Here is a 72,089-nt window from a genome sequence, read left to right on the forward strand (position 1 = left end):
AAAAGTTAGGATCTCATTCCAAATAAATCAACCAGAGATTGCTGAGCTTAGGAAAGTGCAACTTTCTGCTTGACTGGCCAGGAAAAACTTTTTGCAAAATATGCGTCAAGTGAACAGTGTAATAGTTTAAGATCATACAGTCTGTAAGTTTCTAAGTTAGCTAAACACTACCAGGATCTCAAAATAGTAATTTAATCTTGGAAATGGCTGATCTTTAATTATTCCTTCCAAATGCTCATGGATGGTCAAGGGTCTTAGTTGTCTCTTCACTCCACATCTAGTAAAACATTTATGTATCTGTAACTTTTGGGAAACATAAAAATAATAATGTTTATAAATTTATCTTGATGCTGGTGTTAGAAAGTCCAGTCCTGCTACCTTATCCAAAAAAAATAAACAATGGGTGAGAGGAAGTGGAAAGAACAGCAGGGCAAGACAAGACCCTTCCTTCCCCACAAATTCTGAAATATACACCCAACACTTTCCTACTGGCTCATAATTTTGCAGTAGTACATCAGTGTCCATGATAAAGTTAGTGGGAATCTATATTTAGCTAGTCGAACTTAGGCTGCAAGCAATTACTTTTCTTAGAAACAAAGGTCATGTAAAGATCAAGAACAATAACAAATAATCTAATGTTCTTCATGGTAGTCTTCTCCATAAGCTATCAAACAGTCATACAATTGAATGTGGCTTAAAAATTATCTATAACTCAAGAGTTCCTCACATGTAACACAGACTGAGAAAATCTAGCAGCATTATTTTCAGTTAAATACTTGCCAGAGAATGTTGGTAGAGCTCCCCAAATCTGATAGAGATATATAATGTGGGGTGGAGGTGTTCATTTTTTGGATAAGGGATCAATGGTATAAAACATTATATCAAAGGACATTTTGCTTGAAGTGTTGTTAGAAGATAACAATAAAGTATGTGTTGTCTATTTAATTTTAAGTAGTTAATTAAACAAATACATCTGAGCGAGGTACTTTTATAAGGGCAGGGTTATAGAAGTGATATGGTTTGGGTGTGTCCCCACCCAAATCTCATCTTGACTTGTAGCTCCCATAATCCTCAAATGTAGTGGGAGGGACCCAGTGGGAGGCAACTGAATCATGGGGCTGGTCTTTCCCATGTTGTTCTCATGATAGTTAATAAGTCTCACAAGATCTGATGGTTTTATAAAAGGGAGTTACCCTGCACACACTCTCCTGCCTGCTGCCATGTAAGATGTGACTTCGCTCCTCATTTGCCTTCTGCCATGATTGTGAGGCCTCCCTAGCCAAGTAGAACTCTGAGTCCATTAAACCTCTTTCCTTTATAAATTACCTAGTCTCGTGTATGTCTTTATTGGAGGGTGAAAACAGACTAACACAAGAAGAGAAAAAAATAGACAACATTTTCTGGCCTCATTGAGCTTATATTCGACAGTGAAATGCATATAATATGCAGTGAATTAGTGAATATTTATAATATGTCAGTGCGAAAAGCTAAACAAAAAAACCAGGGAAGGGAATTAGCAAGTTGGGCAGTATTGAAATTTTAGAATGGGCTTATAGCACAATCTTTGCAGAGAAAGTGACCAGAAAAAAGAGTTGAGTGATGTCAGGGAGCATTCCAGGCAGAAGAAACATATAACAGACACTGAGTTCTAGAAAGTTCTTGGGTGTTTAGACTGGGCATGATGGCTCACACCTGTAATCCCAGCACTCTGGGAGGCCGAGGTGGGCAGATCACAAGGTCAGGAGATCGAGACCATCCTGGCTAACAGGGTGAAACTTCGTCTCTACTGAAAATACAAAAAAAATTAGCCAGGCATGATGGCAGGTGCCTGTAGTCCCAGGTACTCAGGAGGCTGAGGCAGGAGAATGGCATGAACCCGGGAGGCAGAGTTTGCAGTGAGCCAGGATCACACCACTGCACTCCAGCCTGGGCGACAGAGCGAGACTCCGTCTCAAAACAAAAAAAGTTATTGGGCGTTTAATTTACCTCAAAAGAGTAAGTAAGGATAAAATTACTTTGTCAGAACAAATTGGAAAAGGGTCATAGTAAACATAGACATGGAAGGTAATGTGGTCATGTTAATAACTTTGGCTCTTGTTATTTTCTGGGTACATTTGGGAGTATTTTGAATCAAGAAATAAAAATGATTTGCCATATGTTTTGAAATGATTACTGTGGCTTCTATTTTGAGGATATCCTGAAGGGAAGCAGGTATTAAAAGCAGGAATACTCTTTGGAAAGGTTTTGCAATATTTCAGGCAAGAAGATCTCATGGTGACTTGAATCAGGGTTTAGGCAGTGATGACAGAGATGTGTTCCTATCCTTGATATATTGAGAGGGTATACTATTATCAACTACATGTGGGGTAGGAAGAAAGCAGAAGAGTTGAGGATGATACCACGGCTTATGACTGAGGAAAAGAAGGAAGAGTGGTTATTTTGGAGTTCAGAGAAAAGATTTAGATTGGAGATATATAATTAAACACACACATACACACAGACACCCCAACGAGTAATCCAAAAATTGAAATGTGAGCTTGAATAATATCACCTAGGGACTGAATGTAGACAGAAAATAGAAACTGTCCATGAGCAGAATCCTGAAGTGCTCCAAAATACACAGGTCAGATTGATAATAAAGAAACATGACAGGAAAAATAAATCTTTTTAAAAAACAAAAGTGGTAGGAAGGCAAATATGGCATTCCAGAAGCAAAACTTTTAAAAAATGACTCAATGAGAAGGGAATAATTAACAACCATTGCTTATAAATAAACTATAATGATGAATTAAAAATTAATGTTGGATTTATCAAAGGATTGGTCAATGTTAATCATGACAATAGCATTTTTGCTCTAGTGGAAGAAAAAAATCATGCATGGAATGTGTTCAAGAAAAAAATAGGAAGAAAAAAATACACATTACTCTTAGAGAGAGCTTTTGTGTAAAAGACTAGAGAAACGGAGTTGTGGCTCAAAGGGAAGTGTAGCTGAAGCCACTCATCTTAAATAAAAGTCATAGCAGCATTTTGTATGCTAATGTGAATAATTCAGTAAGAGATAAAAAACGTTAAAGCAGAAGATCAGAGGTTTTTATCGAACAAGAGACGATGACTCTCTGCATAACCAGAGATGTGGATCTTACCTGGACATGGCAAAAATTTCTCCAAGAGTGAAGGGGGAATATGTGGGCTCAGCAGCAGGTGGTTAGTTGTTTTTCAAAGTTCTCTTTAAACTGCTTTAAATTGAACAATGAGATCACTTGGACACAGGAAAGGGAACATCACACACCGGGTCCTATTGTGGGGAGGGGGAGGGGGCAGGGATAGCTTTAGGAGATATATCTAATGTAAATGACGAGTTAATGGGTGCAACACACGAACACGGCACATTTATACATATGTAACAAACCTGCACGTTGTGCACATGTACCCTAGAACTTAAAGTATAATAATAAAAATTAAAAAAATAAAAAAATAAAAAAATAAAAAAAAAATTCTTAGCTAAGTAGGAAACCTGATGAGCAACTGAAACTAAGAGAAGGGGAGCTTTGTAGAAAGTCTAGAATCATTTAACAGTCATCTGGCAGAGTGAGAGAGAGGAAGCACTACAGAAGGATTATCCGATTGCCAGAAACTTTGAGTGCCTCGTTGGAGTTGTTGATCATAAATTGACAGGGAGAGCAGTCCTTGTGGTTTTGTATTTTTTCCCAAGTTCAGCTTTGAGACCATTGATAACGATAGGCAGAGAGATACATTTAAAAATGGTGTGGCTTGTCCAAGAGAGCATGGTAAAGGAATAAAAAAGTTAAACTAAGTTGTATGCGAGGGGGAAAAGTATCATGGACAGGAGTGAGTATAATGATACTGCATGGATTATGAGTTTGGGAATTTAGGATAGGGTGGAAAGAAAGGGTGAAATTCATTTTCTAATTAATTAATTTTTAATTGGCAAAAATATTATATAGATGTATCACATACATGTTGTTTATACTACGGGTACATTGTGGTGTGGTTAAATTGAGCTAATTAATGTATGCTTTACTCACATACTTATCATTTTTTTGTGATGAAAGCACTTAATACCTACCCTTTTGGCAAGTTTTACAAACACAATATACATCGTTAACTATAGTCATCATGCTGTACAATAGAGTTTTAAAACTTATTCCTCTTATACAAATGAAATTTTGTATCCTTTGCCCCAGGGGTCCCCAACCTTTTTGGTTTGGTCCCCAACCAGGAACCGGTTTAGTGGAAGACAATTTTTCCACAAATAGAGCTAGAGTTGGGAGGATGGTTTCAGGATGAAACTGTTCCACCTTAGATTATCAGGCATTAATTAGTCTCTCAAGAGGAGCACACAACCTACATCCCTCACATGCACAGTTCCCAATAGGGTTCATGCTCCTATGAGAATCCAATGTCGCACTGGTTTGACAGGAGGCAGAGCTCAGGCAGTAATGCTTGCTCACTTACCTGCTGCTCACCTCCTGCTGTGTGGCTCGGTTCCTAACAGGCCATGGACTGATACTGGTCTGTGGTCTGGAGCTTGGGGACCCCTTCTTTAGCCAGCATGTCCCCAACTCTCTTCACCCTCAGTCCCTGGTAACCATCATTCTACTCCCTGCTTCTTTCTGGGCTTGAATTGTTTCATTTAACATGATATCTTCTTGATTCGTCTGTGTTGTCCCAAATAATATTTTTTCTTTATTAAAGCTGAATATTATTTCATTGTGTATAGGTACCACATGCTCTTTACATATTCTTCCACTTATGAACACTTAGATTTATTCTACATTTTGGCAATTGGGAATAGTGCTGCAATGAACACGGGTGAACAGATACCTGTTTAAGCAGGTATACCTGGTTTTATTTCCTTTAAAAATGTAAGTTAACCTGCAAATATCCTAAATCACTATTTCTTTTTAGGACACAGATATTTCACATTCAATAAAAATATACCAGCAAAGATCAGCCCATGATCTTCCTGATCTGACCAGGGGGTACCCCACCCTTTAGGCAGCCCTCAAATACAGTCATTTTCATCCATAGCACATAGCTGTGGTGGTGCCCACAACCTGCTGGGCATATGTGGGGTGGTGAGAAGCCATTGCTACCTTTGTCTCACTCATAACATACAACTTAGTGGCTTATTGGAGAAGATTCCTGAAGCATTTTTAGGTTTAGATGCCTTTGTTGCTTCTGCCTCTTGCTAAAACTGTGACCCTGAAATAGAGCAGGTCAATGTCTACTTATTTCGAAAAAAAAAAAATGAGTTCTCCTACTGAAATAAGCTGATTTTCCTTACCTGAGAGTTGGTTCTGACAAATATAGACTGCCCCAGGGTCTGAATTAAAGTCTAGAGTCTCCCTGAATTTTATACAATTGCTAATACAATCAAATGACAAAATTCAACTACTTTCTGAATCACTACATAAAATGTGATAATGAAAAGGAATATTTATTTCTACAGTTCGATAACAGGTTTTAATGCAAAAAGACATAAAACTACACCTGACAGCAACTGGCATTTGAAATAATTTTACAGGTTTAGATGGTGTTGGCCTTTTGATAATTTTTGTGACTTGCCATTTTTCTTAAAAAATTAAATTGTCAAAATGGTTACAAGTCTACAATAACATCATGGATATTATCTTCTTCTATGAACTTTGGATGGCATATTAAATAATGAAAGTTGCTCTTTATGAATATCCAAAGATAAAAATATAAAAATAGACTTTAAACCAATAAAGATCAAAAGACACAAAGAAGGCCATTACATAATGGTAAAGGGATCAATTCAACAAGAAGAGGTAACTATCCTAAATATATATGCACCAAATGTGGGAGCAGCCAGATTCATAAAGCAAGTCCTTAGAGACTTACAAAGAGACTTAGACTACCACACAGTAACAATGGGAGACTTTAACACCCCACTGTCAACATTAGACAGATCAACGAGACAGAAAGCTCACAAGGATATCCAGGAATTCAACTCAACTCTGCACCAAGCGGACCTAATACACATCTACAGAACTCTCCACCCCAAATCAACAGAATATACATTTTTCTCAGCACCACATCACACTTATTCCAAAATTGACCACATAGTTAGAAGTAAAGCACTCCTCAGCAAATGTAAAAGAATAGAAATTATATCAAACTGTCTCTCAGACCACAGTGCAATCAAACTAGAACTTCAGATTAAGAAACTCACTCAAAACCGGTCAACTACATGGAAACTGAACAATCTGCTCCTGAATGACTACTGGGTACATAGCAAAAAGAAGGCAGAAATAACGATGTTGTTTGAAACCAATGAGAACAAAGACACAACATACCAGAATCTCTGGGACACATTTAAAGCAGTGTGTAGAGGGAAATTTATAGTACTAAATGCCCACAACAGATAGCAGGAAAGGTCTAAAATTGACACCCAAACATCACAATGAAAAGAACTAGAGAAGCAAGAGCAAACACAATCAAAAGCTAGTAGAAGGCAAGAAATAACTAAGATCAGAGCAGAACTGAAGGAGAGACACCAAAAAACCTTCAAAAAATCAATGAATCCAGGAGCTGGTTTTTTGAAAATATCAACAAAATTGAGAGTGCTAGCAAGACTAATAAAGAAGAAAAGAGAGAAGAATCAGATAGATGCAGTAAAAAGTGATAAAGGGGATATCACCACTGATCCCACAGAAATACAAACTACCATCAGAGAATACTATAAACACCTCTACGCAAATAAACCAGAAAACCTAGAAGAAATGGATAATTTCCTGGACACATACACCCTCCCAAGTCTAAACCAGGAAGAAGTTGAATCCCTGAATAGACCAATAACAGGTTCTGAAATGGAGGCAATAATTAATAGCTTACCAACCAAAAAAAGTCCAGGACCAGAAGGATTCACAGTCGAATTCTACCAGAGGTACAAAGAGGAGCTGGTACCACTCCTTCTGAAACTATTCCAATCAATAGAAAAAGAGGGAACCCTCCCTAATTCATTTTATGAGGCCAACATCATCCTGATACAAAAGCCTGGCAGAGACACACCAAAACACGAGAAGTTTGGACCAATATCCCTGATGAACATAGATGCAAAATTCCTCAATAAAATACTGGCAAACTGAATCCAGCAGCACATCAAAAAGCTTATCCACCATGATCAAGTTGGCTCCATCCCTGGGATGCAAGGCTGGTTTAACAGATGCAAATCAATAAACGTAATCCATCACATAAACAGAACCAAAGGCAAAACCACATGATTATCTCAATAGATGCAGAGAAGGCTTTCAATAAAATTCAACAACACTTCATGCTAAAAACTCTCAATAAACTAGGTATTGATGGGATGTATCTCAAAATAATAAGAGCTATTTATGACAAACCCACAGCCAATATCATACTGAATGGGCAAAAACTGGAAGCATTCCCTTTGAAAACTGGCACAAGACAGGGATGCCCTCTCTCACCACTCCTATTCGACACAGTGTTGGAAGTTCTGGCCGGGGCCATCAGGCAGGAGAAAGAAATAAAGGGTATTCAATTAGGAAAAGAGGAAGTCAAATTGTCCCTGTTGGCAGATGACATGATTGTATATTTAGAAAACCCCATTGTCTCAGCCCAAAATCTCTTTAAGTTGATAAGCAACTACAGCAAAGTCTCAGGATACAAAATTAATGTGCAAAAATCACAAGCATTCCTATACACCAATAACAAATAGAGAGCCAAATCATGAATGAACTCCCATTCACGATTGCTACCAAGAGAATAAAATACCTAGAAATTCAACTTACAAGGGATGTGATGGACCTCTTCAAGGTGAACTATAAACCACTGTTCAACAAAATAAAAAAGGACACAAACAAACAGAAAAACATTCCATGCTTATGGATAGGAAGAATCATTATCGTGAAAATGACCATACTGCCCAAGGTAATTTATAGATTCAGCGCCATCCCCATCAAACTACCAATGAGTTTCTTCACAGAATTGGAAAAAATTACTTTAAAGTTCATATGGAACCAAAAAAGAGACCACATTGCCAAGACAATCCTAAGCAAAAAGAACAAAACTGGAGGCATCATGCTACCTGACTTCAGACTATACTACAAGGCTACAGTAACAAAACAGTATGGTATCGGTGCCATAAGAGAGTTGTAGACCAATGGAACAGAACCGAGCCCTCAATAATAATACCACACATCTACAACCATCTGATCTTTGACAAACCTGACAAAAACAAGAAATGGGGAAAGGATTCCCTATTTAATAAATGGTGCTGGGAAAACTGACTAGCCATATGTAGAGAGCTGAAACTGGATCCCTTCCTTATACCTTATACAAAAATTAAATCAAGATGGATTAAAGACTTAAATGTTAGACCTAAAACGATAAAAACCCTAGAAGAAAACCTAGGCAATACTATTCAGGACATAGGCATGGACAGGATTTCATGATTAAAACACCAAAAGCAATGGCAACAGAAGTCAGAATTGACAAATGGGATCTAATTAAACTAAAGGGATTCTGCACAGCAAAATAAACTACCATCAGAGTGAACAGGAAACCTACAGAATGGGAGAACATTTTTGCAATCTAACCATCTGACCAAGGGCTGATATCCAGAATCTACAAAGAACTTAAACAAATTTACAAAAAAAAAATCAAACAACCCCATCAAAAAGTGGGCAAAGGATATGAACAGACACTTCTCAAAAGAAGACATTTATGCAGCCAACAGAAACATGAAAAAATGCTTCACTGGCCATTAGAGAAATGCAAATCAAAACCACAATGAGATGCCATGTCACACCAGTTAGAATGGCGATCATTAAAATGTCAGGCAACAACAAGTGCTGGAGAGGATGTGGAGAAATAGGAAAGCTTTTACACTGTTGGTGGCACTGTAAACTAGTTCAACCATTGTGGAAGACAGTGTGGCAATTCCTCAAGGATCTAGAACTAGAAATACCATTTGATCCAGCCATCCCATTACTGGGCATATACCCAAAGGATTATAAATCATGATGCTATAAAGACATATGCACACGTATGTTTATTGCAGCACTATTCACAACAGCAAAGACTTGGAACCAAAGCAAATGTCCATCAATGATAGACTGGATTAAGAAAATGTGGCACATATACACCATGGAATACCATGCAGCCATAAAAAGAGATGAGTTCATGTCCTTTGTAGGGACATGGATGAAGCTGGAAACTATCATTCTAAGCAAACTATCACAAGGACAGAAAACCAAACATTGCAAGTTCTCACTCATAGGTGGAAACTGAACAATGAGAACACTTGGACACAGGGTGGGGAACATCACACACTGGGGCCTGTCATGGGGTGGGAGGATGGGGGAGGGACAGCATTAGGAGACATACCTAATGTAAATGACAAGTTAACAGGTGCAGCACTCCAATATGGCACATGTATACATGTGTAACAAACCTGCACATTATGCACATGTACCCCAGAACTTAAAGTATTATATATATAAAAATACTTTATATATATAATACTTTATATATGTATATTACATATATATATATAAAATACTGCATATATATATATATATATGTATGCAGGGCATTTGATTATCTACCTTTTCAGATGTAGTAGTGGGTCTTTTATGAAAATATAAATGACGATCTACAACCATTTCTAAACAATTTTCTGATTTTCTAAGGTTAAAAGATATGCTTTGAGTAGGACTCTGTGGAGAAATGGCTGAATAATGGACCAAGGCAAAATAGATACAAGATAATACTGGATTATTTGGTTATGACAAAAAGTAAATTGAAGACCTCCTAAAAACGAAGGGGACATGCCAGGGGGACACAGGAGCTAGCCACATCTGGGTCAACTTGAGCAATATCATGAGTCAGTATAGTAATAAATTATGAAGTATTAAATATGTGAAATCTGTGCATTTTAATTTACAATAAGTAAATAAATAATATTCAATTAAATGGTGACTTAAGAGTACTGTTATTTATAGAACATAAACTTGAGTGCCAATAAGTAAATTTGTAGAGAAGGCTTGAAATAGAAAAATATTATTTTGTGACATTGCTGTGAAGACTGGCTCAGGGAAACCAATTAATGGATGCTAAATTTCAGGGAATATATTGATGAGGATATGCACACAATCCTAAAATGTCTTTCCATGTATTGCTTATTAATTACATGAGAGAAAAGTCTAGAGTGGATAGATCTAATAACACTGACCAGAGAATCAGAATTAGCATCATCAGTGATGGACAGAGGGCCATTCTGTGCCTCCAGATGTGGACAGATGGCCATTCTGTGCCTCCAGATGTGATTCTCCGAGGACACAACATAGCTTATGCAGCATAAAAGTGTGGAATGCAGAACGAAATTTAACCATGAAGAAATGTCATACAAATCCTTGATAAAAACATTTTATATTAAAAGTAAAAAAGGGAGAATGATTCTATTTTAAAGTACTATACTGTGAAAGATAAAGAAACATTGTGGGAATGTTCCAGGATTAAGAGCAAAAAAGCTATGTGGCAGTGAAATGTAATATTTAATCCTAGATCAGATTTGGACTTATAGAAAAATAAAATGCTACAAAGCATATATGTCCAATTAAAAACAATATGAGGTTGGCCATCATAGTGAAACCCTGTCTACTAAAAATGCAAAAATTAGCTGGGCATGGTGGCGCACCCCCATAATCTCAGCTAGTCAGGAGGCTGAGGTGGGAGAATTGCTGGAACCCAGGAGGCAGAGGTTGCAGTGAGCCGAGATCACTCCACTGCACTCCAACCTGAGCGACAGAGTGAGACCCCATCTCAATATAATAGTAATAATAATTAATAATAATAATGATATGAATGATAGATTAAATAAAATATTATGTCAATATTATATATACTGAAAAATTTTAGTTATATAAAAAAATTCTTTATTCTTAGGAAATTCACATACTTTAGTATTTAGGGGAAAATGTCCAGGGTGCAACTTACAAATGGTTCAGAAAAAATTTATGTGTATGTATTTGTATATAAACAGAAATATATATGCACATACACATGTGTGAAATAGAATTCAAACTATAAAACAAATAGTAAAATAATAATGAGTCTCTTTGGGTGAAGTACATATGGCAGTTGTTTGTACTATTTTTATATTTGTAACACATATTTTAAACTGCTATGTTTAAAATTTTGCACATAAAATGTTTAAAAATATTGTTAAATGACTTGTACATGTGCTCTCAATAGAATTATAATTATGCCAAAATATATGAGCCAATATTTCATTTGTAGTGATATATCTTTTCAAATCATTAAACTTGTTATCCAATAGATCAGCTCAGGAAAAGGAAGAGATCCAAAGTTTCAAAGCTATTGAATGATATGACATAGTATTTATCAAATAGGTCAAAGAACATGATATTCCACACTCAGCAGAATGTCTCCATTGACAAAAATTAACAGTTTTTGAATAGTATACATCTGATTTATAAAAGTGTTGAATTTTGTATGCTGCATATATAATTATATTATTTTTAATGTTATAGTTCAAAAGAAATTTTATCTGAATTTTTCCAGCTCTGGTTTTCTATTTTAATTTTTAATGTGAACATGCAATATTTTAACTGACTATAGTTATTTCTCAATTATATTTATGACAAAGTTAATATATGCTATTTATTATGTTCTTTATTTGTAAGGGTTGTTTGGAGACACAGAACCAATAAGATGTGTGTGTATACATACGTGCATGTATGTGGCATTTATTATTTGTATGTATACAAAGAGTGTGTGTGTTTGTGCGTGTGTGTTTGTGTGTCATGGCAATTCTCTCAAGCAATTATGAAGGCCTAAGAGTCTCTCCATCTGCTGTCTGCAAACTAGGGAACCAGCAAAACTGATGATATAATTTAGTCCTAGTTGGAAGGCCCAAGAACCAGGAGAGTGAACAGTGTTAACTCCCAGTTTGATTCTAAAGACGTAAAAATCAGACGCTACAAAGGCGGGAGAAGATGTGTGCCCCAGCTTGGAAGACAAAGAGAGAATTTATCCTTCCTCCACCTTTATAGTCTGTTCAGGCCCTAAAGGGATTTGGGTGCTTTCCCAGCGGTGAGGATGCGTCTTCTTTACTCAGTCTACTGACTCACATGCTCAGTAAACACCCTCCCAGAAACAATGTTTTATCAGCTTTCTGAGTATCCCTTAGCCCAGTCAAGATGACACAGAAAATTAACCATCACACATTCCTGGACAGAAAGGCTCCCTGGGATACTCTTCATTCTCCTCTTGGTCTTTTGGTTGTTGTTGAATTCTGGTCCATTCAATGCTGACTGTATTGTGTTATGACCCTCTCGTTAGCTCTTTGAATTCCGGTTGTATGGAGAAGAGACTCACCGCTCGTCTTGAACATTTCTCTAAGATTGTATCAATCCATTATTGCATTGCTATAAAAAACTACCTGAGACTGGGTAATCTACAAAGAGAATAGACCTAACTGGTGTGACCGTGCAGGCTGTGCAGGAAGCATAGTAGCTTCTCTTTCTGGGAAGGCCTCATGAAGCTTCTGATCATGGCAGAAGGCAAAGTTTGAGTGAGGTGTCACACTTGGTGGGAGCAGGAACAAGTTGCGGAGGGGAGCGGGGGCTTGCTACACTCTTTTCAAAATTTTTCTTAGAGTTTCACTCTGTCACCCAGGCTGGAGTACAGTGGTGCTATCTTGGCTCACTGCAACCTCTGCCTCCCGGGTCCAAGAGATTCTCCTGCCTCAGCCTCCTGAGTAGCTGGGACTACAGGCATGCACCACCAAGCCCAGCTAATTTTTGTATTTTTAATAGAGACGGGGTTTCACCATGTTGGTCAGGCTGGTCTCAAACCCCTGACCTTGTGATCCCCTCGCCTCAGCCTCCCAAAGTGCTGGGATTACAGGCATGAGCCACAACGCCAGGCCCACACATTTAAACAACCAGCTCTCTCAAGAACTCACTCACTGTTCTGAGGACAGTACCAAGGGGATGGTACTAAATCATTAATGAGAGATTCACCTCCATGATCCAATCACATCCCAGCAGGCCCCATCTCCAGCACTGGGGATTACAATTTGACATGAGATTTGGGTGGGAACACAGATGTAAACCATATCATGCGTATCTAAGACTTTGAATATTAAATGAAAAGTTGACCTGACAGTAATATGTCCCAAGAAACTTTCTCAGTTGTAGGCTGCTATGATCTTCTGTCCCATATAGTTTCAAACAGGGGCATTATAGGTTTTGCTACAGTTTTGCTTCTACTCAAAGCTTTTCCATCATCAATAGTTTGATCCTCTTTTTTATTGTTATTTTTTAAAATCAGATTTAAGGCATTGCACTAATTGTGCTCCCAACACATTGAATTACATTACGTCTGTGCGAGGTCTTTCCGCTTTAACTGGAAATCGCTCCTTCCTTTTTAACATCATTCCCTCCTGCCTGATACCTACTCCCCATAGGTGTTTGTTTTCATGCATTTGGTATGTCTCACTGAAATAGCACCTTTGGTAAATAGTGTGATTTTTCTCAACAAAATATGTGTGTGTGTGTGTGTGTGTTTAAACATATGTTTCTTAGGGTAAAGCTGATGCTGCTAACTGCTATATTGCATTCCATTCAGGATATACATCTGATTGGATTCAGAAACTCTAACAATAATGAACATCTTAATTGTCCTCATCCCTCACAACCACCACAACAGATGTAGACATTGCAAGATAAGTCTTTTAAATGGACCACCGTGGACTTGTGGCTATGAAAGTGATTTACTTGCCAATGAATACAGTCATAAGTTCTTGAATATAGGACGTAATTGTTTTATTTTGTGTGTTTTGTTTGTTCTTTTTGAGATGGAGTCTTGCTCTGTTACCCAGGCTGCAATGCAGTGGCATGATCTAGGCTCACTGCAACCTCTGCCTCCTGAGTAGCTGGGATTACAGGCACTCGCCACCACACCCGGCTAATTTTTGTAGTTTTAGTAGAGATGGGGTTTGACCATGTGGCCCAGTCTGGTCTGGAACTCCTGACCTTAAGTGAACTGCCCTCCTCAGCCTCCCTCTTGGGATTACAGGCATGAGCCACCATGCCAGGCCTTATTTTGTGTTTTTAATTAACATAACAAGTCAATCAAATTGTTCAACAAATAACCACGTGATGTGGAAATAATTTGTAAAAAGTAAAAAGCCAAATAACAAAGACAAATTAAAAGTATTTAGAAATAATTTTGCCAAAAGTTAAATATTTTACTTGCCAAAAACAATGTTTAATGATGAGAAAACCCACAGAATCAGGTCAATCACAAAACAAAATTCTCAAATCAGCATTATGACTATAAAAATTATCTGAATTAGCAAATGCTGATGAGAAATGCCTTAGCTTCTTGGCTGTCTACTAAAAGTCTTATAAAAATATCTATATAATTATGGAATGGTTTGTGAGGGTTATAATTTTATTCTATACTTTATTAGCAAATTATAGATATATTCACAGATATACATGCACACAATTATTTCTATTTAAGAAAGTAACTGTTTCTGAATTTGCATGAAAAGCAAATTTAGTTATACTTAATCATAAAAGTAAATAAAAGTAATTTTAAAACATGGTACAAATATTCTTTTTTTATGCCAGCATCTAATTTTTTCTGTTCAGGACATCAGCTTTAAATGTTATTTAGTCTTCAAACTTCTAACAAATAACATGTAGATATATATTTTAAAATTAACTATTTAATAATGTATATTTTACCCATATTAGATACCACCGTGAACATTTTAAAATTATACTTTTATTCACACATGATTATTCTGAGCTGATATATTGGAATAGCATGTTTGGTGATTTGAAAATATGTCTAGTTACAGCTGCAAGGAAAGGAAAGAAAAAAACTTCCTCAAACCTGTCAGAAACATTTTTTGGGGAGATTTACAAAAAGTGAAAAGTTTGACATATTTCCCAGAAATGTTGGCAAGGGACACAAAATATTTCTTGAAAGTAAAAATTTCCTTTTGTCCTGGAAGTATATATCCAAAAAAGGAAAAACAATTAGGAGTAGGAAAATGAGTCTTTGTGTGTGTCTTTTAATAAATGCCAAGTTTGACAAATATCATTTCTGTTGGTAACCCTACCTGAAAGAAGATACTTTTAGACCTATTCAGAACATGATTATAGAAAATACCAAAATAATATATGCGTAACATTTAAATATAAGTTATGGAAAGTAACATGACAAAGAATTTTGAGCCCTTTAATGTCAGGGTAAAGACCAAGACATTGCCATACGTTAGCTAGCTATACAGCATCCTGTAGCCACAGAGTCCTTCACGCCGAGATAATCATAATTCTGAATTCATGTGTGTAATTCTCTTGTTTTTCCTAATAGTTCGATTCCACATGTGTTTCATTTTGCAATATATTGTCTGGTCTTTCCTGGTTTTCTAATTTTTAACTTTATGCCAGTGTTATATGTTTTCTTCTACAATTTGTCTTTATTTCTCATGAATTTCTTATCAGTATATTTGAAAAATTAACCTGTACTGATTATTTTGCCAATATTTAGTAGAATTGGTACTATATTGATTCATAAAGAATTGAACATCTTTTCAAAGCTGTATTTTTTTGTTTTTGAAATATTTATTTTCCTTTTCTTGTTTTTTTGTGAGGCCTTTTTTTTTTTTTTTTTTTTTTTTTTTTATTCCTGTTGACTTACAGGGGATGATTATTTCAATGCCTGAATAGGATAAATTATGAAAGCAGACTCCATTGAAACATGGATCTCATTCAACATAAACATTACCAATAATTCATGGGGTTCAAGAAGGACCAGAGTTAGCAAGGGAGACAGATCTGATACAGCTTCCAAATCATGTTCATTTTTCTCATGCTATGATGCCTTTTTATTTTCTAGTAACAAGTGAAGGCCTGATGCTGGTTGTGAAGTGCTGTGTTCAGAGGAATATTGTTCAGTTTGCCGGGCTTCCTAGTTCTATACTACATTAGTCAAACAGATAGAAAATATCTTTGTGACTAATGTCTATTGTCTATAAAGCTATAAATTCTAGTTTTTTAAAGCAATAGGCAATCTAATCAGAACAGGCAGGTTTCTTTTTACAAAATGGATTTTTAAAAACTTTTTCTCATGTGGTATCATTCTACTAATAAGCTTCACTTTTGCAAGTCTCCAATAATGTCTTTTCCAGATGCATCATTCTCCCAATGTCCCATGAAAGAAAGAGTGTATCACCAGCTTGAAGTTGTCTCTTTCTTCCTTCTTTATAAATTGGGTTGTTAATAGGGAGTTCATTTAGGAGAACAGAAGTTCTTACCCTTAAGCAGTTGACATTATCAATCTTTTATTATTTCTTCTTTTGTATTTTGTAAGCTTGATTTAACTCCTATGTATTCTTGAAATCACGAATCCACCTGTAGTCAGCTTTTGCATATCCTCACAAAAGAGCAAGAGGGTGGGTGTCTGGAGCGTTCCTGGAAGCAGCATGAGGAGGAGGGAGAACATGAGGTGTATGTGAGACGTGAGGCCAGGTACACAGGGACTGGGTGCAAGCTCTCTTGTCACCAGGTATCCAAGCAGTCAGATCACTGCAGACCTGATGATGTGGCCTCCATCATGAATTCCATAATGGTGCCCAAGTGCCATTCCTTCAGCAGAGAGAGAAGTCACCTTTTTGGTGTCCACAAGACTGTGATTTGCATCTCCTTTGGGGGGTCTTCAGTAACAACAAAGAGTACACCAATGAGCAACAAACCAAATGTGCTCTGTGCCAAGTACCTTGTATTTTGTTCTTCAATTCAGCGTGTATGCTTATCCCTATAGTTACAGCTGGACTTAAAGCTAGCACCGCTGTTGACATTACATAATAGAAATTAATGTGTTATTTTAAAGATTATCCTCGTGTTAGTCAAAATAATACCCTTAAATTTTTTCATAAAGTATTTTGCTTGTTCAGTTAAGGGCCACTCATTACTATGTAGAAATGATCTATACCCTAATTTCTGCCAAATATTTTTGTCTCACTGAACCTATCCCCAACTGTGCTGGACAATAACACTTCTTTTATAATTAAATATTCTCCCAGAAACATCAGCTAAGGAGCATAAATATTTAATGACTTCATGCCCTATATTTTGTGTGTTACAAAAAGAGTATACAAGTCCAAAAGGTTACTTTTCCTTTACTAGAATCTCAACTGAAGTTCCAAAGTTATCTGTTTTTTTCCTGTAGCTTTGACTAGCTTACTTCTTTCTGTTAAAATCTACTCTTTTTTTTCCACATTTTCTTGTAAATTAGAACTAATGTCTTTACTTCATAGATTAACTGTTAACCAAGTTGCAATAAACTGTTCATTTTTCTCATTTTCATCTAATCACCAGCACACCTCATTTGTATGCTTCAGGCAAAGTGATCTCCATCCAATTGGCACAGTGGCTGGGCCTGCATAACAGTGCAGCTCAAGTTCTATGAGTAACAGCATGCCTTCAGTGCCCTACAGTGAGACTGTACAGCTTTCACAGGAGGCAAAACTAATTTAACCCACCCTGTAATATTATCCCTTTCTAATATCCCATCAAGATAGGTCATACAGCTGTAATTATATTTGATTAAACACATAAGTACTGGAGAGCCACTATGTGCAAAGCATATATCTTTTCTGTTTCTGCCCCTGCCTACTTTTGGTATTTGTGGCCCAACGGGCACATTCAAATGATTACATCTAGTATCTATAGCACAGCATCAGGGAAAAGAATGACACCTGCCAATTCCTCCAGGTACTAAGAAGGATATACGTGATTATTAATTTAGGTAATTCTAATGAATTAAAATGTCAAGAAGTATAGAACCATCAAATTTTACTTCACAGAGAAAGTTGGACCACAGAAAAATAGAGCTGTAACAATAATTTATAATTGAAAAGAAAACAGTAAATTTGTTAGCTTATATCAGAAATGTTTCAAGTTCATTTGTTGTTGTTTTGGTACATTCTTCTCTCTCTCTTTTTTTTTTTTTTTTTTTTGAGACGGAGTCTTGCTCTGTCACCCAGGCTGGAGTGCTGTGGCCGGATCTCAGCTCACTGCAAGCTCCGCCTCCCAGGTTCACGCCATTCTCCTGCCTCAGCCTCCCGTCTCTCTCTTTTTTTTAATGAGACTTAGTTCAGTTTACCAGAAACAGTCTTGAATATATTTTGTTCGTAAGATATTTTTATTTAAACAAAAATCAAATCAAAATAAACAAGTGTGTGGGTTTATTCAATTATATGGTTCCAAAATATTTTCTTCTGAGTTCCTAAAAAAGAAATCCCTTTGCAAAATGGCAAGTCAGATGCATTTTGTCTTTTTAAGTGTACATGTGTTGGTACTATTTACCTGTTTGTAGAGGTGATGGATGATAGATAAAATCTGTTTAATTATTCTACAAGTTTTAAAGTTATTATTTAAGTACATATAATTATCAATAAATTATGTAACAAAATTTAACTAGACATTTTAGTTACTTTAAAGTACAACCCATTTTGTAATCTACTATGTACTACATCTAAATTATTTAGTGGTAATACAGATGTAAATAAATTTTAAGAAAAAAAAGGAACTTTCTAATTGTAAGTTACTAGAATAAAGAGTATTTATCTCTAGGAAATTAACCCCAAATAAAAGAAATGAGAAATTCTGCTTTCAATAAATTTTTTTGATATTAGTAACCTTAAATTATTCCATGGGAAAAAGACTACAGGGCCAGTGAGGCTCAGTTGGAGGAATTAGGGTATCACTAATGGAAGACTGTAGCTGCATCTCTCAAATAAAGTGATAAAATGCATTTAAAAACTGCATGTGGCACATGCCTGCAGTCCCAGCTACTTGGGAGGCTTAGGGAGGAGAATTGCTTGAACCCGGATGGTAGAGGATGCCGCGAGCTGAGATTGCACCACTGCACTCCAGCCTGGCGATAGGGCAAGACTCCATCTCAAATAAATAAATAAACTGCGCGATGTACCATACCTTGAGCAAAACCAACAAACTCTGGAAAAATCGGTTGCATAGAATATGTTTTTTAAAGTTAATTTTGACACTACCTGGTAATGTAGAAGGGCTTGAGAAAATGTATATTCTTTACACATAAAAGAAGCTTTCTGAAAATAAGTGTCCTAGTGTTTGAATGCTGAGAAGCTTTGTAGCAGATTTGCTTTCACTGAGGTAGATACAGGTATAATCACACATATGTACATACACATACAAAGACACACAAACACACACTCCGTAAGATACCATTAAATGATTCACTGTGACTCAGGAAGCATTCCTGCTAGATGAGGACATAATTATTCCTATCTTGTCTTGAATACTGGCTTCACGTTTTTTTTAAAGAAACAAAGAAAAATCCAACTTGAATCCATCAAATTATAACTAGGCTCTGAGAAAAAGAAATGAAGATTTTACCTGGAAAAATGTCAGAAATTGCCATGTTCAAAATATGCAATGTACTCAAAGGTCTTAGTGAAAGTAGCAACATGTTTGTATCAGAGATATAGTATCTCTGAAAGAGCAGGCATGGGATTATGGGAGCAGGCAGTCCAGAGGGATTATGGGGGATGAGTTAGGCATAAAGGTGGTAATTGAAAGGAAAATAAATAGCAGTTACAAATTCCCTAATGGAAGCAGCACAAAGAAGAATCCAATATGCTAAAAGCACAGTAAACAAACAAACAAAACAAAAGAGAGTACAACTAACACACCTATTTAGGGGTGAAACAAAATAAAGTACTTCTCAATCAAATCAAAAGAATGCAAAAGTGAAGACAAATTATATAGATGATATAATGAAGTATGATCACATATTTAAATGCAAAAAACATTCTGTAACTACATTAAATATAAGTGGCATATACACTTAAATAACAAATTAAATTATGCACAATACAACTTTGTATAACTCTTTGGAATTTAATTTTTCCTGCACAGAAGCATGTAAGAAACAGGTGAGTAAACAAAGTACTCACAAAATATTTATTAGTAAATTGTACTTTTAAAATTGGTAAATAAAAATTGTGGATATGTATCATGTGTGACATGATGTTTTGAAATATGTATACATTGTGGAATAGCTAAATTGAATTCATTAACAGAAGCTTTACCTTACATACTTATTTTTGGTGGGGGGTGGGGGAGTGTAAAACTACTTGAAATCTACTCTCCTGGTGATTTTCCAGATGACAGTACATTGTTATTTAGTGTAGCCACTATGTTGTATAATGGACCTCTTGTACTTACTCCTCCTGTGGAACTGCAAATTTGACTCTCTGACCAACAGCCTCCCAACCCCACCCCCACGCTAGCCCCTGGTAACTGCCATTCTACTCTCTACTTTCATAAGTTCAACTGTTTTAGATTCCACATAAGTGAAGGCAAGCAAATGGGCTTTAGAAGATAAGCAGAAGGGAAAATTTGTAGACAATTCATAATCTAAACATTTTCCATAAAGAAAAAAAGAGGCAGCTTGGCCATTTTGATTCACAACAGATAAGGGCTATTTTTATGACTTTTTACTTGAAGGAAAATGAAAGAGATAAGTAAAACTTGTTTACAGGCAAGATCCCCAATAGTAAACAGAAATGTAGCAAAACGGCTAACAAAAGAAAGTCAAAAATAAGATCTCTTTTAGGAATGGCAGGGGGAAGAAAGAGCTTCTAATTATAATCCCTTCCCCACTTTTATAAACTATTGAAGCAAGATCCAAAAGGAAACATTCACGTGTCTTCATCCTGCTTTAGTTCTGGGAACACAGACAAAAAGTGTCTTAGCTTTTCTCTAATGGATGCAAAAGATTCTCCAGTCTCATGTTCATTTTGGGTAAAAATACATAAATATAAGGTAACTCCCTTTGAAATCAGACTTTCTCAGATCAGTAGAAAAGGAAACATTCTGGAGCTCAGTTTTTCCAAGTTTTGGCATACAAACACTGGCTAAGTCTGCCCAATTTCTATACCTCCTCTGGGAAATCAAAAGCATTGGTTCATAAACTACAAAGCCGTTGTAGAATCCCAAAGGCTAAGCTCAAATACCCAAAGCTCAATTCGTCAAACATGGGCACAGCAGCACCTAGGAGCAGAGAAAAGTTTACTCAATTTGGCCAAAGCAAAAGGACAAGGGAGGCAAACTCTCAAATCCTTCCTGCCTTTGAAAATAACTGGGGATTCATGAGTAAGGTAGGAACGTGGGATCCCAATGATCAAGGCTTCCTATGCCCCTCAACAGATCAAACTTCTGGATGTAATCAATGACGTTTGCAAGACCTCAGGATCATTGTTATTTGGAAGAAAAACAAGTTCATTCACCATTGTGGGCAGCCTCTGGGGGTCAGGATATGAAGGTAATAATTATTAGTCAAATGGTGACCACCCTCTACTGAATGACTAAGTGCAAGCTACCCACCATGGAGGAAGGAAAGGGAAGAAAACGAAAATAAGTACAACGAATATGTTATGATTTTTATATTATAATATAGGCCTGGTTACAACTCTCACAAAAATAGAAAAAAGATTTAAGATAAATTGGGAGAATGCAGAGAGATCCATCCTTAATCCATGAGCACAAATGAATGGCATGTAAAGAGATGCCATTTTACATATTAGGAAGATAATGAAATGGCTGGTGTGACACTTATGCAAACATATTACAAGCGAAAAGAAGGAAAAAAGAAAAGATGGAAAAAAGGGAGGAAGCAAGTGATAGAGGCAGGAGACAGAGAAACTCTAGGCAGATAGGGGTGGAACTCAGGCAAAATCCTACCTTCAAGCCAAAAAACCTGAAACTTGCAGCCCAAAGTGAGAACAACTATCCCTGTTTGCCTGCTCTTTCCCAGTTGGTTCTTTCTGAATAATGCCTTTTTACCAATCGAATGTTGCCTTTTCTAAAACTACCTATGGCCCACCCTGCCCCCTATCCTGTGCCTATAAAGACTCCAGACTCAGCTGGTAGAGAGAAGAAGCCACTGGATGTCAGGGAGAGGCAACCTGACTTTGGAGGAGAGAGGCAGAGAGGCAACTTGATCTCAGGGGAAAGTGACCTGCCCTTCCAGTCCCCTTTTCAGCCCCCATCTCCACTGAGAGCCATTTTCATTGCTCAGTAACATTCTCTGCTTTCACCATCCTTCAGTTCATCTGCATGACCTCATTCTTCTTAGGCACAAGACAAGAGTTTGGCCCTACCAAGTGCAGATACCCAAAAGGGCTGTCACACTGGCCCTTTGCTCTTGTTGGTGGAGGGCAGCTGCCCGTGTGATGAGGCAAAGGGCCCACTGAGCTGATAACACATTGCTGTCCACAGACAGTGGAGCTAAGAGAATGTTGTAACAGTCCCTCGGGGGCCTCAAGGTTACAGACACCTGTATGCTGCCACGGGGCCTCCACAGTGTTTGTTCCTGCCAGCACCAAAGCGACCATCCAGTTCCTGCACTCATTTGCTCTGTGCTCCCTCCCAAAAGTGGTTGAATGTGGCAGGCTGAGTAAACAGGGTACCCTACTTGCTAGTTCCACAAAGGGGTCAAGGAAAAATTCTGCATCACAAGGAAGGCAGGAGAGAAGGCAAGGCTGGCATGGGCAGCCCATGTAAAATTAATTTTGAAAAAGATGTGTTGTACAAAAAATGAAGAGTGTATACACTTGTGTCTCATACAAAAAAGGAACTTTAAAAATTCTGAATAATTTAATAAAATCTAAATTTAAAAATGAGATAAATGGTAGAATTTAATGAGACAGAGATTGCAGAGCTAGGGGAACACAGTCAGGAAAATAGTATTATAAAAATAATAGGAAACAAAGAGGACTATATGAAATAGAATAACCACAGCTGAAAATCTCATTCATGACATAGAAGAATGACTTAATAGAACCACAGATGAATCCACATGAAAATAACAAAGCTCTTGGACCAGTTAGAGACAAAACCCTAAAATAACAGCATAGGCAAGCATCATCCAACATAAAAAATAATTGGGACCGGGCGCGGTGGCTCACGCCTGTAATCCCAGCTCTTTGGGAGGCTGAGGCAGGTAGATCACGAGGTCAGGAGATCAAGAACATCCTGGCTAACACAGTGAAACCCCGTCTCTACTAAAAATACAGAAAAATCAGCAGGGTGTGGTGACGGGCCCCTGTAGTCCCAGCTACTCGGGAGGCTGAGGCAGGAGAATGGCGGGAACCCGGGAGGCGGAGCTTGCAGTGAGCCGAGATCGCGCCACTGCACTCCAGCCTGGGCGACAGAGTGAGACTCCATCTCAAAAAAAAAAAAAAAAAAAAAAAAAATAATAATAATAATAATAATTGAGAACCCTGAAGTAGAAAGCCTACTTAATGCAATGGAATACTTCTCTGTGAACTTAATAGTAACATTTTTTCTAGAAACACAGTAAAACATTTTTACATATTGCAAGATTAGTGAAAAATACATATTAAAATAGAAAGGGAAAATAATTTATACAAGCTCTGGTTAACTTATTTGAAATGAATAGAAGGATTTGAGATAATCAAGTTTAAAAACTGGTACCCTGACAAGATTAGGACTTGAGTACTGATGGCTGCATAGCATGCTATTCTCAAATTTAGCAAGAACACTTAATCTTCAAGACAATGAAGCATTATTTACAGTGTGTTGAGAGGAATAACTAACTTTTGTTTTGTGAAAGTCATGCAAAGCTCTTGCATGGCAATCACCTATTTAGCTGTCAACACTGCTGTGTTGTTTATCAGCATTTTCTGATGCACTAATGAAAGTATTGCAGTTATGCAAAACGAACACTGAATAAAATATTTGCATTTTAATGGTCCCCTAATAATCAGTTTATGAATGAAGGGGCTGGAAAAATCAGACAACTAATTATAAAAGTTTAGCAATCAAAAGATAAATATGAGACCAGAATTCCAGATTTTGGATTATTCCTAAAAGTGATTATCAATTACTGGGAAATAGACTAGAGTGTCCAGAGTTCATGCAACTTTAGAGATCACACACATGCTTGGGAAAAATGGAATAAGAGAATCTTGGGAAAAAATAGAGAACTGCAGTAGGAAGTCAAAGAGCCAAGTGGAAAACCAAAGAATAGGATTTTGGAAAATAGTAGAGGAGAGCCAATTCATTCCAAGTGCCACAGGCAGGTTGGGCAAGATATTGAAAGGATGTCAGGTGTGGCTATCACCCTAGCTATTTTAATGTGGTGGTGAAAGTAGTAACTACATAGTAGGAGACAAGGCATTTATGAGAAGTGAGGAATTAGGGAAAACTATACAAAATATTAATTGCAGAAACCATTTCAAAAATGAAAGTGAAAACTTTGTAGGTAGAGCAGTTGAATTTCTAGTTAGAAAGATTAAAGAGCATGCCATGGAAGAGCTGGAGGTAAAAGATATTGAGGGCCTGTATTCCCAGCACTTTGGAAGGCCAAGGCAGGAGGATTCCTTGAGGTCAGGAGTTCAAGACCAGCCTGGGCAACATAGTGAGACCTCATCTCAAAAAAAAAAAGATACTAGGAAAACAAATATTTGAGGGAACAAAAACTGATTTTTATTTTTAAAAAAATTGAGATGATAATACAGAGAGTTTCTATATACCTGAAAGCAATTCATCCCTATTAATATTGCTCTATATTAGTATTGTACACTTGTCGGAATTAAGGAACCAACCAATATTGATATGCTATTATATAAAAAAGTCCATACTTTATTCAGATTATTTTTTAGTTTTTACTAGATATCTTTTGTTTTTGTTGCTGTTGTATTCTGTCTAGTATACCAGATTGCTTTTGGTCATTTTGTCTTAAGCTTATTTCATTCTTGACAATTTTCACACTTTCCTTGCCTTTGATGACCATGACAGGTCTCAGGAGTTACAGATGAGGTATTTTGTGGAATATCACGACAGTGAGATTTGTCTGTTTGTCATGATTAGACTAGGACTATGGGTTCGTGGAAAAAAAGATCACTAAGGAATAGTGACATTTTAGTCTAATCATATCAAGAATACGTGCTATGAACATGGCTGTGGATGATTGCTGTTCACCTTGATCATCCCCCTGAGGGACTACTTGTCACATTTCTCCACTCTAACACTATTCATACCCCTCTTGCCACAACTGCACTCTTTGGAAAGCGTAAATAGACACCACTAACACTTGGAAAGAGGGAGTTATATTCCAGCTTCTTGTGAGTGACATAGCTACACATATTATCTGGAATTCTGCATGAGATATTTGTCTCTTGTTCCATATTTATTTATTTTTCATTCATTTATATATCAGCAATAACTCAAAGATGTTTATATTAATACTTTGAGTTATGATACAGTATTTTGTTGCCTAAATTTTTCCAGCTTAGTCTATTGGTGGGAGTAGGCTCCTGAGGTCTCTGGCAGGCTCCATAGTTTTGCTTTTTTTTTTTTTTTGGTTAAAAAAATGCCACTTTTTTGCTTTCTGAGATAACAACAGATCTCAGCCTATTGTGGATGTTGTCTTCTCCAGTCATAGAATCAGCCATCTCTCCAAAGAGCCCTAGTTCCTTTGATGGAGGATATTAATAGTATTAAAAACCAAGATTGAGGCTCTAGTTGTGCTTATTGGTACTGGGTGCCATTGTTTGTGGACCCTCTCAGTTGACAGAGCAAGGAAATATATGTTTGTGTACCAACTGGCATACACATGCATCTACGAACATCCTCTATGTAACCATACGTATCTCTACTATGCACAATACAAGCTCGTACTAATGTCTTCAATTTTAATTCATTACTGTACCAGTGATTCTAGCTTCTTCCCTTCCTGGTCGTTAACTTCCTACTTGAAGGGTAGGAATCTAGGCTAGGCTTCCACCGTCTGTCGTCTATTTACTTAATTATTCAATTCCAAGATACACAAAGTGGTTGTAGGCTTAGTTTCCTGTACATCTGTAGGAATCCACTTTACTCACTAGACCACAGTGCTAATGAGCATCCCCTTTTGCCTTTTGACACAGATTATGAACATTTGAGAATAAGTCTGTGTGTTGTATATACATGTTTACCACTTTTGGGTAAATACCTAAAAGCAGAATTTCTGGTTCACATGACACATGTATATTTAGCTTTATAGAAAGTAGTCGGATATTTCCCAAAGTGTGGTACGGTTTTGCATTTTTATCTGCAATGTACGAATGTTCCAACTGAATCACGTCCTCACCAGCACTTTGTAGTACTGCTGGTCCTTTTAACTACAGGCATTCTATCGGGTGTGTAGTGGCATTCCAATGTGGTTTTAATATGAATTTCCATAATGACAAGTCATGTGATTGATAATCTTAATATGTGCATCATTTCTATTTGTAGATTTTATTTGGAAGAGTGACTATACAAATGTTTTCCATTTTCTTAATCCTCCAATTTTATTCATTTTTTTCACCTATTCAAGAAAACTGGCAAATTCAAGATCACTGTGGGGAAAAGAAAGAGAGATCAGACTGTTACTGTGTCTATATAGAAAGAAGTAGACATAAGAGACTCCATTTTGTTCTGTATTTGAGATGCTGTTAATCTGTGACCCTACCCCCAACCTTGTCCTTGCAAGAGACATGTGCTGTGGTGACTCAAGATTTAACGGATTTTGGGATGTGCAGGGTGTGCTTTGTTAAACAAGTGCCTGAAGTCAGCATGCTTGTGAAAAGTCATCACCATTCTCTTAATCTCAAGTACCCAGGGACACATACACTGCCAAAGATCGCAGGGACCTCTGCCTAGGAAAGCTAGGTATTGTCCAAGGTTTCTCCCCATGTGATAATCTGAAATATGGCCTCGTGGGAAGAGAAAGACATAATCGTCCCCCAGCCTGACACCAGTGAAGGGTCTGTGCTAAGGAGGTCTAGTATAGAGGAAAGAAGGCCTCTTGGCAGTTGAGATAGAGAAAAGCATCTGTCTCCTGCCTGTCCCTGGGCAATGGAACATCTCGGTGTAAAACCCGATTTTATGTTCTGTTTACTGAGAAAGGAGAAAACCGCCTTAGGGCGAAAGGTGGGACTTGCTAGTGCAATGCTACTCTTTATGCACTAAAAAGATTTATGGAGATGTTTGCATATGCATGTGAAGGCACAGCACTTTTCCTTAAACTTATTCATGTCACAGAGATCTTTATTCGTATGTCTTACTGCTGACCTTCTCCCTACGATGATCCTATTATCCTGCCACTTCCCTTTTTCTAAGATGGTAAAGATAATGATCAATAAATACTGAGGGAACTCAGAGACTGGTGCCGGGGTGGGTCCTCTGTATGCTGAGCGCCGGTCCCCTGGGCCCACTTTTTCTTTCTCTATACTTTGTCTCTGTGTCTCATTTCTTTTCTCAAGTCTCTAGTTCCACCTAAGGAGAAATGTCCACAGGTGTGGAGGGGCAGGCCACCCCTTCAATCACAAAGACATTCTCACATAGTTTCCTCTGGAAATTTTTTAGCTTTAGCTTTAGATCTATGACCAATTTTTTGTTAATTTTTGTGGATAGTGTGTGATGATGATCAGGGTTCAATTTTCTGAAAATGAACATCCAACTTTTCCAAGACATGTCTTGAAAAAACAACTGATTTTCCCATCGAATTAGCTTTGATCCCTTTGTTGAAAATCCACTGAATAGATATGTGTGAAGCTACTTTGGAATCTCCATTCTTGTATTTTGCTTGTAAGTTTATCCTTATACCAATTCCAAACAGTTTGGATTACTTCAGTTTAAAGTTAATTTTGAATTCAGTTAGGTTAAGACAGCCAATGTAAAACTCTTTCCCCAAGTTATTTTGGCTTTCTTGTCCTTTGGTTCTCATAAGTGAATTTTTAAATTCACGTATAAATTTCTGTAAAAATATTTGCTGGGATGTTTATTATGGTTGCACTAAATTTACAGACAAATGGAAAATTAATATTATAACATATTAAATCTTACACATCATGAAACAGGCACATTTCTATGTTTACTAGATCTTCCTTAATTCCTCCCAATAATGTTTTTGGTACTCAGCATACAAGAATTATATATTACATATTATATGGTGATGATGTAAGAATTATATAATAATACAAGAAACATAATTTTTGTAACCTGAATACTGAATACATATATTGTATAGAGAAACATTTTGAAACCTCCAAGTATTTTGAATTTGTCTCTCACACTCTAGTTTTAAAAATAATTTTAACCTCACATATTTTGAGACTGTTATTAGATGCATACATATATATGATTGTATGACTTATTGGTGAATTTATATTTTTATCATTACAAAATATTTCTTTTATCTCTGCACATGCTTCATATCTGAATTCCACTTAATATAATTTTAATATGTCCATTACGGTTTTTAAAAATGTGTTTTTATGATATATATGTTTTTCACTATTTTAAATTTAAACTGAAAGTGATACATTATTATATGTAAAATAGTTTCTTCTACAGAGTAGAGGGATGTTATATTGTTATACAATCTGATAATCTCCACCTTTTATTTGGTATGTGTCAACAATTGAAATTTAATATAATTATAAAAACATCTGACTTAAAAATGTGTCTTTTTTATCTTACATTTGTGCCATATGATTCTATTTCTTTTCCCTTCTATTAATGTCTGAATTTGGAAATTCTTTTATTATTCTGTTTTAATATCCACCAATCACTTAACTATGTATTTTACAATGTGCATGTCTAACATAGTCTGCGTTCAAGTTATACCTCTTCGTTTGTGCTTTTATTGTAGTATATTTTGCTTCTATATATGCTATAAACTTCCAAAACCATTACAATACTTTTAATATAAATAGTGAAAATTATTTATTATAATTGGAATCGGTAAAATTCTTTTTAATTAAAAGTTAAGAATAAGTATTTAATATTTATGTTTTATTTATCATTCAAATCACTTTTATTCCCTTATGTAATCCAAATTTCTATCTGGTATTATTTCTCCTTTATATGTAAAAGCATATAGCTTAGTATTTCTTATAGTATGAATATGCTAACAATGATTTATCTAATTTTTAAAATTTGATGAGTTTTTTAACTTTATATTTAAATTATGTTTTCTCTTGGAAAAACATTTAGATTGAATATTATCTCTTTGTTGTTGTTTTCTTTCTTTTATACTTTAAAGATGACATTTCATCAACGTTTGACCTTCACGAAAAAAATTGCACCTGAGTCTGCTAGATTCTTTGGATTGAGTAGTTCTTTGGAAAAAAATAAAGAAAACAGAGGAAATCCTTGTGTAATCAACAAAATTTAAGCTGTGGAAGACTCTAGATGCCAAATACCTCAGGTTCTTTTAAAAAGCAATTTTAAGAAAAAGATAGAAATGAAGGGGAACTTATTGGTTAAAAGAGACTTACAAGTTATTTTAAACTGAATAGGAATAAAAGTGGTACACAATTGAGTGATAAAATATATTTAAAATGCTAGGAAAGAATACTATGATAGTCTGCATAATAGTTACAGATAAATTATGGATAGGTTACACAAAATGGATACAAATACATAAGGACATTTTATATTATATGGCAGAGTTTTATTTCTTAACCTAGTGGTACAAATATTTTGTGTGTTCTCATTTTATTTTTTAATGATAATAATAATGATGATAATGCTGATGACAAGATATCTTTAATAGGCTATTTTTTATGTTATTTTTAAATAGTGAATATACAAGAAAATTTTGGAAGATACAGCCATTCAAATGATGCCAATGAAATTTTTTTTAAATAAGATAATTGTATTATTATATATTTCAACCAATATTTACCTTAAGTCCAAAGTGAAGAAAAAACAGAATTTCTGTGTACATAGGTCTCTCCTAGAATAATTGAAAATAATCTAAAATTTTATTTAGATTAATCCTAATATAAATTTACTTGAAAACTTTTTATACATCTATAGAACTATTATATTGGTACATATGATATATTAGGTAGGTATGTAGATAGATAAATAGATAGATAGATAGATAATTAGCTATCTCAGTTTGGTACTGTTCACAAAATTAAAAGTAGTTTTTAATTAAAAATATAAGCAAAACTACCATTTGCCAAATTAGTGAATATGTTTCCCTTCGTGTGCTTTGGTCTCTCCTCTTCATTAATATAATTAGTTCAATTAGGCATCTAATTTATGTTATCAGTAGGAGCCTCCAATTACCTACGTACCATTGAGTTTCTGTGCCTACTTGAACCTACACTAGCTAGCTATTCTGCCTGTTTTATACAGCAATTTTTCTCTCTGGCTCTGTACACACCTTAAAAATTCACTTACCCATTGCAAATTCCTTCACAAACCTTTTAATGGCCAATTATTTAATATGAAAAACTGGTTCCATTTATAATAATAACAGCTATGATTCACTGAATATGTAGTGTTAAGTTCTCTCAAACTGCTCTCTATATATTATATTAATTATATAAATTAATACTTCCAAAACTACTACTGTGAGGTAGACATAATTTCCCCCAATGTAGAGTCAAAGCTAAATTCAGAGGGTTTAAATAACTGCCTACGGGGCACAGAACCAGTAAGTTTCAGACTATGTCACTCACTTGGAAGCTGATGTTCTTTCAACAGTGCTGTGTTAATGGCTGATGCCCTAACATAGCACACTGATATTAATACACATCCCAGCAGCAGGGATGTCCCTATTAACAGGGCTAGCCTGCAGCGTTATTTAACTTCCAACAATATCATTCTGTTGTGTTACATTAAGACTTTCTTATCTTCACTTCAATTTAAAGGTCAGTCATACTAAGGAGAGTAAAACTCAAGACACAAAAGGAAGAAGCCACCTATTTTCCTTTCTCAATTTTCTTAAGCTCCTCCTTAAGGACTCACAGAGAGAAGATGATGGTGGCACTTACTGTGTTTCCCTAGCTCAGACCAAGGCCGGGGTCCACTTACTTGGTGTAACTTGTGTGTGTGTGTATATATATATATATATATATAGAGAGAGAGAGAGAGAGAGAGAGAGAGAGAGAGAGTGTGTGTGTGTGTGTGTGTTTATCCAGGTCCATTCATTCCATTGCAGTCCCTCTTTATATTGTGTGTGTGTGTGTTTATTCAGTTTCATTCATACCATTGCAATCCCTCTTTATATTGTGTGTGTGTGTGTGTGTGTGTGTGTTTACCCAGGTTCATTTATACAATTGCAATTCCTCTTTCACACCCTCTCCTCTTATTTGTTCCAAGGCCTACAATGAAACTTCTTCTCAGTCTTAAAACTGAGCTCCTTTTAAGTTTCCTTCACTTCTAAACGAATCATTCTGAAATGCCAGGACTTTTATTCTGCAGACTACATTCTCCTTTTTCAGATGATTCCCTGTGAGTTTCCCTGAATACTGGACAAAGGAAGGATCCTGGAGGACTGGAGGAGAGAATGGGATCGTGTTTTCCCATTTGCTTTCCCTTCTTGTAGCTTTACAGAGTGTCCCTTTCTGCTGCCCTCTGTTTCTTCTACCCTCAAACTGTCTCCTCTATGAATTTCTCAGAAAAAAAAAAATGTACTGCTGATCAAAGAAGTCATTATTTTTTTTCCCTGAAACGCATATTTCAGGCCATGGAATTGTAAGTTCCCATGAGCATCCAATCCAGAAGACTTGTAAGCACTGGGTCAACCTTGAGTGTTATATGCTTCTTTCCATGTCTTCAGAAGAAAGCGACAATGCGAGGTTGGGAAATTCATTATTGAAAGCCCCTAATGCATTCCTGAAATCTACTGTAAAATGTGTAGGCTCCTTAATAAGAAGCTGTGCCACCAATTGCCACTTTTCACTGAGGTTTGTCATGCACAGCATATGAACCTCGGAGATTTTAGATCAAGGATCATTTTCAAAGATGTTGGGACAGACCAGTAGACTACTATGTATCCCACTCACATAGCGCTGGTGAGCATAAGAGGATAAACATGGTCTGTGAAATGCTTATGGAACTTTGGGATCTGGCGATTACCTAAGAATCTACACAGACTATGACCTATAAACCGCTTCTGCTCTCTGCTTTCATAGAAGGCTCATGGGTAGAGGCTGACATCTAAAGCTTGTGACGTCTTCCTTAGGAGTCAACTAACTGTGTGCTATAATAATTCCGCATTCCCTTCTTTATCCATGTATTCACCCTGCCACAACATGGCATGGGGCAGGTTGGGGCAGGGGATTTTTGCTTTGTTTATTATGTATAATCCCAAATGCTTACATGTGTCCTTTCTTTTCTTTATAGGTGATTATACTTTAGGGAGAAAAAATTAGCCTGGTCAGTGTTATATTCCCTCTCTGAGAAAATGAGCACACCAGAAATGAGCCAAAATGTAAGGTAAAGTATGACAGAGGATGTGGAAATGCCAGAAATTTTAAACATTAGTTTGTTTTACTTGACAAGAACTCTTTAGTAGCTTCCTGTTCTCAAAATAAAGACATTTTTAAGTATATACGACTAAGCTCTGAATGATCTCATCTTTGCCTAGTTTGCTGGACTCCTCTTGTTGCTTGCTTCTCTGCTTGCTGTACTGAGCTTCAGTGGTCTTACTGCAGTTCCCTGAACATGTCCTGCTCCTGCTAGGCAGAATCCTTTCCACTGACTCTTGCCTTTGCCTGGATACCTCCCCTCACAGATCAGTAGACACCCACTTTCACCTCTTTCAATTGCCAGTAATTCTCCAATGAACACATTCTTCTTTAGAAATATGCTCCTATGAAGTCCAGTCCCTAAACAGCCTGTGTTTCCACAGCAACTCTAAATTCGTTTTTCAATGATACTTTTGTCAATATCATTGAATGAACAATGTTTGTCATCAGTGCTTGATGGGACACTCCAAGAGGCAAGGAACATACCTGCATTCGCTCACTATTTTACCTTCCACCTCCAGTTTGTTACTTAGGATTTATGTACTGAATAAATACATGTTGAAGTAACAACTGAATCAATTCAAGGAAAAGAATCAAGGCTTCAGTGACACAAATGACTAATGCCACCTTGGAGAAATACCTCCAAGCTTTTTCTGAAGGATGAGGAAAATTGTTCTGGAAATGTTATGATTGGCGTTAAAGGATATAGGAGGTGTTTTTAAAGACAGTAATATTTATAAACTTATTTTCCTACCACCACCCCCATTAATTTATGAATGTACAAGCGAATTCTGTATGGCCACAGTTCTCTTGTACTAAGTATCCTTTATAATTTTATCAAATTCTTCAGCAACCTCTTGACTGTGAAAACCTTCCATGTTTCTCCATTTCTTAAGCAGCTTTTTTTGAGATACAGTTCACATATCAAATAATTCATCCATTTAAATTGTGTAATTCAATGCTTTTAGTATATTCACAGATTTATACAACCATTACCACAATCAGTTTTAGAATATTTTCATTAACTGCAAAAGAAAGCCCATATCCATTAGCCGTCTCTCTCTATTACCTCACTCACTCCAACTCTAGGCTGACACTTGTCTACGTTCTGACTCTTTAAGTTTGCTATTCTGGACATTTCCTATAACTGGAATCACATAACACATGCTTTTTTAAGACTGGCTTTCTTTGCTTAGATAACGTATTCAAGGTTAATCCATGTCAACATGTGTATTGGTGCTTCTAATTTTAAGATTGCCAAATAACATTCCATTGTACGAATTTACCACATTTTGTTAATCTATTAATCAGTTGATAGACATTTGCATTTTTCCTATAGTTTGACTATTCTGAATAACAATGTTAAAACATATGTGAACAAGTTTTTGTGAACATGTTTTCATTTATCCTGAGTATATATCCAGAATGCAGTTACTGTGTCAAGAGGTAACACTATAGTGAATGTTATAAGAAATGACTAGATTATTATCGAAAGTGGCTGTAAAATTTCATGTAAACTTAAGCAATATCTGAGGGTTCTAATTTTTCCACATTTTTGCAAACATTTATAACTGTCTCCCTCTAAACAAACAAACAAACAATTTTTTTTGGAGGTCTGATCTCTTTTCGATAGTCATCCAAATGGTTATGAAGAAGTGTCTCAATGTGGTTGCTATTCACATTTGCCTAATGGTTAATCACTTTAAGCATCTTTTCATGTGTTTACTTGCTATTTTTACATTGATGAAATGTCTGCACAAACTCATTGTCTACCTTTTAATTGGACCATAAGTATTTTGATTTTTGAGTTGCAAGTATTTTTTACATATCCTGGATGAAAGTCCAGATAGGTGATGTGTGGTGAGCAGAATAATGCCCTCCCCTGACTAACGGTGCCCACATGGTAATTCTTAGAACCTTTGAATATGTTACTTTATATGGCAAAACAGACTTTGAAGATTTGATTCACTTAAGGATATTGAGATGGAAAGGATAATCATATGGGTGCTTAGAAGGGAAATGAGTGTACAGGAGATTACAACAAATATGTGAGGACAGAAGCAGAGTTTGAAATGAGGCAACTGCTGGCTGGAAGACAAGCCAAGGAATGTGAGCAGCCTCTATTAAGACAGAAAAGGTAAAGAAATGGATATTCCAGAGATGCAGGTGGAACGCAACCTTCTGACCTCCAGAAATCTAAGATATTTCATTTGTTGTTCTTTTAGCCGACTAAGTTTGTGTTAACTTGCTACAGCAGCAGCAGGGAGCCTATAGCTAAGATCTGCCAATAATGTGTTTTATTCATTGTTTGCCTTTTCTCTTTCTTGATGCTGTCTTCAAAGAATAATTTTTAAAATTTTTTTGATGAAAGCCAATTTATGTATATTTTTGTTTCTTGTACTTTTACGGTTGTCTATTAAAACTTAGTTTTACCTAAGTTCATTATGATTTTATCCTGTGTTTTCTTTTAAGAGTTTTCTGATTTTTTTCTTGTAAATATGAGTCTACAATTTCTTTTGTGTTAATTTTTTTGGACACAGGCAGGGATCCACATTTATTATTTTGCATGTGGTTATCCCCATACTAGTTGTTGAAAAGATTGTTATTTTCCCACTGAATTTTCTTGACACTCTTTTCAAAAATACAATTGAAGATGAACATACAATTTTATTTCTGGAGTGTGTATTCTATTTCTTTGACATGCATGTCTCTCTTTATGCCAGTGACACACTGTCTTGATTACTGCAGCACTGTAATAAGTTTTGGAATATGGGACTATTAGTCCTCTTTGTTTTCCATTTTCAAGATTGTTTTGGATATTTTGTATTCCTTGCATTTCCATTACATTCCATACATTTCCTCGCATTCCATACCTTTTAGAATCATTTGTCAATTTATACAAAGAAGCTAGCTGTGATCATAATACAGATTATGTTAAATTTATAGATCAATTTGATGAATATTACCGTCTTAAGATTGTAAGTATTCTTAGTTGTGAACATGAGATATATTTCCCTTTATCCATGTCTTTTTATAATAATTTCACTAATGTTTTATGTTATTTGATGTAAATGATTTGCAAATATTTTGCTGAATTTATTCTTACATATTTATTATTTGCAATGCTATTGTAAATTGAAACGATTTTGTAATTTCCTCGATGTACTGATCATTGCCACTATACAGAAAACTGATTTTTGAATACTGATCTTGTATCCTGCAATCTTGCTGAACTTTCTAATTAGTTGTAGTAAGTTTTAGTGTAATCTGTACTATTTTCTATATGCAAGAATATGCCATTTGCAAATAGAAGTATTTTTATTCATCCATTTCCAATCTGGATACTTTTAAATATTTTTATTGCCTAATTTTTCTACTTTTATCTTCCAATATAATTTTGAAGGTAAGTGAAGATAACAGACATTGTTATCTTTGTCCAGATCTTAGAAGGAAAGGTTCAGACAGTAACCTAGAAATATTACGTTAGTTGTGTATTTTTCATAGATATTCTTTATCAGGATGAGAAAGTTATCAAAGGCACTAAATCTAAAGAAGATGTGGAGAAAAATTTTAAGTTCTTTGCCTAAGTACCAAGGAAACTGTGTCATTACCAAGATAAGGAGAATAGGAAACAGGTTGGTGGAATCTGGAATGAACTAGATTCCAGTTCACTTTCTGGCTTCACTATTTCCTGAACCGAATTATCTGTCATTTTATAATGACATGGAACTGGATTCAACAGGGAACAGTTTATATCTGTGTATGTCAAGTTTTTGAGGCGTGTGAAATATTTCGATGGGAATATCTAGTACGCTCCTTTGATTTCAGATATATAATTTAGGGAAAGGAATTAATATATACAATCATTTGAAATTCCCAATATTTAATGAAGGTGACCCTCTTTAGATTAAACTTAACAAGAAAGTCATAGTAATTAAGAAATGTTAAATAATTTTCTGAATAAAAGAATGGAATCTAAAGTAATAGGACCTGTATTATATCTATTAAATTGAACTCAGAAATCAAAGTATACATTTGTTCATCCAAGAATTTTCTTGGTAAAGATGCAAGCATTGTGTTCTCCTTTTCACATATGTCTCTGTGAAAATGGTACATAAAACATTAGTCACTGTAATATTCCCTTTGCTTAGATGTTACTGTGCAATGTTCCAATAATCATTTGTTTCTGCATTCATTTTTCCTACATGAATATAATGTGATGATCAAGTAGTGTGAGACTTAGGATTAGCTTGACATTCCCCTTATAGTTTTTAAGACCACTGAATATGGTACAGGCTATATATCAATCTAACTCTAGTAGATTGACAAAATTTAGTTTTCAAATCTAAAATACGGCAAACCCTAAATTAGATGATGACTGAATTTGATGATGCTGTCAGTGTCTATCTGGTTTGATAACTGCATAGGCTTCAAACTTTATTCCCCCTCTCTGGTAATAATAGCTGTAGGTATATGCTTATATATATGTGTATATATGTGTATATATTATAATAATAGTATATATGTATATATGTATATATTATAGTATATGTATATATGTATATATATTATAACAGCTGTATATCTATGCCTATATATAAAATAGCCAAAATACACTTATGCTTATGATCATACTTCAATATAAGCATATATAAGCATATATAATTTATGCTTATGATCATATTTCATTGTAAACATATATATAAGCATATATATATAACCATATATATGCTTATACTGAAGTATGATCATAAGCGTAAGTATATTTTGGCTATTTTAAGTAAACTTGTCTCAACTACAACATTCCACATTTTATTGCACTGATTGCATATATGTATATCTCTTAGAATTTCAAACTCTTTTAATCCCTCTCCCTACCCCCTATTCTCTAGTTTATTTAGTCTTACTCATGATAAGAAAAAGGGCTCAAAAGTAATACTTTTCTGGTTGTTGCATATTGAATGAGAGATAGTCCTCTAAATGTGTCATACCTACAGATAGAGAAAGAAACACATTAGTGTGCATTTCAAGTGAGCCCTCTCTTTATGTTAGCACTTAAACTATTGAATTGCAAATGAAATTCCAGGCAAAATGTGATACCTCCTTTTTCATTTAACAAGATATCTTTAATACTCATGAGATTCATAAGAAATTGGATGCTATCTGAACAGCAAGGATTTGTAATAATGGCCCAGGTATTATGAGGATTAGAAGAATCTGAATGAGCAATCCCTTAGCTCATAAAGAAAATGATAAAGGATAAAAGGTAGCATTAACTGTTCAGTGATGTGGGATGTTCACTGTATGTACAGCTGCATCAAATTGAAAGTCACTTACTTGATTAGTTAGCTAAATAAAGCAGCTTTTATTTTGCACCTACCCAAACATTCTCCTAAGTCACTAAGGGCCTATGTATTATGATATTAAAGGAAAGTTTTAAATGTCATAACCTTTACTGAAAAATAATATTTAATATATTATTTTGTTATTTCTTCTTATTTATTTATTTTGAGACAGAGTTTTCACTCTTGTCACCCCGGCTGGGGTGCAGTGGTGTGATCTTGGCTCACTGCAACCTCTGCCTCCTGGGTTCAAATGATTCTCCAGTCTCAGCCTCCCTAGTAGCTGGGATTATAGGCATGTGCCACCACACCTGGCTAACTTTTTGTATTTTTAGTAGAGATGGGGTTTCATCATGTTGGTCTCGAATATCAGGCTGGTCTCAAACTCCTGACTTCAAGGGATCTGCCCGCCTTGGCCTCCCAAAATGCTGGGATTCCAGGCGTGAGTGACTGTGCCCAGTCTATTTATCTTTTTAAATATATTAAAGACTTGGATGGAGGTTTACCTTGGAAAAACTCTTAATATTTGGTCAAACTTTCATTTGAGGGCATCTATTTGACAAATATTCACTGTTGTCAGTGTAAAACAAGCAGTTTTGAATAGTCCATCTTAACACTTCTTAACGGCTTCTTCACTGTCTCCTTTATAGAAATGCCTTACTTGCTGAATGGTAATCTAAGCTACCTATCATTCGTGTATGGTAGTGAAATAAAATACTAATTTTACATAAGTACCAACCCTTTTCTGAATTAACTTTTTTTTTTTGATTCCTGGCTCTGTTGAAGGATACTGATGAATTAAGCGAAAAATATTTGGCCAAGAACCCACCCTGGCATTTGTAAAATTCAAATAACCTAAGATCTCTAGTGTTTTCTACACTCTAGTATGAGTGCTATTTTGGGTCATAAAATGGCCGATAGAAAGTATTCATGATGTAGGCCTTAGGAGACTTCCTGACTTTGCTTTTCATAGTAACCTGGTTTACTCTGGGATAAAAATAATAAATTTTGGAGGCAACTCTTGTAAATGTTAGGGTTTTTAAAATAGGACATTTTCCCTATTTATGTAATTTTCTTGATTTAGCACAATATCTGTTTCCATGAGACAGTGAAAAAAATAACTCTAATCTGTAATTACATTTGAATCCCAAATACCATGAATACAAAAAGACATTCCTTCCACCATTATTATTATTATCTTACACGACAGAAAACATAAGAGCTCCACCAGAGCTGGATGTAGCTGGATGTAGCTGTCCAACCTATTTCAGCGTATTTGTGTCACTTGTTTTTTATTCTTCTCATTCCCACTCCAGAAGCAATAGTATATTTAGAAAACACGAGAAAACAGTTTGGAGAGCATTACAGGCCTGTGATTAGATACACTGTCTAGGAAGCTAGGTGGGTGGGTCCAGGCATTGTTTAGGAGCCCAGGAAGCTAGAGAGCCTGAGTGCTCAAGGCTGGCTCCTCAGCCCTCATGAGACTAAGAAGCTTGCATAACCTCGCTAAGAACCTGACCAGTAAACTGAGCCTACATTCCCCACGAGAAGGAACTTCAACTTACCTGAAGCAGCATCTATCGCTCCAGCTGGCCTCAGGTAGACATCTCCATGGACCCCCAACTGCTGTGTCCAAAGCAGGCTGTGACTTGAACCGGGCCACCTTCAGCATTGCAGCGAGAGTTCCTATGTGAACACAAGATGTGGACAAGTGAATGACTATAACACTTCCAGGGGGTGGAGGGCACTGTGAGTGTCACTCCTGGCTCTTCATATCTACTACAAGAAATACAGGCATCAACAAAGGCTGAATCGGAGTGATACGGTTATCTCACCTACTGGGTTCTGAATCCCATCAATAATTTCTCATTCACATTTTGGCATTGTTGTAAAAGATTCAAGAGTTTCTAATGCATGGCTATAAATATTCACTTACTTTTACATGATTCTATGTTAGTGTTTTTTTTTTTTTTTTTCTCTAATGATTCATTAACTAGTAGTGATGTGGCTTTTAATGACAAGGTTTAGTTTAGAAACACTTTACATTGACTAAACATTGTTGTTTTGAATAATTTTATAATAAGCATAAGAAATAAAAATGTTTACTTCTGGTTAGTTTTCATTTCCCTGGAAATGTTTCACTGTAAGTCTTATGCCCTTTAGTTATGACCACTTTGAAAATCACGACCTAATTACTGATTTCTTTCCTAAATTGAAATTCAGCATCTCAATGGATACTTGTGTCTTCCTTAGAATGTTCTCTAGTTCCTTGACACCCAGGCTTTACCTATGTGGTCAATTCAGTCTCTCACCACTTTACATATCTTAAACTCCAGTTAAAAGGAATGGAAGTCACTAAGAGTTTTGTAGCAGATTGTATCTCAGAGACTCTTCTAATAATAAATATAATCATATTGATTCTTCATTTAAAAAATGTGTTGAAGACCCTTAATCATGACCAATATTCAGAAGAACATAAATATTAGATAACCCAGTATAAATTACAAAATATGTAAAATGATAAATAAAAATATATAAAATGATAAATATACAAATGATAAATATTAGATAACCTGGTATAAATTACAAAGTACATAAAATTTACAGTCAAATACTAAAGTCTTATTAATGGACTCTGTTCATTATTCCAAAAGAAAATAATACTGATGGTTCAATTGTCTTCTGTAGACGTTGAAGGAAAATAAGGATTGGTATGGACTGAATTGCGTTTCCCCGAAAGTGTCTGTGTTTGAAGATTAGGCCATTACGATGGTAATCCAGGTAAAATGAGGTCATAAGAGGGGGGCCGTAGTCCAAAGCACTAGTGTCTTTAGAAGAAGAGGAAGCCACACCAGGGGATCATGCTCACAGAAAAAAAAAAAGGCCATGCAAGGACACAGTGAGAAGGTATTCTCTGCAAGCCAAAGAAATAAACCTCAAATAAAACCCAACCTGTTGACAGCTTGAACTTGGACTTCAGGCTCTAAAGCTATGAGAAAATAAACATCTACTTATGAAACCATCGAATCTATGGTATTTTATTATGGCAATCCTAGCAAACTAATACAAGGGTGTCTTAGCCTGTTTTCTGATGCTATAATAGAAAACTACAGACCGAGTAATTTATAGGCAGAAGTGATTTCTTATTTATCCCAGTTCTGGAAGATGGAAAGTCCAAGAGCATGATGCTGGCACCTGGGGAAGGTCCTAGCCAGAGGATGGAAGGTGAAAAAGAGCACACAACACAAAGAAAGCAAACGAAGGCCAATCTTATCTTTTTACGGGGCTCCCTCTTCCTACCATAATGGCACTAATCCATTCATGAGGGCAGAGACCTCATGACGCTGTCACCTCCCAAAGCTCCCACCTCACTATTGTTGCAATGGCAATAAGGTTTCCAACATGCAAACTTTGGGGGCCATATTCAAGCCGAAACAAAAGATGTAAACATTTGAAAGGAAAAATAAATGAATAAGTATCAATGCATAAGTGATAAGCCTGTAGCTCAAGAACGGCCTGGTGTGCACTACATTCTTGCATTCTCTAAAACAGATTCTGGAACTTCCTTTGTGAGAACAATTTGCCCTATTGGAGAGATCTGATTTTTGCCCCTAAATCTTTTCATTCTATTCACCCTTTACCTCACTGTAGCATTATCTTCCACCCCATCGCCTTATCTGCACTTACCAAGGTAGCTCACAGCGTCAAATATTAATTTTATGACATTATAACCTATCATAATTAAAATTAAACCTTTACAGTCAAATACTAAATTCTTATTAATGGATTCTGTTCATTATTCCAAAAGAAAATATTAATTTTATGACATTATATGTATGTGTGTGTATAAAATTTCACTATTTCTTGTATTACATGATGCTGTTGTGGCATATGACGTTATTTTCCAATGTTTTTTGATGCAGTTTTGCCTAAGGCAAGTACCTCTGCTAAACAACAACTGCCTCTGCCTTCTAGTGATTGTCTGTGTCCCTGGCTCTTCATGACAGGTTCATCTCTACCTGCATGGGAAGTACAGGGGCACCTCACTTAAATCTGTCACTAATTAACACTTCCTGGCAGGGCCCTGGTACACGTGGCTCCTCAGTCTGGAACAAAATTTTCCCCAGTCAATATAGGAGAACCTTGGTTTATTGTACTTTGCTATATTCTGCTTCACAGGTATTGTGGGGATATTTTACCAACTGAAGATTTGTGACAATCCTGTGTCAAGCAAATACATTAGTACTGTTTTTCCAGCAGCCTATGTTCACTTCATGTCTCTGTCATATGTTGACAATTCTCACAATATTTCAAACTTTTAAATTACTATTATATGTTATGGTATGTGTTATGATGATCTGTAATCAATAATCTTTAATGTTATTATTCTAATTGTCTGGGGACTCCACAAACCACACCCATGTAACATAGCAAGCTTAACAGATAACTGCCCTGTGTGTTCTGACTGCCCCACTGACAGGGTCTTCTCCTACCTCTCTCCTCGAGCTTTCTTATTCCCAACACAGAACAATACGAAATTTAGATTGCTGGATAACCCTACATTGACTTCTAAGTGTTCAAGCGAAAGGAAGAGTCACACATCTCTCACTTTAGTCAAAAGCTGGAAATGTTTAAGCTTAATGAGGAAGGCATGTTGAAAGTTGGGACATGCCAAAAGTTAAGCCTCTTGGACAAACAGTTAACCAAGTTGTGAATGCAAGAATAATGTCTTTTTTTTGAGACAAAGTCTCGCTCTTGCCACCCAGGCTGGAGTGCAATGGCGTGATCTCGGCTCACTGCAACCTCCACCTCCCAGGTTCAAGCGATTCTCCTGCCTCAACCTCCTGAGTAGCTGATATTACAGGCACACGCCACCATACCTGGCTAATTTTTGTATTTTTAGTAGAGACGGGGTTTCACTGTGTTGGCCAGGCTGGTCTCAAACTCCTGACCTCAGGTGATCCACCTGCCTCGGCCTCCCAAATTGCTGGGATTACAGGCGTGAGTCACCTCGCCCGGCAAGAATAATTTCTTGAAGAAAATTAAACGTGCTACTCAAATGAACACACAAATGTTAAGAAAGTGAAACTGCCGTACTGCTGCTGTGCAGAAAGTTTTAGTGGACTGGATAGAATATCAAACCAGATACAACAGTCCCTTAAAACAAAGCCTAATCCAGAGCATGGTTCTAAAACTCTTCATATCTACGAAACCTGAGAGAGGTGAGGAAGTTGCAGAAGAAAAGTATGAAGCTAGCAGAGGTTTTTAAAATGAAGTTTAAGAGAATAAGCGATCTTCATAATATAAAAGTGCAAAGTGAAGCAGCAAGTACTGATACAGAAGCTGCAGCAAAATGGTTGACAAGATCTAACTGAGATAATTGATGAAGGTGGCAACACTAAACAACAGCTTTTCAACGTAGATGAAATAACATTCTCTTGGGAGAAGTTGCCATCTAGGACATTCATAGCTAGAGAGGAGATGCCAGTCCTTGGCTTCAAAGCTTCAAAAGATGTCCGACTCTCTTGTTGGGGGCAAATGAAGTTGGTCACTTTAAGTTGAAGTCAATACTTATTCACCATTCTGAAAGTCCTAAGCCTTTAAAAATTATGCTAACTCTACTCTGCCTATGCTCTATAAAAGGAACAACAAACCTGGATGACAGCACATCTGTTATGGCATGATTGACTGTACATTATAAGCCCATTATTGACACTTACTGCTCAGGGAAAAAAAGATTCTTTTCAAAACATTACTGCTCATTGATAATGTAACAGAATACCCAAGATATTTGAGGTAGATGTGCATTTGGTGATTAACATAATTTCTGTGCTGGTAACAGAATGTGCATTCTGCAAAAAAATGGATCAAGGGTGTATTTTTGACTTCCAAATTTTTTATTTTAGAAATACATTTCATAAGGCTGTAATTGCAATAGATAGTAATTCTTCTGATGGGTCTGGACAAAGTAAATTGGAAACCTTCTGGAAAAGATTCACCATTGCAGATGCCATCAAGAACATTCGTGCCTCATGGAAGAACGTCAAAATGTCAACATTAACAGGAATCTGCATGAAGTAGATTCTGTCTCTCATTGATGTCTTTGAGGGCTTCAAGACTTTCATGGAGAAAGTCACTGCAGATATGGTGGAAACAGCAAGAGAACTAGAATTAAAGGTGGAGGCTGAAGATGCAACTGAACTGCTGTAATCTCATGACAAAACTTTAATGGATGAGGAGTCTCTTCTTATGGATGAGCAAAAAAGTGATTTCATGAGATGGAATCTACTCTTGGTGAAGACATTGTAAACATTGTTAAAATGATAATAAAGGATTTAGAATATTACATAAACTTAGTCAATAAAGCAAAACAGGGTTTGAGAGGATTGAATCCAATTTTGAAAGTAGTTCTATGGTAGGTAAAATGTTATCAAACAGCAACACATGCTACCAAGAAATATTTCGTGAAAGGAAGAATCAGTCAGCTTCATTGTTGTCTTATTTTAAGAAATTGCCAAAGCTACCCCAGTTTCAGCAAACCATCAGCTTGATTAACCAGCAGTCATCAACACCAAGGTGAGAGCCTCCACCAGGAAAATGATTATGACTTGCTGAAGGCTCCCTTCATTACTTACATAATTTAACAATGAAGTATTTATAATTAAGGTATGTACACCGTTTTTTGAACATACCGATTGAGCACACTTAATAGATTGCAGTGTAGCACAAACATAACTTTGGTATGCATGGGAACACCCAGAAACGTATGACTAGCTTTATTGTGAAGTTGACTTTGTTGCTGTTGGGTGGCAATGTCTCACAGATGTGCTTGCAGTTGCCCCGCATGCTTCAACTGCTTTTCTTCTTTGCCATCATTGAGCACATTTTCTTGGCTAATGGAAGCCCAGTGGAGATCTCAGGAACTGAGTTGGCCCTTCAAAGACTTTGTACCCCCACATTGAATATGGGCTCTGCTGAAGGAGAGGGAATGAGGGCTTCTGTCCTAGACAAGGAGTCTCCCCAGATCACCACAGTACCCACTTCAGTCAGCAAAGGATGGGCCCAAGAATAGGCTCTCACATTTGGTGGGAGATTTCCATCCAGGGAAATAAGAAACACGTAGAACATTTTGTTAAGTCCTGTGAATTTTTCTTGGGCATTTTCAAAAATTAAGAAGATTAAAAAAAAGTAAATGACTGAACTTCCAAAAGTTGAATACAATCTAATTCAGAAGATTTCACAAGCATAGTAAAAGGAAGAGTACATCTGAGGCCCTGAAAATCTAAAGAAACACAAATGGTATCTTACCTAATTCAGTTATAATCGTGACCAATGATTTTAATATTTTACCTTCTTTCCAAAAACATCCAGGATTCTGAGGGAACTGAAGTCTTTCATTTTGTTTTATGTATTTATTCATTGTTATTTATTTTGGCAGTGGAATTTCCAAAAGTAGGGCTACAAAAATGTTTTAGCAAAATTTACAAAATTACTGTACCATGTGGACACATTGTGAATTACATTGTACAAGAGGCCACTGTGTACATATAAGCTTCACGAGCCTTTGTGGCAAAATGCACTCTCCGTGGGTCTTAATTTCCACCAGAGAATGTCCAAGTACAGCCAGATTCCATCAAGGTCATTTACAGTTCAATTCTACACTTTATAAATCTTTTCAAGCGATGATATTTTCCCTTTTTAGTCACTCCCCTTAATAGTTACAATGCTGTGCTTTTTAATTTTTATGTCATTTTTGCTGCTTCTTTCTGCCTCTTTAAATCATCTTTTTTCCTTCATGGCTCAGTTAGATGTCAAGTATTCTCTGAAACTTTTATCATTTTAGCTTTCATTTGTTTCTCATGTCCATAACACTGATAGACTATTCTACAACGTGTCCGACTTTTTTTTTTTTTTTTTCCTCATTTGGCACAACATTGCCTTCCCATTTTCTCCTTCTAACTGGACAAAATGTAGAAAATATTTATGTGGTTTCTCTTCTCTTATTTCTCCCAATTTCCCAAAGCCTAGAATGTACAATCAGTATAACAGGCACTCAATGCATGTGCACTGGTGGAAAGCTTTTCACAATCAGCTTCCTTGTAACTACTGGTTTGTTTGTTTTCATTAAATATCCTATGTCTCAGGCTGAGCATGGTGGCTCATGCCTGTAATCCCAACACTTTGAAAGGCTGAGGCGGGGGGATTGCCTGAGCTCAGGAGTTCAAGAGCAGCCCAGGCAATGTGGTGAAACTCTGATTCTACAAAGAAATGCAAAAATTAGCCAGGCATGGTGGCACATGCCTGTGATCCCAGCTTCTTGGGAGGCAGGGATAGGAGGATTGCTTGAACCCAGGAGGTGGAGGTTGCACTGAGCCGAGATTGTGCCACTGCACTCCAGCCTGGGCAATAGCGTGAGACTGCAGTCTCAAAAAAAAAAAATGGCTTGGCACCGTGACTCACGTCTGTAGTCCCAGCACTTTGGGAAGCTGAAGCAGGCGGATCACGAGATCAGATCAAGACCATCCTAGCCAACATGGTGAAATCACGTCTCTACTAAAATAAAAAAAAATTACCCAGGCATGTTGGCACTTGCCTGTAATCCCAGCTTCTTGGGAGGTTGGAGCAGGAGGATTGCTTGATCTCAGGAGGCGGAGGTTGCAGTGAGCCAAGACTGTGCCACTGCACTCCAGCCTGGGCAACAGAGCCAGACTCCAGTCTCAAAGAAAAAAAAAAATCATAAAGAAAATCATGTCTCAATACGGTACCTATATAAATAATCTATATTAGCTACTTATTGCTACTTTTATATCTCAAATTTTAAGCTTACAATTTAATAGAATTCTTGTAGTTTACCTTCATTTCAACAGAAAAGAATGAAATTATGAAAATTTTACCTTCAATGCACATAGCTATTGAATTGTGTCATGCCATTTTCCTGAACCAAAATAAAATTTAATTATTTCCATCACCTTAGAGTCATCTAAGATTATCCATTTTGTAACATATAGATCATGACATACTTAAAACACACCATTCTGGTCCAGGTCTGCTTCTGAATTGCTGAACTTAAAGTCCCTACAACTTGTTGAAAGACAAATTTCTGTGGGTCTATCACCATTTTTACAAGTCTTAGAACAGCCACCTGCTGCCTTTGTTCCAAACGATCTTTTCAGGAACATCTATGTAGGAAGCAGCCATGGAAGGCAGAGGTAGTGTCTCCCATCAGGGTGAAGGGTAGGCTGGCCTGTAGCCTGGAAAGATAGAGACAGTGTTTACCTCTGGAGCTAAGGGCAAACATGCTTATTGCATATTATTACAGATTCAGGTTCCCTATGCTCAAGGTTTCTCTTCCAAAGCTCACCCTGCTTTGTGTGAGGACATTCATTGAAACCATTCTGCATTGCCCTTGTGGGATTTTGGTGCAAGAGAAACTGACACAAATATTCTGCTCAGGCGAACTTTTTTTGCCTTGAGTAATACATTCCTTTTTCCCTAAACCAGAAACCTTACTTCTCCCAGCATCTGTGAAGCTGGCAGGTTAACTTGTTAGCTTGTAGGTAGGGGTAAAATCTCAGACCCTCACAGTTGTTTTTAATTTTTTTTAAATGGATACATATTAAATATACAAATTTATGGGTTACATGTATTTTGATATATGTACACAATGTGTAATGGTCACATCAAGGCATTTAGGATATCCATCACCTCAAACATTTATGATTTCTTTTCTAGCTATTTTGAAATATACAATGAATTGTCATTAATTGTGCTAGGGAACACTGGAATTTATACCTTCTCTCTGTGTGTTTCACCCATTAACCAGTATCTCTTCATTCCTCACACTTATTCTTCTCAGATTCTGATAACTATTATCCTACTCTCCATCTCTATGAGATCAACATTTTTCACCCTCACATAGAGTGAAAACATGTAATATTTGTTGTTCTGTGACTGGCTTCTTTCACTTAACATAATGACCATCAGTACCTATTTTGTTGCAAATGACAGGATTTAACTCTTTTTATGGATGAATAAGATTCCATTGTGTACACCTACTATATTTTCTTTATCCATTTGTCTGTGATGGACCCTTAGGTTGATTCCATATCTTGCCTATTATGAATAGTGCTGCAATAAACATAGAGGTGCTGGTATCTTTTTGACAGACCGACTTCCATTCTTTGGATAAACATCCAGTAATGGGATTGCTGGATTGCATGTAGCTCTATTTTCAGTTTTTTGAGAAACCTCACGGCTTTCCATAACGGATGTACTAATTTACATTTTCACCAATAGTGTATGAGTTCCTTTTTCTCTGCATCCTCAACAGTGCTCATTTTTGTTGTTGTTCTTTTTTTTTTGTCTTTTGTCACAGCTCTTTCCAAACATTTGATCACCTGAGAGAAAAATACTACTTGGACTTTTTGGAAGCTTCGACTTTTGCTTAGTCATACTGCCACTTTACACTATGTATGATTCTATCATTCCATATATCATCCCAGCTTACACTTATGTTTTCTGTCTTTCTCCCCAGCCAGCTAGACTGTTACTACTTTTACAAACACTTATGACTTATTTCCTGCATATAACCAATCTCTAGCAACATATGAACATCTGAAAGATATCCTTTAAATAATAAACTACTTGATCCCTATATCCTTGGTTGAGCTTTTTAATTAGTCTTAAGTGAGAACTTACATTGTTCCTGTCCAATCTTGAAACAAGCTCTTAGTGCAAATTATAATAAGGAATGTGTAGGTAGAGATTCATCACTATAGACTTTGCCAGAGTTGTGTTCCCTATCGTGGAATAGATACACTGTGTTCATGTGTAGTGTAATGTTGTGTTTTAACGGCAAATAACATTTCAGTGTTCCTCCAGGAGACACAAAATTTTTCAACATTCAGTTTTCCTTATAGATGACAATATATAGCAGGCATCCTGCTAGCTGAAAAAGACCAATCACACAAAAATGTAATAGAAAAAAATTAAACACAAGAATCATGGTTTGTACCTAATCATGAAATATCAATACTTGAAAGACTTCCCTTCACCCACAGTCCTCTTCTCTTTCTTCTCTCCTCATTTAACACAGGAGAAACTAGAGATCAAAAGAGCTTCAGTTTCCTCTCGAATGCATATTGTAGAGTTATCTTATGAAGAAAGTTTAGAAATTGGTCTGTTGACTGACAGATTCACCATGCCACAACTTCTTCAGAGACAATTATAAGGAATTCCATGCATAGAATCTGTTGGCATAATTTATTCCTAGTTCTATTGCAACCCTAAGCAAAAAACAAGGTATAGTATAAAATAGCTTAAAATAATCTATGTTTTTTTTTTTTTGGCTCTACAGATTTAGCTTAAGTCCGACAACAGATAAAGCAAACATTTACCACTACCCTCAGGTTCCATAAGTAAAAGTGTAAAAGTTGTTTTAATAATTTTTATGTTGAAAATTTCATTCATTTCCATTTCATGGAGGTTGGAGCAATCATCGTTGGGTTTTTAGATTATATTCACTCTTTCTATTTAGTTCAAACTCTTGGCTTTTATTTTAAATTCCAGTTTTCAAGGTAATATAACAAGATATTAGAAATTCTAATGTTCTCTGAAATGTTTTCCAAGGCATGAAAATCAAATCTGGGAAAAAAATGGTCCTTAATTTCTTTTCTAAATCTTTTCACTGTAGGTAATAAAACTACGAACTAGTTTGCTAGATACTGGAAGCCTGAAAAGGTGCTGAATGGTAGTATAGAATCCAAATGAAGATATGAAGAGGATAATAATTAACTATAGAACCACTTAGGAGAAAATCTTCCCAGCAGTAACAAAGTGTTATAGAGAAACAGCAGAGTATTTTGGGCCAAACTGCAGTCATTAGCATATATTAAAAAGAAGTGTTCTCACCTGCATTCTTCTTAGTTTAATATCAGTTCAGTGTGCAAAGCGTAAAGTTTAAAAATAACTAAATACAGAAAACTTATATTCTTCCCAAGATTTTCTGCATTTTTTAGTCTGAGCTTCTCAGAGTCTAATGAATCTGGGGATAGAGAACAAGCAGGATTTATAAAACAGTAAGCCTGGGTATAAGGAAAATGCTTAAAATAAAAACCCCACGAAATTCTAACGAGTTTATCAGAAGTTTCTGGGTAATACGAAGGAATAAGCTTCTCTGCTTTCCTCCCTCGGTACAGCAGTAAGTTTTTCTGCATGGAACTGGGTCATTGTTTGCTTCAGTGGACTATTTGCTAACCAGTTCTTGAGGGTGGGTCACTGAGCTGTAATAAAAATATATTCTTTTTTTGGAATCAGCCTGACTTATCAGACATATTATCTTCTAAACAGAGATTTCGTATTAATTCCAAAAAAGACCTAGCATTCAATCTTAGAGGAATCCAACTGGGAGCCGTTTCCTTATGAAGAGATACAAACCAATAAAAGCAGCTTAAAAAAATACAAACACTTTAGTGACATTACTTTTTTCTTCTTTGGAATATTTTCTTCATTGATACATGGGATACAGTTTTGAACAAGCTGCAAAACTTTATCCACATTTTCCCTAATCCACGATCAAATAAAAATATGCACTGCCCTCAGGGTTCAACTAATCTTAAAACAATCTAGACTTTGCAGAAAGACCACGTATTCGAGAATATAAAATTACTAAAAATGGAAATATGACACTCTTTTTACAAATGCCCTACACTCTGATAGCTAAACATATGTAATAAATAGCACACAGATTTGACTTTCTGGAGCTGTCTAGCTGGTCACACTACTTAAATCAACCTTATCCATCAGCGGAGAGATAATTTTTGGGGTAACATTTCAGTCACACTCAGCATTATAGATGGGGATGCCAAACTAAGGTAAGTTGTTTTTATTAAAGGTTAATTTATTGTGTTTACTTTTTTCCCTTTGCTGAATACAAACAAATTTAATAGATCTTCTTTTAAGTTTGGTAAAATCAACCTTAATATCCTTAACACTTACTTGGCTAGGTAACTTAATTTCAGTCTCCTTTTTGGCATGGTATTTTTCCATCCTGATCTCAAAGTCAGTCTCAGGTGATCCTGCTCAAGTACGAAATGCGCTCTCACTGTACACTGTGCTGTATTGTTAGTTGATTTGTCTGCCTTTCTTAACCATTCAGAATCAATTAGTTGACATTTTTTTGACTTTGTCGTCCTGGTTACTAGCACATTCTTGGCATATAGCACTCGATATGTTTTTTTAAATAAATAATTGAATTGGTGTATTAATTGGGATTGGATTCTTATACATTATTATATTGAGATTACTGATTTTTCTGATTAGCTAGTTTAACTCATATTCATAGGAAAAATAACAATTAGCCATCAACGACAAAAGTATAAATTTATACATAACATAGTTTTCTTTCTCAGAATTTCTTAAATTCAATTTTAAAGAATTTACCAGTCACTAATAAATTCTATATTCATAATAGCTATGGCAGGTTTTATTTTAAAACAATCCAAAATAATAAGCTTAATAGCTTTAAAATTTAGTAGTTTAAATATTATTTTTGAAAAATAGGTAAGTTGCTACAAAATAAAGGTTTGATTAGAGTGAAACATCAAAATAATAAACACATGCAACTTTAATAGATATAAATTATAAAATACAATGGTAGCAGATTCAACCATAAAATAAAGTTTCACACAAAGGGACAAATATATCAGAGCATAAGAAGTATATAACACAACATTGATACTAGTGGTTTCTCAGTACTTTGAAAGTAATCTAGAGCAAAGGGCTACATGAGTTATATTAATTCTCTTCTCATCTATTAGGCAATGAGGTATACATAATATATGGAGTCAAATTTAACTCTGTGGCAAATCTTATCTGTATTTAATATTATATTTTATATATATTTTATATATAATTTTATAAGTAATATGTATTTATATTTAACACAAATGCTGCACCCCTATTTATACTTCTTGATGTATATAACCATTATATGTGTGTATTTAGATAAGTAATGGCAGACATGATTGACCACAAACATATCCTGTAGTTGTTGATACCTAGTCATTCTGTTAGTAAGAGCAAGGCTCTTTATGTAGAAAGAACGGACAGTGTGGGAAGGGTAGCAGGTGATGTGAAAACATTATGTATCAATATAATTCACAACTATAAACTAATGAAATTTAATGATAATCAAGATAGAGTATATTTGAAGAAATTCTAATTTTTGAACTCTTTACAGCTAAGTCTATATTTACTTCTTCACATACTGTGAATTTGTGTCAGCAGGCATTGTCAAAAATATTTGAAAAAAATATCGTTTTATTTAGACCTAAGACATCTAATAACTAAAATGAGCTATCACTTTCTAAGGCTGTAAACAGAAGTTAAATTATTATTTCAAAGTTTGCCAACCCAGATTTTATTTTCATCATTTTATATCAGAATTATAAGATGATGTGCTAGTAAAGTTATGACACTATTCTAGGTAATTTTTTCAGTTAATCTTCTATTCACAATCTGCTGGCCTCAATATATCTGAAGTAATTGTAAATGATACTTCCTTATGCAACAGTCAAGTTTAAAAGAATTATAAAAATATGCGTTCGTCTCGTCAAGTGCAAATATTTTTGCATTTCAGTAATTGCATTATATACTTTGTTAAGGATTCAGATAAGGTGAATTCCCACAAACACCTTCCCTAAGCAACCACTATTTACTTCATATCAGCTCTAGGGTCAGTTTCAGAGCAGTCGCCTGTGTGGTCACCCAGGGCCTGGCACTCAGAAAAGGCTTCTGCTTTGAGTTGAAGGCTCTAAGTCACTGTCTTGAGTTTTGAAGGTGAGATTTGATGGAACAATGTGCATTTTCTGGAGCTTGAATCCTAGTCCCTCAGAACCATAATATTTCCTCCCAGAGTCTCACAGGTGGATTTCGGCTGCCTGTTTCATGGCCTCTACTCCCAAGTCCCACCTGCCCTTCTATTACCTGTTCCAGCCCCATCACCACCTCCACCTGCCTTTGCCCAGGGAGGTAATTAGGTCACCTGGGAGCAGGGAACTCATGTTCTGTCATTAACCTCTACCCCTAGTGGGAGCTTGGATGCAAAACAGACTTGGGTCCCCTGCATGTTTTGGCAAAGGCAGGAAAAGGCGGTGCCTGTCCTCATTCCAGGTTGACCTTGACACAGCACATTCACAGGGGCTACTTTATGGGGGCCTCATCCAAACCTGATACAGGTCCTGAGAGTTTTTGGTGTGGAGATTGCAATTCCTTAATTTCCTGTGTCAGCTCTGGGCTAGGACAATGAGTAGAGGACATTGACTTCTGGCCCTAGCATTGGTCCTGAATTTTTATCTTGCTCTAGATCCTGCAATTTATGGTGCTAGAATGTACCTAATACAAGAATAATGTATGTTTGGATCTTTAATACATTTTGAGTTGATTTTTGTAACATGGCGTGGTAGAGTTTAGTCTCATTCTTCTGTATGTGGATATCCAAATTTTCCTCCGCCATTTATTGAAGAGTCAGTCCTTTCTCTATTGTGTGTTCTTAGCTCCTTTAACAAAAACAAGTTGGCTGTAAATGATGGATTTATTTCTGGCCTCTCTATTAGGGATCTATTGCACAACATGGCGATTATACTAGGTAACAATATATTCTTGAAAATTGCAAAGAGAGTGGATGTTAAGTGTTCTCACCACAAAAATACCTCTGCGAGGTAATCCATATGTTAATTAGTTAGATTTAGTCAACCGTGACGTATATATACTTCAAAACATTATGTTGTCCACAATAAATAACTGTATCTGTCAATTTAAAAAATAAAATAAAAAATAAAAATTTACACTAGTGCACTATAAAGCACATATATATAAAATACAACCTTCATACTTAGATGGAATGTATAATCTACTGGGAGTGGTATCAATTTTTGTACAAATAACACACAGCAAGATATGTCAAGGGTATTGTGAGTGCTTAACCAATTAAGATGACAGATAAATGCAAAGAATTATTTGAGTAGAGAATATAAAATTTGAATAATCTAAGAGATGAGTGAAGTTCAATAGAAAGAAATTAAACAGAAAAAGCTATTGTCAGTACTGGGAGTGAGATGAGAATAATTAAGGATATGGGACATCCAAACTTTTATGTAGTAATTCATTGTTTGGAGTCTAGAGTGCCTGTAAATAGTAGTAGAAAATAGGATTGGGCAATTGTAGACTGACGAGAATATTGTGTCATTAGATACTAGAAGTATCTCATAAACAATATTTATTGTCAAATAATAAAGAAGTGATATAATCATTCTAGTAAAAGCACATATTTGAAAACTGGACTCCAATTGTAGGTCAAAATTTCCAACAGCATGGACATGTTTTATGTTGATTTCTTGTAACTGGGACTAGAACCATATCTTCCCTCCTGAGTATCATCCTCTTGGGAGCTCTATTCTGAGCAAACCAGCTCTGGGATATAAATTACAATCTTTCTGGTACTCAATGGCTTCAAATTCAATTTAAGAGTGAGCTACATCAGATGAATTAATTTGTAGAGAGAATGTTGATTATTTTATTTTCTTTATCAGATAAAGCCTTTAATGCTTAAGTGCAGTAAAAATTTAACTACTTTGTACTGGATCCCTGGTGAGTCTAAAAGCAGAAATTTTTACACACAATCATTATCAAACAAACATTGCATTCAATAAGGTAGCACATTTTAGATGGCTCCCACATCGTAACGAATGAACAGTAAGTAAGATCTACACTAATTATAGACAAGGACACATAATCGTATGAATTCTGAACCCCTGACACTGAGGTAAACTACCATTTGGATTCTGCTGATATCTTCATTTTTCTAAAGCCTATAGAGAGTTCCAAAGTAACATTCTGCATATTAATTAAGTAATTTGCTATGTAGATGCCTTCAATATCTACTCATCCACAATTGACAACACCAGTAACAAAATTCTTGAAATTATTTACAATAATATGACTAAGGAGTGTTTCTGGGTATCTTCCATTTAAAATCAAGAAATGTCCTTTAACACAACAATTATTTGGGTTGGAATGCAGATACTGACAAATAATCCCATTGGCCATCATGACAATAAGCACCTTTTTTAATGCAATCAGAGTAGTCATTAGTGTGCTGAAACAATCCAATAAGCACAGTTTATCTACTCGGAATACTGACAAATATGCTCATGGTGTCAACTGACAAAACTACAACATTTCAGTCCAGTTGTCTCATTTAAGTCTAAAAGAAGTCACGTATTAACTCAAATCAGAAGTCTTGCTCATCACATTGAGACATGGGAAGTAGCTTATTTATGTCATAGAAAATGGTTCTGATATTGCAGGCAACTGGCTTGGCTAAAACAGAACTATTTTATATGAAGCACAGAATTATTCTACAGTTTCCACTGTTAGAATCCAGCAGACATCCTGTAAGTACTCTGCCTGAGGAAATATGTTACCGAATACCTTCAAAGAAGCTGTGATACTTGAAGTTCATTTAAGGCCAAGTGAAAGGAAAATGAGACAGGACCTTAATTGATGCATTCTCCCTCTGCGGGGTCGTGTGGGGGTAGCATTTTCCTCTGCCTGCAATGCTCTTCACAGATGCTTCAGTTGAGATTTGGTAAGGAAAATGAAAACCACTATAAGTATTCCAAGTGGACACTGTTTCAAGGCAGATAATTGGAGACTTATTACACACTATTAGAATGACTTTGAGTGAAAACAAAGGACAATATTATAAATAGGAGTTCACTATTTTAGACGCTTACTAAGATGTTTTTGTGAAACTCTTGAATGTTAGTGCTGGGGATGCGGTGGTGGTGGTTAGATGGAACCACCCTTAACACCTTGCAACATCAAACTGGTGTGAGTGACTTGCTATGTGCAAGCGTGGTGGTGCTTGCAAATGAGTTCAGATAATAATACCTTCTCTGTTTCTTCTGTTTTCTAAATCTCATGTGAAGCCCTCTCATTGGCAGAATCTTATCTGGACCTACGCTGGAAATCAGATACTGAGAAAGATTCTTCCTAGATTCTCCTCAGCCATCGGAGGAGACTCTAAATAGGGGTGTCAGAAATGCTTGGGTAACCATAAAAAGCCCAGCACAATTCATTCCTTTGTCAATTCAGCATCCATATATGAACTTTTAACAACATTTCAGCTACTAAACCATTAAAAACTGCATGTTGTGTCTGCCAAATATGGTGTAAGTTTTCTTCAAAAAGCAAAGGCTGGCTGAGAGCAGTGACTCACGCCTGTAATCCCAGCACTTTGGGAGGCCAAGGCAGGCAGATCACCTGAGGTCAGGAGTTCAAAACGAGCCTGGCCAACATGGAGAAACCCCATCTCTACTAAGAATACAAAAATTAACAGGGTGTGGTGGCACGCACCTGTAGTGCCAGCTACTCGGGATGTCGAGGCACAAGAATTGCTTGGACCCAGGAGGCAGAGGTTGCAGTGAGCCCAGATAGCGCCACTGCACACCAGCCTGAGCGATAGAGCAAGATTCCATCTCAAAAAGCAAAGTCTGCACTCTCATGAGTCACTGTACATCTCACTGAATACTCTTTATTTTCTTCTATCTCATTTACATGATGTCTTTCAAATATCCAGCAACTTAAAGACAGAGCTATACGTTTAATCACTAGCAGTGCTTTATAGAAGAGTAGAGGAAGGTTGTTAGAAACGCTGATTAAAATACAAACATTACAAATTTATTAAATATACTATCATCAATCGCTCAATATATAAACATTTGTATACATAGATGTATATATGTGTGAGTTTAAAGAGAGAAATTAAATATATACATGTATTTCTGTAGTCCTGCAGTTCTCTTCTTTGTAACTGTTCTTAGGACAACAGCTGGTTTGTATAACTTTTTTCCCTACCCACTCAATGTTTCCTTTGGTTTGAGCAAGTTCCTCAGTTGACAACACTTTATTTTCTGGCACATTGACTGCAAACTCCTGCTCCTGAATAGAAGAAGTCATCCGTGGTTCTACCTAAATTGGTTTGCTATTGTCTTTTAGTAATATTTACCAATGCTCACAGGAATCGAGGGAATACCTTGGCTTACAGATATGCTCAGAACACCAACATTATTTTTCCAGATAATCACAATCAGTCATCCCAGTTTGTACGGTCATCCCTCACATGTTTACTTTTGAAAGCACAGTATATGGAGACCCAAGTGGCCAGTTTATCAGTCCCAGCTTCAGGGGTCATTCAACCATTTTGGATCCCCTGACAGAAGCATTTCTCCTTGATTCCTATGACATCTAGAACCACAAATCTCAAAGATAAAAGAAAAATTTTGCAAATGAGATGTGAGGATTTACGATAAGGAAAAGAGTTATGCCGTCTCTTCCATTGCTTGATTTTCAGAGCCAAGTGTTCTTCTAGAAAAGATGGCACTATATATGGGTCACAAGGTGAAAACTTACTCTCCACCTTAGCAGACAGCTCTGCGCAAGTTTCTATCAACATCTGGTGCTGCCACTCAGTCTTCAATAGGCCATCCCACCATTCTATTATGTCAGCTGCTTAGAGTGATAGCGTTCATACTAAAATCAGCTATTCTCATAACTGGCAGCCAGTTTTTTCTACATTTTTTTCTTGTAACTGAATTCAAACTTTTTCCTCTTAGATAAAGAAACTGCGGAAAATAGTTATCACATCAAAAAAATCAAGCAAAGCAAATGTGTTCATAATTTACTTCTCCACATCTATTTTGAATCTTTTATGACTTTGCTATACAAAATATAGATTTTTCCTTCTTTCCTTTTGTATCACATCTTATATTTAACCTGTGTTATTTTCTTTGTATGCCTTATCACCATTTGATATATTTTATAATTCTTCACTTTATTTATGGTTTCTCTCTCACTGCAGTAGACATATAAGCTCCATGTAAGCACTCCTGGTTTTTACTATTTTACTAACTGTTGAACAAATTAATGAACACAATAATCTGTCTTATTTCTACCCTTCTGCAACAGAAAAAGCATGTAGAATAGCCGCAATTTCTACAGAAAATTCAGGAGGTTTTGGTACAGAGCATGAGTATATAGAACATCAATTAAACAGAAGTGAGAAAATTAATAATTTGAAAATACACTAATTTTCTGACTTGAGCAATTAGATATTCAAAGTGTTAGCATGAATGTAAAGAATTATTTAAGTTTATTATTCATAACTTTACTATGAGGAAAATTCAAATCTGCTTCTTTTTGAGCTGCATCACATAATACTTACCCTGAAAGCATAATGTCACCATTTTACAATTACACCTTAAGCTGGGTATGGTTTATCTACTTGCTGTTGCAAAAATTTACCACCCATCCTGGGTTAAAAATGTTGCTTAAAATTTACCACCCATCCTGGGTGAAAAATGTTGCTACTTCATAAAAAACAACAATTAAGCAAGGTAAAACATTAGAAGTAAAAAGTTGAAATGGTCTTACTATGTGATAGAAGGACATGTATTGTTAAGAGATAGTTTTCAACAGAATTGTATCACGAAAGAAATCTAATAATTTGCACATTTGTTAATGTGAGAGGAAATATACTCCGCATCATTTGACACTATGTAGACACTACCATTACCAGAGACTTAATAATTATTTAATTAATTACAACTATTTAAGGCAAAAGGCAAAATACTGTATACATTTTCTTCAGCTATCTTTTTTATTTTAGTCTGTCTATATTTATGTATACATATTGACATATATATACAAACATAGACACAAATGCACACACACACAAAATCATCATATCTCTCTCCATTTTAACATGAACACATACTAACAGAATAATGCTGATATTAGGTAGAAGGTTCTACCTTCTCATAAGAAGCGCAAAGACTGTCATTCTGACACATGGGCATAGCCAACTCTGTCATGAAATGAGAGAGTTCAACCCTGCCAAAGTTCTGCTAAAATTGAAGCAGAAATAAAAAATCAAGCGTAGCCACATATTTTATCATGAAAATTAAACAAATCTAAAGCTTCTGCTTCTCATGTACTGGAGATATAATGATTAATACTGCACTCTTCATGATACTTAGAGAAGTCAAAAGTTAATAGGTTGAAAATATATCCAAACACATAAGATACAGATTATGACACATATTGTATCTAACAACTGGGTTTAGAGTTACTTGAAAAAAAAATTATGAAATCCAAATAACACCAAGAGATGAACAATGCAGCATCAATCACCAGCTACAGTTATTGATCTGAATAAAGAAGCTTGTATGTGTAATGTCTTTCAATATAGCCCTTCCTCTATGACTACCTGCTCCAAGGAAGAATGAGAATTGGATATTTCTTATGATGTTCCTAAGGTGTCACACTTCAGCACAGGTTATGAACAGCTGTAGGATATGACACAAATGGGCCTCATTCACTGTTTCTCCATAAACGATTGTTCACGTACTCAAGCCCTTCTGGTCACAGGTCTCGTCATCCTCTTGATTTCCATTGTTTCACACAAGTTTCCAGGAAATCTAGGCCATTATATTTCAAAGGAGTGAGAACCAATACAGCTTCTACCTTCCAATTAGAGAGAAAACAAAGATTTGATCAGTCCCACACTGTTGTTTCTTCTCCGCACTGTGGATAATAATCCATTCAAAGTGATGCGGACCCAGGTTTATTCACAGACGGCGCTGGCTGCTCAAGGGAATATGATCCTATTTCAGCCAAAGGGGCTCCAAATTTGCAGTTCTTCATGGTCAATACTTGCAGTTCTCCAACAAATGATATCTCTGCATAAGATCACCTTAATACAAATAGAATAAGTGGCCGGGTGCGGTGGGTCACACCTGTAATCCCAGCTCTTTGGGAGGCTGAGGCGGGTGGATCACCTGAGGCTGGAAGTTCAAGACCTGCCTGAGCAACATGGAGAAACCCCGTCTCTACTAAAAATACAACATTATCCAGGCATGGTGGCACATGCCTGTAATCCCAGCTACTCGGGAGGCTGGGGCAGGAGAATCGCTTGAACCCGGGAGGCAGGGGTTGCAGTGAGCCGAGATCATGCCATTGCACTCCAGCCTGGACAACAAGAGCAAAACTCAAAAAAAAAAAAAAAAAAAAAAAAAAAAAAAACAGCATAAATGACTTTAGGCACCATTTCCCTGCCTTCTTATTTCTTATGTGTTTATATTTTATAATACAAGGTCTCACTATATGGCCCAAGCTGAAGTCTGGTAACCATCTGCAGCCTCGAATGCCTGAGCTATTCTCCCAAGTAGCTGGGACTGCAGGCACCTGGCTATCATTTTCCTTCTTATTCAGGGGGTATGCACTTTGGGGTGATTGTAATTTTTTTCCTGTTAACTACTAAGAAGTGGTAGTTTTCCTTTCTAACTATGACTACCATTGTTTAATGATATTCTAATTTTTTTCAGACATAGTGATTATGACCACTCCACTTAGTGAAGTGTGTTTTATAGATTCAAAGTTACTTGTTGAACCTCATACAAGTGAGGTGGTCACAACTGGAGTCTGCTGGAGGAGTGGGGTTGGAGACAGCACACTTACATCTATCTGTAGTGACTACAAGATGATTTTCTGTGACCATTCTTAACTAAATAAGAAATAGTAGCAGCAACAATGTAAATTAGTCTATTTAAAATTAATTTTCCTGACTGACAATAATTAGTTAGCTGAAATGTTTAATGAAAAATTGAAAATTTGATTTCAAAGATTCTATTAACTTTATTATTTACATAGCATGTATGATTGTGGTAAGATATATATAGAATACAATTTCCAATTTTAACAATTGTGTAATTCAATGGCATTGATTATATTCACAATGTTGTAAACCATTATCACTATCCAATCATTGTTTCCAAAACTTTTCATTACCCCAATCAGAAACTTGGTACCCTTTCAGAATCTCTCTCCATTCCCTTTATTTGTAGCTCTCTAGTCTGCTTCCTGTCTCAATGAATTTGCCCATAAAAGGAATCAGATAATATTTGTCCTTTTGAGTCTGGTTTATTTCACTTAGTATAATGGTTTCAATGTTCATCTACGGTTTTTCAATGTTTAAGAACTTCATTGCTTTTTAGGGACAAATAAGAGTACATTGTAGGTATATTACTACATTTTGTTCATTCATTAATCTGCTGATGATCATGTAGGTTCTTTCCATCTTTCGATTGTTATGAATAATGTTAATGTGAACATTAGGATACATATATCTATTTGAGTCCCTGCTTACAATTTTTGGGTACATACATAAGAAGGAATTGTTGCACCATATAACAATTCTATGTCTAACTCGTTGAGGAATTGCCAAACTGTTTTTTACAGCAGCTTCACTATCTTGATATTGTAGTCACATAAACTTTTGAAATGCCTTTAAAGTATATAAAATGTATATAAAATCACTCCAAGTTTTAAATTTTTGGACATATATTTAAAATGTATAGCATAATGTTTTGTTATACCTATACCTAGTGCAATAATTACTACAGTGAAACAAGTAAACATAACCATCATCTCACATTGTTAACATTTTTTGTGTGTGGTAAAAGTACCTAAACTCTACTCTGTTGGCAAATTTCAGGGGTATGATATTAAGCATAGTCCCTATGCTGCACATTAGGTCTCTAGACTTCTCCATTCTATGTAACAGTACTATTTGTACCATTTAATGAATGAACATCTCCCCATTTCCTCCAACTTTCTACCCCTCGTGACTCCTGTTCAATTCTGTTTCTATGTATTTGAGTTTTTTGTTTACGATTTGTTTTTAATTATAGATATAAGTCAGATCACTTTTATTTCTCTGTTTTTGGCTTATTTCACTTAGCATAATGTCCTCTAGGTTCATCTATGTTGTCATAAGTGACAGATCTCCTCCATTTTTAAGGCAGAAAAATATTCCATTGTATAGACAAATGCCACATTTTCTTTATCCATTTATTCACTGATGACCATTTAGATTGATTCCATATCTTGGCTATTTGGAATAACACATGGGAAATGCACATGGGATGCAGATAGCTCTGCATGCTGCTAACTTCATTTCCTTTGGGCACATATCCAGAAGAGGGATTTCTGGGTCTGTGGTAGTTAAATTTTTAATTTTCTGAGGAATCTCCATATTGATTTATGTAATGGCAGTAACAATTTTCATTCTCATTTTCCACTTCCTTACTAACACTTGTTACCTCTTGTCTTTCTGATAATAGCATCACAATAGGTGTGAAGTGATATCTCATTGTGGTTTTTATTTGCATTTTCCTAATGGTCAGTGATATTGAGAATCTTTTTATATTAATATACCTGTTGAGCATTTTTATGTCTTCTTTGAAAAAATGTCTATTTAGGTCCTGTGCCCAGTTTTTCAAGTGTGCGTGTGTGTGTGTGTGTGTGTGTGTGTGTGTGTGTATGTTTGGTATCAAGTTGGTTGAGTTTCTTATATACTGTAGTTATTAACCCATTAACACATTATCTGATATATGGTTTGCAAATATTCTCTTCCAATCCACAAATATAGCTACCTTTCATTTTGTTGACTGTTCCCTTTGCCACAACAAAATACATATGGGAATGCACTATCCCTATCAAGTTGAGTTACATCTTAGTTTTAACGAAATGAGATAATTTGACAGAAATATAGGACTTGGTCATTTTCATGAGAGCATAAAGGATAAAAAAATAACCAATGAACTTGCCTGAGTATAATTATAGACATAGACAAAAGAGAGAAATGAAAGGTAAACATGCAATATGTGTTTTAGAAAAAAAATTACTGTAATAAATACTTTGTGAACGTTCACTAAAATGAACTTACATTTGGAACATAAGTGTTTCATTGCATGCATGTATGTGTTTGGAAATTATGAACCATAAAAGCAACTGTTCAACATTTTGGAGCATTGGTTCAAAGTACACAATTGAGTAGAAAAAGGAATTCAATAGAGAAGGGATCATGAAAATTGGTTAAAAGACAGTAAAAAAGAGGCCAATGTCAAATAGAAAAGGTGTGCACAATATTTCTGGTAGAATAAACTGTATCCTAAAAGTAAACACCCATACATGCACGCACACACACACATGCACACACACACGATTAACTCATGGTCAATATCAAGTTACATTCAGAAAAAAGTTTTATACAAAAAGCTGCATGGTTAATACGTCTTCGCATGCCCCTAATTTTCAGAAGTAAAGAGAATATAAAAATGTAATTTGAGATTTTATGGCAAAACTCAAGGCTAGGATGTAGGTACACCTTCAAGATGACTCTTGCATAGGAACAATAAAGATGTAGCGGATTGTTCCCTCAACAGTTCAAAAGTTCAAATTTACACACTCTCTGGGAAATCTCTATTTTAAGATCTTTGATATGTACACATATACGTACATATATGCACACATATTGGGCATATATATATATATATATATATATATGCATGTACATACAGGAGATGTTAGAAAAACAGGTTCTTAGTCCTTTGCTTCCAGGGTAATGTTTCCAGTTTTAAATGACAAGAGATATATAGATAAATTTCTCTTGTAACTACTTCAGTCATCTTGTGAGGGCTCTGTCTGAATCAGCTGTGCAGAAAACCACCTACCCCCCAAATGCATTCAACCAGATGGAATTCTCCTACTACTTGACTGAACATGTTTTTCAGAAGGCAGAACTGATTAGATATAGCATGTATCCTGACATTAGAAAAGGCGTCGTACCCAGTGGACTATGTAAGCAATACGTATATGTGTGTGTATATATGTATACATATATATATGTATACACACACACACACACACAAAGTCTTGATCTAAATAAATGTCAAAATGTGAAAACAAATCTTTTCCCCTAAAAGAAATGGGGGCTATAACAGGGATTTTTTTTCTTTCTTTTCTGTTCAGGTCAATATTGAAAATGATGAAAATAAAATACGATGATTTTTCTCTGCTACAGGAGCTTTCCAGTTTTATGATTGGAACTGAGCCTCACACATTCTGTACCTGGTTTAGAAATATCTCAGCATTGACTCTACATGTTGAATGTGTAATTTACAGAGCCTTGTCTTTTTGTTTGATTTCCATTTCGCATCAGAAATTATGTTATTGTGAAACCATAAATGGGAGGCAAGCGTCCTCAACCTTCTGCTCTTATATTTTTAATGCTCGCTTGCAATTGAGTTGATGCTAACTTATGACTACAGTTGTCACTGGATTCCAAAATCAATGTTCACAACCACAATTTATCTCATAAATTTGTTTTCATCTTATCAGCATAATATGACTCCATCAATATTCCACAGGAGAATTTATGCTCTTTTCTTTAACCATCATTTCTTTTCAGAGTTTGTGATATATCTATCTATCATCTATCTATCTATCTATCATCTATCTATCATCTATCTATCATCTATCCATCATCTATCTATCTATCTATCTATCATCTATCTATCATCTATCTATCTATCTATCTATCATCTATCTATCTATCATCTATCTATCTATCTATCATCTATCTATCATCTATCTATCATCTATCTATCTATCTATCTATCTATCTATCTATCTATCTATCATCTATCTATCTATCATCTATCTATCATCTATCTATCATCTATCTATCTATCTATCATCTATCTATCTATCTATCTATCTATCTATCATCTATCTATCTATCTATCTATCATCTATCTACCTATCTATCTATCTACGTATATATTTAATAAGTGCCTTGTATTTTTTATTAGCAATACACAAATAGCCCCAAATTCTGGTAATGTTCAATACAACATTACCTTGTAAATAAACAGAGAAGTTCAACACACATAACTTTGGAAAGGTCTCCTAGCTCTTAAATATATGAATCGTTTTTCCAAAATAACTTTTATTTTTCTCCCCACCCTGTTACTTCCTCTCATCTAGTCTTATCAATTGTTCTTCTTCTTCTGTTCCTAACTTCTTATATATTTTTCCTACTTACAAGAACACAGACATATTTGTCAACCTAAGATAGTTATTTATATACTTTACATTATAATAATAATCTTCAGATAGCTTCACAGATTTCTATAGGATTAGTTTCAAAAACTACAATCTAGTTCTGTATTTCCTATTTCCCTGTAATTTCTATTTAGTAACAAGCTAGTCTCTTTACTATAAACTAAAGGACCACAATTAGTCTTAACCCTTCTTCCTGTGTCATCCTACCCACATTGTTCTTTCATGTAACTTATCATTTTTCATCTGCAAAAAAAAATTATTTAGATTTCTAAAGTATGAGTATCATGCTGCATTATATGGGGAGTTATTCAGATGTCTATAAAATTACAGGCTCCTTCGTATTAAAATTATTTTTTATAGCTCCAACTATGTCTGGGTTTGTTTGTCTTTCCAATAATTAGCGCTAACATTTTGATAACTGAGTAGTTAACTATTTTATGTTTGCATTTCTTGTCTTTTGAACTGGATTATAATTCCCTACATGGTAAATAGGCACCAAAACCAAATAGGCTTTAAAAGGATAAATGTACAACCTACATTTTTTATAATATAAAGTTATTTCTTCCAATATGAGAATTGGGGTAGAAAATGTTGTTTATCCTTCAAGTACATTAACTGGCTCATGTGGGACATGCCTCCATGGGAATGTATGCAGACACGAAAAATAATACATTCATAATGTTCCCTCATGGATATTCTTGCAGTCTCAACAGATATTTCTGAGTTTCTTATTACATCTTGGCACATAAAAGATTCACAAGCAGTGTGGAAATGCACTTGAAAATTTCCTAATATTAATGCTACCATTCAGTATGGACTTTGATGATGTTATATTAAGAACTGTATCATGTTAACTTAATACAATAATAACAAGGAACAATACTAATAGAACTTGATGAATGGAGACTAAACTTCCCATATTGCATTAATAGTACATTAAAGATACCATAAAACAATAATAATATGATGTGATGGATGAGGTCCATGTTATTATCCACACTTGTGTACATAAAAAGAAAGTGCCTTTGTGTATTTCACACTAACTTGAATATATTGCATGCTGTCACTGTATCAGTCAAAACAGCTTTGCAATTGTTTGCTGATTTTTCTTTACATAACTAGTAATGCACTGTAAATGTTCAATGTACCTGATTTCTTTTTAGAATAGCATGGACATAACACATGCCATTGAAGATGTCTTCCTGAGATAGATTTTAGGGAGCGCCTTCAATTCTAGGATTGCTTTCTTCCACTGTTCAAATTTGCTTTCAATTCTGATAATCAGCTTGAGGAGTAGAAAGGTTTCTCTGTAATCCTGACGTCTCGGGGACGGTGACAAGAATTTCTAAGAGAAAACCTTCTTAGACAGTTTTGCTGAGTCAAAATGTAAAACAACAAACATCATATAATAATTAATCTGTGCGGCCCCAAATCAACAATCCCTGCTGAATTATTATTCCGTTAAAGTTGACAATATCTTCTCAGGCACTTAATTTCAAAAGCTTCATATTAACCTTTTATTTAGCCCTTTTGAACTACATGCATTCCTAGTCCATGGCTATTTTCTGGATTGTAACCACACAATAACTCACAATTGCTTCTTTCCTTCCAGTCTCATTCCAAATCATGGTTCCTGTCCAGTTCCCTAATTACTTCCTTTGACCATGCTACTCCTTGAATGTATAAAATTGTATCACAATGTTCATATCTTATCATATGATCTAATACATGGTGGCATTGTTTTGTCACCAAGGCATATGTCAACTTCAGCTCCCAAGACTTAATATTAACCAGATTATCTTTCAAGACTGTTTTTTTTTTTTGTAAGTGAGCAAAACACCTGAATAAGCATTTCTCAAAAGAAGACATACATGAAAAAATGATCAGAATCACTAATTATCAAGAAAATGCAAATCAAAACCACAATGAGATGTCACCTCCTTCATTCACAATACATATTATCAAAAAGACAAAACATAACAAATACTAGTGAGGATGTGGAGAAACAGGAAACCTTATTTCCTGTTGTAGGGTTGTAAATTAGTATGGCCATTGTGAGCAATAGTATGGAAATCCCTAAAAAAATTAAAAATAGTACTATCACACAATCCAGCAATCCCACTACAGACTATATGTTCAAAAGAAAAAGAAAAAAGAAAATCTGTGTGTAAAAGAATATTGCACTCCCATGTTTATTGCAGTACTGTTCACAACACCCAAGGTATGAAATCAGCTTGTGTTCCTCAATGGTTAAATGGATAAAAAAAGAAAATATGGTATATGTATGTAATAAAATACTATTCAGCCATGAAAAAGAATAAAATTCTGTCATGTGAGACAACAGACATGAGCCTAGAAAGTATGTTAATTGAAATAAGCCAGGCACAGAAAGACGAATAGTGCATGATCTCACTTATATGTGAGAGCTATAAAGTTGATCTCATGGAGGTTCTAGGATAAAAATAGTTACCAGAGTCAAGGAAGGATGGGTGTGGTAGGTGGAGAGTGACTGTTTATATAGGTTCAAAGTTACAATTAAATGGAGAAATCTGTTCTAGTAACCTATTGCATGTAGGTTGACTTGTTAACAATGTGTTACATATTTTAAAAGAGCCAGAAGGGACGAATTTGAATACTCTCACCACCAAGAAATGATAAATGTTTGAGGTAAGGGACATAGTACTTACCCTAATTTGATCATTACACAATGTAAACATATATCAGAGCATCACACTGTGCCCCACAGATAAGTACTATTATTTTATCCATTAATAACAAAAGAAAGTATCTTAAAGTCTTTGTTTTTTAACCTCTTAGTGCATTAGATGTTTTCTAAAAACTGTTTTTATTTCTACCTGTGTATTCATGGCATTTTCTATATTTTGAAATTCTCTCCAACAATTTTCACTTGTAGAAATTCCATGTTCAAGCCTCACTGAAATAAATAATTTCTATTCTCCCTCCTAGGTAGATTAACCTGTAGTTATATCTCTTTTGTCATTTAGATGGTTCTTTTTTGTATTCTGCCTGTATGTTTAGTTATCCTAGTGATGTCTACTGGCATGTCACTTAGTAAATTATAAGTTCTTTAACAAATGTAAATTGTACATATCAATAAATGGTTTGGATAAGAAACAATTATTTGAAATATTTGAGCATTATTAAGTAATTCCTATGGTATAAATACATGTTTTATTCATATCATAATATATAGTACCATACATAAAAGTTGACTGCTTCATATATCTAAATCCTACCATCTTACAAAGGAAGATTCTAGAACCTCCTCCTGAAGAAACATTCCTAGACAACTGATTACACGAAACACCTTTAATGCATTGATTAGAAACACTTATTTTCTTTTTTTTTTCTCTTTTTAATTTTTAATTGACACATAATAATTGTACATCTCTGTGGGGTACAGTGTGATATTTCAATATCTTTATGCCATGTGTAATGATCAAATCAAAGTAATTAGCATATCTATCGCCTCAAACATTGATCATTTCTTTGTGCTGAAACATTCTAGTTATTTGAACACATAGAATAAATTATTATTAACTAGTCACCTTACAGCGCTAAAGAACACTAGAGTTTATTTCTCCTATCCAGCCGTAATCCCATATCCGCTAACCAATCTCTCGTCTCTCCCTCCTTCCTCCCCACCTCTCCATCCCTCTGTTCTATCCTCTACTTCTTTTTTTTTTCTTTTTTTAAAAATTATTATACTTTAAGTTCTAGGGTACATGTGCATAATGTGCAGGTTTGTTACATATGTATACTTGTGCCATGTTGGTGTGCTGCACCCATCAACTCATCAGCACCCATCAACTCGTCATTTACATCAGGTATAACTCCCAATGCAATCCCTCCCCCCTGCCCCTCCCCATGATAGGCCCCGGTGTGTGATGTTCCCCTTCCTGAGTCCAAGTGATCTCATTGTTCAGTTCCCACCTATGAGTGAGAACATGCGGTGTTTGGTTTTCTGTTCTTGTGATAGTTTGCTAAGAATGATAGTTTCCAGCTGCATCCATGTCCCTACAAAGGACACAAACTCATCCTTTTTTACGGCTGCATAGTATTCCATGGTGTATATGTGCCACATTTTCTTAATCCAGTCTGTCACTGATGGACATTTGGGTTGATTCCAAGTCTTTGCTATTGTGAATAGTGCCGCAATAAACATACGTGTGCATGTGTCTTTATAGCAGCATGATTTATAATCCTTTGGGTATATACCCAGTAATGGGATGGCTGGGTCATATGGTACATCTAGTTCTAAAACACCAAAAGCAATGGCAGCAAAAGCCAAAATTGACAAATGGGATCTCATTAAACTAAAGAGCTTCTGCACAGCAAAAGAAACTACCATCAGAGTGAACAGGCAACCTACAGAATGGGAGAAAATTTTTGCAATCTACTCATCTGACAAAGGGCTAATATCCAGAACCTACAAAGAACTCAAACAAATTTACAAGAAAAAAACAAACAACCCCATCAAAAAGTGGGCAAAGGATATGAGCAGACATTTCTCAAAAGAAGACATTCATACAGCCAACAAACACATGAAAAAATGCTCATCATCACTGGCCATCAGAAAAATGCAAATCAAAACCACAATGAGATACCATCTCACACCAGTTAGAATGGCGATCATTAAAAAGTCAGGAAACAACAGGTGCTGGAGAGGATGTGGAGAAATAGGAACACTTTTACACTGTTGGTGGGATTGTAAACTAGTTCAACCATTATGGAAAACAGTATGGCGATTCCTCAAGGATCTAGAAACACTTATTTTCAACAAATATTGGGCTAATAATTTGAACACGGTGTCTTTAGTCTTCTAAAGACTTCTTCATGCCCTGTACCCACATTTAATCTATGTGGTCTTTGTTTGTGTGAACCAGTGCATTTATGGAGAGAAGTCATTAAATATTTTTGGTTACTTTGGTTAATTTAATAAATAATACATATAGAAGGGCAAAGATGTTTTAAATATCCTAAGATAAATAGGCCACTTGGTTTATATTGAATCTGTAGTTCAACTCTCTAAGAATTTATGATGCTTACAATATACTTAAATGTCTCAATCCACTAAAAATTCTATAAAGAAACACATTACAGTTAACTGTGTAAAAGGAACTCAATCTCATAAATAGCAAAATACATGCAAACTAAAACTAGAGTAAGATATAATTTTTCAACACTCAATATTGATAGCAGTCTGGGACAATTATGATTCTCATCTATTGTTGGTGAGTTTTTAAATTGGTATGACATATTTGAATTACATTTTGGTAATATGTATAAAAATTTTAAATGAGTGCCCTATGAGTCAGTAATACCACAACTGGGTATGTACTGACATATTAGATGTGCCGCGGATTCAAATATGGATGCTCACTGCAAAATTGCTTACATTTCTAGAAAATATGTGCATATTTAAAATGAAATATCATCTGGCTTTTAAAATATATACATATGTACAAATAGTACTTGAAAATATAATTTCTCTGATCACTTTAATGAATATAGGCACTTTAGTCTCTCATGTAATATGTATGTGGTTAGCTCTAAGACATTAAATACAGACGATAACAATTTTAAAAAATTCACTGGTAGATTTGACAATCTCCCATTTCCTCTCTTCCCTGATAGAATTATAATTCCTTGCATCATTGGCTTTTTGATAAATTAAATGCAAACTAAAGTGACGTTTGCCATGTCTGAGCAGAAATAGATTAATCTAAGTCAATATTTGGTCCCACAATTTTTTCTCTCCCCTGCGTCTTGAGACAGTTTCGTTTAGTAAGGACTGTTTCTTCAACCAGAATTCTAGAATAACGAAGGCATGCAGCTTATCTTCAGTGAAGTCTGAAGTCTTAGACAACATAGAATGTGAATGATGGCATAAACCTGTGTCTTTTTTTTTTTTTTTAAGTCATTGATGTTTGTGAATTGGTTGATATTGCAGCATCATCTAACAAAAAAAGAGGGATGCAATATGAAATAAACCCAAGGAATATACATGGAGTATAATTTGGTCTAAAATGAGAAGTCCTTTCTCAAACCCTGTGAAACTGTTCAATTCACATTAAGTACTCTGGGCTTGATCCATTTATTTCTGGTAAAGAGATGAGCAGAACAATTAAACCATATCCTCCCTAAAAGTCAACCATTAGACACAAAATGGCTTAGAATGAGCCTCACAGGAATAGCTATAGGTATCCATAAACTCCACTCATTTTGCTTTAGCTGACTTCTCTGAAAAGATATTTTAAAATAAATTCTAATGATCTACTCACTGATAAATTAGGTAATGATGTAATTTTGCTTTTTCTTAACCTAAATGTTTCTTACAGAAGTAGTTTTATTGAAAATATTTCCATCACAAAGATTTACTCTTGCATAATTTCCCATTGAATTGTGCTGAGAATAAATTCACAGTGAATGCATTGTGAGATATCACCTTATAGATCTGCCGTTACTGTGAGAATTTTCCATTCACCGTATAGTTTCACAGCCCAGGAAGAATATTTATGTTTGACTTCCATCAACAATTACATCATTTTGCCTGTTCTTTAGCATTTCACCCTGGAAGTGATTTGTTAAATTATATTTCCATCAAATTGGAGACATAAAATAAATCTGCAAATATGTGCGTATCAACATAATGTATAATATGTATTTTATTTTTATGTGACAAATAATTATACTCATGGGGTACAATGTGGTGTTTGGATACATTTATATATTGTGGAATAACCAAATCAGCCTAATTATTTATTTATCACCTCAAAATTTATTACATACTTATCACCTCAAAATTTATCATTGCTCAGTGTTGAAAACATTTGAAATTTTCTTTTAGTTGTGTTGGAATATATGATACATTGTCATTAACTGAAGTCACTATGCTATGCAATTGATCACCAGAATGTATTCCTCCTGTTTAACTAAAAATTTTACCCTTTGTTCAGTGCCATCCCTTTTCCCACCCACCCTCCCCACCAGTGTCTGGTAATCACCAATTTACTAACTACTGCTATGAGTTTAACTTTCTAAGATTCCACATGTAAGTGATATCATGCAGTATTTGTCTCTGTGTTCCTGGATTATTTAACTTAGCACAACTTCCTCTAGGTTCTACTATTTTAATCAAAGTGTTATTTCTTTGCAGTCAAGATGCCCTCATGTCGTATGGGAAATCACTAATTCTGTGATTTGATAGAACTGACTTACAATCTTGAGAAAGTATCAAGACCATCCGATCACCTCTTTGATTTCAGCAATTTCTATAA

This window comes from Theropithecus gelada, chromosome 18 (assembly GCF_003255815.1).
Source record: "Theropithecus gelada isolate Dixy chromosome 18, Tgel_1.0, whole genome shotgun sequence".
Lineage (NCBI taxonomy): Eukaryota > Metazoa > Chordata > Mammalia > Primates > Cercopithecidae > Theropithecus > Theropithecus gelada.